This window comes from Microchirus variegatus (assembly GCF_963457635.1).
Source record: "Microchirus variegatus genome assembly, chromosome: 13".
NCBI classification, from domain to species: domain Eukaryota; kingdom Metazoa; phylum Chordata; class Actinopteri; order Pleuronectiformes; family Soleidae; genus Microchirus; species Microchirus variegatus.
In genome coordinates this window covers 11148639-11209586 of record NC_139814.1, presented here as the reverse complement: position 1 = coordinate 11209586, position 60948 = coordinate 11148639, and the positions used below count along the sequence as shown (strand labels likewise).

The following is a 60948-nucleotide window of genomic DNA, read 5'->3' as shown; positions in this document are numbered from 1 at the left end:
TAATATCAGAAATGTTCGCCTTTATTCTCGTAAATTAGGACTTAATTCTGGAAGTCTGTGAAAATGTTTTTTTTTCCTCAATGTGGTCCTAATACTCAGTTGTATTATTGTTTATCACATATAGATAGATATGAAGATAAATAGAGACGCTGACCGGTGCCTGTAGACTTCAGTCCAGAATCGAGCAGCCTTCTCTGGACACAGATACTTCGCTGCACTTTGTCCTCGTACTCCGCCATGTTTCGTTCCCCCCTCTCAGGCCACGCCCCCACAGACCCTAACGTCATACATTAAAAAAAAAAGGAACAAAGTATTTGTTTTGTTTCTACAATATGTTTATTCTCGTTTCCCAGCTGCCAGTCATTTATATTACCTTTTTTTGGTTAAATGTTATGATTCATACAATTTCTTTAACACTTTCAGATGTCAGTTTGTTTTTGAATGACTCAACTCCATGTAGTGTATGGAAACACTGACAACTCAGAGGGCTATTTCACAAGAGCAGAATTAAGTAATTCAGGATAAGGGAGAAAGCCAGACTTGACCTAGTCACATCGGTCCATTCTGGTTCTATACATTTCAAGTAGGTCAAGCCACATTTTTACATTTTTGACTCTGTAATGGAGAAGACATGTGACATGTTTTACACCCAGAGAATATATTTAAAAAATAAATATGACAAAGGGTGATTTCTCCCAAATACAATGTCTCATATCACTGCCAAAAACACATTTGAATGTATTTGAAAACCACAGCTCACATGTCTCCTTTAAATCATCCTCCATGTCGTTTTGATCTCAGTACCTGGTTCTGGGTCTATTCCTCCTCAGCCTTCTCTGCTCTGCTATACTAAATTTTGTTTTAAGAGAAATTTGCCTGCAGACATGTTGAAAATGATTGAAAGGAACATTCAGGCTTTCTGTGAATAACCCACAGCTTTTCCTTCTGTGTTCTCGCATGGACATTGGCATAAAAAGAACATCCATCCATCATTTACCTCCACTGGAGGGTCACAGTGTTCTGTGCCTACCTCAGCTGACATATGGTTCACCCTGGACAGTTCGCCAGTCTTAAATAGTTTGTCTCCTGTATTTATTGGCCATTTTTCAGAGAATATGAATGAAAAAACACAAACACTTTTCTTTCACTAAATAGTTAGTGGTTGGCTGAAATTTGGTCAGAATTGATGGCAAGATGATTGCAGAACAGAAAGTTATCAAAAAATACTGGAGGAAAATTTCCACTCATCAGCCTGGAATCTGCGCTGGGACAGCTGGGACATTCCAACATGACAATGCTCCAAGTCGACCTGTCATTGGCTACAGCAAAATAAAATGAAGGTTCTGGAGTGGCAATCTCAATCTCCTGACCTCAATATCATTGAGCCACTCTGGGGAGACCTCAAACATGCAGTTCATGCAAGACAGCCCAAGAATTTACAGGAAATGGAGGCTTTTTGCCAGGAAGAATGGGCAGCTTTAACATCTGAGAAGATGCACAACTACCACAAAAGACTTCAAGCTGTCATTGATGTTAAAGGGGTCAATACACGCTATTAACAACTGGGGCGTAAACTTTTGATCAGGGTCATTTATGTAGTTTGTGTCCTGATTATGATTTAAAAAGTAAACACAGTTGTTTGACAATAAATGGCTTCAGCCAACCACTAACCATAAGTGCAAGAAAAGTTTTTGTGTTATCATTCATATTCTCTGAAAAAGGCTTAAGAAATCATAAATGCTGCCATGGTATGTAAACTTATGAGCACAACTGTATCTCCTATTTGATTGAACCTTTTACCCCACATGGAGCAACTATATGGTTTCTCTCCTGTTTGCGTTCTCATGTGTATCTTTAGAAGGTTACTGACCACAATCATAACAGATGAACGGTTTCTCGTCTTTATGAATTAACATATGTCTCTGCACTTCTTCCTTTCGGCCAAATCTTTTGCCACACTGTGAGCAACTAAAGGGCTTCTCTCCAGTGTGAGTTCTCCCATGTCTCTCTAAATTTATCTTCTGGGTAAATCTTTTACCACATTCAACACATTTAAACGGTTTCTCTCCAGTATGAACTACCATGTGTCTCAGCAGTTCTCCTTTCCGGTCAAAGCTATAGCCACATTCAGAGCAAATATATGACTTCTCTCCAGCATGACTTACGACATGTCTCTTCAGAGTTTTCTTGCTGCTAAATTTCTCACCACATGCAACACAATGAAATGGTTTCTCTCCTGTATGAGTCCTCTCATGTAACTTCAGATAAGCCTTTTGCCTGAATGTTTTACAACATACTGAGCAGCTGGGTTTCTCTCTTGTGTGAATTAACATGTGTCTGGTGAGTTGGAAATTAAAGTCAAATCTCTTATCACACTCAGAGCAACTAAATGGTTTCTTCTTGTTTGTAGATGTCGTACCATTTACAGCAGGTAGGAGGTTGTTTTTGGTGTTTAAACCAGACTGAGGTTCACCTTTTTCCTCTTTGACTTCAGTTTTAAATGCAGACAATTCAGAAGCATGGCCTTCACTAAGTGGTCCTAAATGTCCATCTGGACATGAGTTCCTGGTTAGTTGACAGTCCTTTCTGTTCTCCTTAGTGTGCCTTTGATGAAGCTGTGAAGATTCAGTCTCCTCTTCATCATCTTCCTTCTTCACAGTGACAGGACTGAATGTGAACTCAATGATATCGTTGTCCTCCAGACCTTGAACATGTGGCTCTTCCTTACAGATGCGCGATTCCTCCTGTTCCTCTTTGATGTGGGTGGACTCTTCTTCACCAGAGCTCCACTCCAACTCCACTTTACTCACGGACAGCTGTCGGTTGCCTGTGGAAGAGAGTAGAGAAACTTTAAAGACATAAATGTTTTTTTTTATGTGGCTGTACTGACACAATTGGCTTCTTACATTCAGCTGACAGAGCTCTGCACTGCCCCTACTGCTGAGAAAACAACAGAGACACCCTCATAATGACAACATGGCTGGCAGTGGGGAGACCAGGGATACACATTTCAGCTGCTTAACAAAATCTTACCTAATTAAAGCTACGCCATAACTAGTCTTCAATGACAACAATAAGAGTGGTCATAATTGTAAAACGAGTATCTTTCCTTTTCATTGGTTGGATGATTTTTAATTTAGTCCTTTTTAATCCATTGTAATGTAAGGGAAGGGAGACCTATGTGAGAACATGGGATCATTTTTGAAACATTTTTTTGGTTGAAGTGACAGATGACTGAACAGATGTAAGTCCAGCCCTGGTATGACTCTGTTTTTGTTTTAGTGTTCGTCTGTAAATATGTTCCACGTCGTTTATGTTTGTTTACTTGGTTCAAATATGGTTATTTTTTTATATCACATATAGATAGATATGAAGATAAAGAGAGACACTAACCGGTGCCTGTAGACTTCAGTCCAGAGTCGAGCAGACTTCTCTGGACACAGATCTTGTGCTGCACTTCCTCCTCGTACTCCGCCATGTTTCGTTCCCCCTCTCAGGCCACGCCCCCACAGACCTTAACGTCATACATGGAACAAAAACAACAAAACTTTATTACATGTTAACGTGTGAACAATGAAACACAAGTGATGAGTAGTAAATATGTCAACAAACTAGAATAAAAACCAGGAGAAAGATGCGATGCCCTTGCAATGCAAAATGCATTCAACATTATTATTATTATATTTTTTTTAGACGTGTGCTACAGTGTACAGTCCATGTGCTTTGGTACACAAGTGTATTTCAAGAACATTTCTTCAAAACATATAGTTAAAAACTATACGTGGAAAAACGTAATTAAAAAAAAGATAGAGTTGCGAAATAAAATCAAGATAACACATATTTCTAAAATCTTCTTTAACTAACGAATCTCCAATAAAAAATAAAGTATAACGAACGTTGAAACAAGTCGTTGCAGGATAGTTCAATTTTAATTTTCTGTAAACTGTTTCCAATGTAATTATCCTTTATTTCAGGCATTAATTTTGACCACTCTTGCAGCTGGTGGGGTCCTTTGACGTCTATGACTGAAAACGACTCATGTTAGCATTAACTAGCATGCGTTTCCTCAAGCGGTGACAGAGGCTTACTTAAATAAACTGTTGTGTTTAAGGTGCAGGGACCGTCTTTACGCAGGTGGACGTGGTGATTTGTTTGTACACAGTACAGTTAAAGAGAATTTCAGTGGTGTTGTGTGTGAACATGTTGAGCTCAGGCCGGCGCGTCCTTCAAGATCTGCTGAAGCAGACTGCTGTCAACTGCAGGAGTTTGTCTCTGACTCCTGTTCAGGTAAATACAGCCTCTGCTATTAAACATTCATCACTCTTTAATGTTGCTCTTATGCAAAACATGTTTTATAATAATACGGGATGTCGATATCGGTGACAACACAGTTTAAGTAGTAGGTGTCATGAGCACAACATAGTCTTGTCCAGAATTTATGGACATTTTTTGTTTTATTGTTTATCAAATTGGATTTAAAATTTGCTAATATGAGACTTTTAATTCAAAATGTCTTTAAAACTGTACAGTAAAAATGTCAGTGCTTTACAGTACACTACTAGTGCTTTATACACTGAGCTATGTGTAAAGCTGCATGTAATGTTCTGTACAGATTAGTAGAAATCACTTTTGAGTTTCTGGGTGCCTTTTATTTTCTCAGAACACAGTTGTGGTGGAGCGATGGTGGCAGGTCCCCTTATCCAAAGAAGGTAAATCGCCAAAGCTTCACCCTCGAAGACACAGAATCTACAAGCTGGTTGAAGACACCAAACAGTCTCCCTCACCGAAAATGGAGCTCATTCTAACGGAGACTGTTCCAAGTGAGAATGCATTGTTGTCTTTAACAGCTGAAATCAAACTAATTTACTTGCAATGGAATGTTTAGGGGCTAAAAATGGACCTCCTGCTTTGGAGGGTGTAGTAAGAATATATCGGACCATTGATTATTGTAATCTCATTTTCTCTGTGCACCATTACATTTGTGTGTTCTGACAGAGCTTGGGGGGCGAGGAGACACTGTGTTTGTGAAAAAATCAGTTGGCCGGAACAAGCTGCTGCCCCTGGGTCTTGCAGTGTATCCATCAGCAGAAAACAAAAAGATATTTGAGGAGGAGTTAAGAGTGTGTATCACACTATAATGTTGTTTTGATATGCATGTTTACCTACATATTACACAGCAGAGGTGAGCTATTTTTTATTGTCACCTATTTATTCACAGCTTTTGCGTGAGGGGAAGCCAGAGGATAGAATCCAAACCCGCACTGGACTACTGGTGAGAGTTTGTCTACTTTGAGCTTTCAAAGACTGCCCCTACTTCCTGGCTTTTCCACCTTATTCAGTTCTTCAAATATGGAAGAAACTGCAGATGAACATTTGCCTTTTTTTTTCTTTTTACAGACTATGGAGTTCCTTAAACGCTCCATGCTTAACATACACAAAATGCCATCTGAAGAATTCCAGCTCACTAAAGAGGTCGTCTGTAGACAGTTTCTCAAGAAGGTTTGTAGGTTATCCTTTCTTTCTCTATTTACCCAACGTGACAGGTGCTTCAGTAATCATTTCATTAAATGTTTCTTAGCTGGGAGTTGTTGTGCCACTTCATGCACTGAGTCTTCCATTTGAGCCAATCAAGGACGTGGGTGACTATTGGTGTGACGTCACGGTAAGAAGTGTTTGTTCTGCATGCATGCATGTACATGCATGTAGCTCCAAGCTGGAAGTGCCTTTTAGAATAGACTTATTGACTATTGATATGTTTGCAATGTATGCTATTAGAAATGTTTTTTTCTTCCTACAAAATATAGTAGCCAAAAAAGAAAACATTTTCTTTTGTAAACATGATTCACTTGTTTTTCATCACACTTGAAAAGTACCTTTTTGTGCCATCGAAAGCTAAAAAAACAGAAGTCTGGCTTTTGTTCAACCAGAATTCATATTGTCCATTTTTGTCTTGTAGATCAATGGAATAGACACAGTTCGTGTCCCAATGTCACTGTTGCCATATGAAGACCAGTCTGCAAGTTACCAGCGGCAGTTGAAAATACAAAAGCAAGAGCAGGCAGATGCTTGCACTTCAGAGGCAGTTGATGAAGATGAAGCTCTTGTGGATGGAGTTTCCAGTGTAGAAACGGAGCATGAGGATGGTAGAGACTCTGTGAGTCAAGATGGTGAAGCTTCGGCTGCTGAGGAAATAACCTCAGGTACACAGACAACACAAGACACGACAGCACCACCAAGTGACAGCCCAAAAAAAGATTAAATGACTCCAAATTGACACATCCACACATTTTCAGTTGAGTGTGTTTACCTGTAATACACATTATACATGCATATACAGTTTATTGAAGTATTAAAATGTTTTACATCTGGCTTACAAAGAATAAATGTCATGTCATTTTGTCCCTCTGTTGGTTTAGGATGTACAATTAAACAACTGTTGTAATATATACAATTGAAGGAGCACTTCAAGAGGTTATGTTGCCTCCAAGTATGTAGGGAACTAAAAAATGTATTGTGATTATTATTATTTTTTTTTTACCATATGCAACACCTGTGCCATTATGATACAGGTGACAATTAAGAAAAACTCCTGTGGCATTGAAAGGTACCAAGTCAGGATAGGATCAGGTTTATTGATAATTTAAACTGCACGAATAACAAAAGAACAAGGTAAACAAAAGGTCTTTTTAAGCGCTGCCCATCTAATTAAACATTTTCCCTCGACGGAAGTATTCAGCCATCCTAAAACATTCTGGCAACTGTAAGCAGGCAAACCACGAGCAGATTTGTATTCTTAATTAATTTCGACCCCAGAATTGCCCTAAATCTTGAAACGTGAAAAGTGAAGCAACATAAAGAGCTCAAAGCCTCCTCCCTATGAGCTATAATAAAACATCAGGATCTTATGACAGCACTGATTAAGAATTAATCAATTCAGGATACTGCAAAGTTGAGTTGATGGTTCTTAACGTATGTAATGTTTCACAGCTTTTTAATGACGTCAGTTCCTATGTCATCAGGGGTATCCTCTTACTAATATAAGTGACTGCTAGAGAGCCAAGTCTATTCTATAGGAACATCAAAAAAGTGAGTCATACACTGATCAGATGAACAAGAAGCATACACATTTAAAACATGATTGGCCACTTTGTGGTACAATTACACCCTATATACCACTGACCGACCAAAGGTAAATCAAAAACACTGTTGAACAGTTTGTAAATTAAGCAGCATCTTAGAAAATATTGAAATTGTTTATTAACGGTTAGCTACTTCCAAAGGAGAATTTCATGGCTGTAACTAGAATTTAAATGTGGGAGCAACACAGTTCAGATCAAACAGTTATTCACTGTTCAACACAAAAGATGGAGAGCAAGAGGACAAATCTGTCTTAAGGTGTTTATACTTATACTTCCCCTTTTTTTGGGAAATCTGCAAATCTCAGGTTTTTCTACACAAGTCCACACTGTGACAATCAGAAACCATATTTGGCCTGGGTCTGCCGGCGCGTTATCTTGTTTTCCGCCCAGTTATTCTTCAGCTCCAGCTCACGTTCCTTGGCCTGTCGAAAGACAATTTATAAAATAAGGCCTATCAAAAAAGGGTTCATATTTTTAAATGATGTCACGTCCGGCAAATCCACAATCCAGTGTTTAATCATGATTCAATTTGAAATGCTTGTCACCACTATGAGAGATTATTCAAACACAGAATACTATTTATGGTGTGTATAAAACATGTCACATTATTTGCTGAATAGTCAATGTATCTATATAAGACAAGCTGCTTTTTTTGATACTTAGATTTTTTTTGTAGCAAATCATGCAAACAGATGAAGTTAGCAAAAGGGTTGTGGTTTACTAAAACATGAAGCATGATGTGTTCAGACATGTTTCACTGTTAGAGCTGACTCTTGGTATATTGAGAGAAACTGACTGGCATCCTGCTCCAAATTAACTTTGAGACAATCTAAAGCTAATCTAAAGGAATTATGTGGTTGCAGAAGCTTTTAGTAGCCGTCTGTTTAGTAGCTCCTGTTAATTGTGCCAGATAATTATTAGGCTAGAGAAATCAATTGATTGTGGTGGTATACCATGTAAGATAATCTGGTAAAAAAAGAAAAGAAGCAGAGACGCAGACAGTATAATTTGAGCTTTAGCATCACTGACCTGATGAATGAGATATGTTATCTGGTGCTTACGCCGCTGTTGTCCTGTAGGCTGTCCCCCTCTTTTCTGTAAAGTAAAGACAAAAAGTTAACAACACAAAGCTTTTGTTCCTGCTCATGCTGTAAGTATGTGAACGTGTGTAGTAGCTTATACATTTAACCAGAGAAACCAAGACGTTAGAGAAACAAGAGTTTGTGAAACAATTGTGACAGAGAAAGATCAGGTCACCTTGCTGAAGGACTGGCGGGTCTGCTTCTCCTCCGTCATGTTCTTTGTCATCCACTGCTGGTTACCACTCAGCTGGTCATCTCCCTTGATCTCCAGGAACTTGACTTCCTCTTTGCCTCTGTTCCTTTTCCCTTGCAGCCGCATGAACTAAATATAATGTGAGGGGGAAAAAAAATCATGAACATGACACTCGGGCTGCAACTAAAAACTATTTTCATAATTGATTAATCTGACGGTTATATAAAACAAAACTAAGTATTTTTAATGATTTCTTTGTCATATGGAGCAAGTAAACCAGAAAATATTTAGGAGACAGATGCAATGTTAACTGTTTAAGAAAACACACAGTTGTGAGACATAAACGTGGAAGTATTAGAGAGAAAAGGCAGTGCACTTCTTACCGCTTCATCATCAAACATGGCAGATTGGCCAGGTTCTTCAGCCTCCTCTGACAATTCTGGGTTAGGATCTTGATAATATGACTCATCATAATATTCCTGCCCAAGAAAACAAAAATGCATGGCTATCATTTGCTGCCTGTTCTTGTCAATACAAACTCTACAAAGTTCTGAGGATCATTATCATTAGAGCATTATTGCCTAAAAAGGGGCACTTGTCATTTGTTTCCACAAACCATTGTTATATCAGTCTTATCAAAGACAGTCTGGTTTGGCCTTGTTCTTTAAAGGAAACCCTCAACAGAAAGACTGATGTAACAAATCGGGTCTTTATATAATATGCAACTGTCATGGTTACCTGAGGGCAAGCCTCTGGGCCTGTCATGGGCTGTTGATACTGAGACGATTGACCACCCCATGCTCCACCTCCCTCTTGGTTGCCCCCAAAGTCAAGGGGGGCATCAGACAGACCAGGCTCATCAGCAGCTGGGATAGAAAGAGGCTCTGCAGGGGCTTTCAGCTCAGGTTCTAAGCTTGGGACTGTTGCAAGAAGGGGCGGGGAGCTTTCACCTAAGGAGAAGTAGTTCTGTGGGGTTATGTCCTCCTCGTTATCTTGGTCGTCAGCAGCGATTTGTTTAGCCAGCTGCAGAGCAGCTGATTTCGCTGCAGCTTTGATTGCAGAGGGAGATGCACTAGAACTGAGAACAGCCTGAGCAGGTGTTCCAGGCTTAGGTCCTTTGGGTTCTTGCCGTTTGGTGAGTGTGTGAGGAATCAGGACCCTGGCAGTCTCCCTCACTGTCAGGTTTCTGGGTTTTGGTAGAAGGGCAGAAAGACCTGAGCCTGCACCCTGGATGAGAAGAGATATGGACATAAAGATAATGTGTGAATCCAGCGTATCACTTTAGAAATCATTCATCTATTTTATTCTCGTTAATCGAGTCTAAAAAGTGTGATCATCAGTAGTAGAGACATAAGAGAGAGAAATGTTCCCATTTACAAATGAAAAATGCACAGGATCTCTGGATGATCCAAGTGATGGGGTTGGCACCTGTATTGAAAATCCTGAAGGGAAGACAACCTTGTTCTGAAAGTGTTCTGTTTTGTAACTGTGTTTAAAACAAGGGCAGGAACGACATGCACATGTGTAATATAAAAGAGAAATTAAAATATTTTTCTCACACTCATTTTTTTCTTACCTGGGTTGGTACTTTCTTCTTTGCTGGTTCATCATCATCGGAGTCTGACTAAGGACAAGAATAGCGCAGATGTTTTATTACAAACGGACACACCACTGGAGAGATTATGGGTATAAACAAATTGGACTCACATCCTGTCTCTGGATCTGTGGCACACTGATCCTGACCGGTTCTGTTCGCTTTTTCGGCTTCGGCAGACTTGACAAAAACCCTCCTCTATATGTTTGAAGGTCGTCATTAGACGCGCTGTCCCCCGCTGTTGAATGACTTATTTTAGTCTCCTTGCCTGGTCCATCGTGTTTTCTGCCCCCAGCTCCAGTCTTTTTAGGAGCAGGTAGGCGTGAGAAAAGTCCTCCCGAGCTGAATTTGCTCTCCGGTACAGCAGAGCGGGAAGTTTCCTCGATATCACTCTCATCACTGCTGCCATACGCGACTAAAGACATGACTGCTGATGATGAGGATTGCTTTTCTGCAGTAGTTTGTGAACATGGACGACCACTTTAACTCGATGAGGTCTCCAGGAGCAGGTCAATAACAGGTACGATAACTTTTCATTAATACAGCCACTGATAACAATATGAATCCAGGCGAATGGTGAGAAAGAACTCCTTGCATCTATGGACTGTCCCAACTTAAAACAGTGCTAGCTGAAATGTTAGCTAGGCCGCGGCAGTGAACGACATTAGCAAACCGACCGATTTCGCTGAATTAGTAAGTATACAGCTGTCACTGCACGTCGGTTGTTGGTGCAATGGGTGTTTTTCACGCCACAAAACAGCGACTTTCCTGTTGTTAGATCAACAAATGTGTCCAGTTAGTCCCTCGACTCCATCAAAACATTCGCCTTCATGATTTATTCAGAGAGGCTACAACTGCGCATGTTTCTGCGCAGCATTCTTCTTCTTCGTCTGTTTAAGTGTAGTTGATATGTATCTTACCGCCCCCCAACGGACCGTGAGTGTATCAAAATTAATGTTAAAAAGGCCACTTGCTCAAGAGTGTATGGCTGTGCAGAGGTCTCAAACTCGCGGCCTGCGGGCCATATGCGGCCCTATGGCTTAATTTAAATTCATGTTTTTTTTTTGTAGATTAATGTTGCATAATAATTAAATTATTACCCATATCACCACAGGCACTTTTATTTTGAAATTATATGAAATATTATGTAGGAATTATGTGATATACAGTCATTTTAAGATCATATGAATTGTTTTTCACTTACTGGCCACACAAGATGCTCGGCGGCCCCCAAGGTCATTTGAGTTTCATTTGAATATAAACAAATGTCTCTTACATTCAAACTATTGTCAAATGAGTTCACACAATGCTCATTAAGCCTATCAGCTCCACACGACTCTCTCTGCGTTTTTGTCAGTATATAAATGTTCATGTCTGTGGTGACATTTCAGTACTGCACACAGTGTCACTGTCTTCTTGTCATTGTGGTTTGCTGCACGTTCTGCTGCCGAAGCTGTCCCTGTAAAAGGCAAATACATAGTATGAACCAAACAAGATCTAGGTCTATATTAATTTAGTCCACCTATTTTTTTTAGATACCTTTTTAGAAAAGCACCCTAAACGCAGAATGCTAAAATTTTGTAGAAAAGTTCTATTTTATTAGTCATTTGGACAAAGGGAAAGTTATTGTCCAACTAAATAGTAATTGCGAATGTATTGACTGGTCTTTTGACGCTGGCGTTGTACATGAGGCATTGCCTTTAGGAGTCAACAGGGTGCGCTAAGTGTGCAACTCCATCAGGTGCTGGGGGCGCGTCCGCAGAGGGAAGCGGCTTACAATTTCAAACCCAAACAGTCAAAGAGGGACGAGCCAGTGCACGGCGGGATTATATCGTATTGACCAAACAGTGTCGGTGTTTGATTTAGGACGTCGTTAGAACGTGCCGCGAAAAAAAGTCGCCCGCCTTTGCGTCTTAGCTCCAGTTCTCCGCGCCGTGCTTTATCAGGCAAAACGACGCTTGGCTTGTTTGTTACAAGTCTTCTCCAATTCGAACACATTTGCAAATAAATTAAAACAGCCACTGCGTTTTAAATAGGAAATACTTTCTGCAAGAAAATGCCCAGGACTAACAGGCAAAAGGAATACAAACCTGGTGATCTTGTGTTTGCTAAAATGAAGGGCTATCCACACTGGCCTGCGAGGGTAAGCACTCCATTTAATGTTGCTTGTTTCGGTTTTAGGCTTCTCTTCACTCTGAGTGTCTGCCCGCCTGTCACTGTTTACCTGAGAGGCCCAAACGCAGCTAGCTACCAAGAGTTAGCCTAGCCCGCAGTGTAGCTAAACCACTCAGCTAACCTCCTGTTCTGTCGTGCTGTGAACAGTTATATAGTTATATTTCGCGTGGTTCACCGTAAAGCCAGACTCCTTATTACACTGAATATGAATGTTTATTCTAGATGCTCTTTTCACGCCAGAATTAGTTTAATTTGCTGCTCTGGTGTCTGGATGCGGCCTGTTAACTGATGCTAACTTTAAACGTAGACGAGAGAGTGTTGTGGTCGGAGGATGTATTGTAGGTTGTCATGTCGCCCACAGCCATGAAGTCGCCCTGTAGCAAACATCACTTAAACTGTGCTGTTTACTGGAAGCCATGTTACGACTCGGCTAAGTGCTACGTTGTATTTTTTTATGAATAAGCTGTTGCATTACGGCTACACATGGCTGCCTGTGTAGCTATAAACAGTGGTTTACTCTGTAAACATGTCTCCCCACCTCCACACACTCTGCGATAGGTGACCGTGTGTGTTCCATTACTTAATTATTTGGCCCAGGCCAATTAAAACAGTGCTATAACTTCATATCGTAATGTCTGCCTGGTCCACTAACGCCACACAGAAGTCATCATTTGGGTTAGTGTTTCCTAATTCGCCAAGATGTGCACCTTCAAGCATAGTTGACCAGTAGTGTTCATTCTCATGGTGTGAGAATGGCCTATATCTCACAATATTTAGTTGTTGTTTTTGTCTGTTTTCTTTACTTGAGTAGCAAATGATGCATAAAATAATGTAAGGGGATAGTTGATGTTTCTTTTAAATGTGATTGTATCTGGAACTGGCATATTCGTAACCCTGTTGTCACCATGTGTGCCACTGTTTTGTGAATCAGCCCGGGTACTGGGTGCTTGATAACATGGCTGCCCACACATAATACACCTGCTTACGTCTTCAGTATCTCAACAACGTGCCCCACTTTTCCACACTGTTCAATTGCCTTTTCTGATTCGAATTAAAAAAAAAAACAACTCAATCTTAATTCTAAAGGACTTAGTGTATAGAAAGCACTTATTGAGCACAAACCTCAACCATGGCTGATCAGTTACCTTCAGTGTCAAGGCACTCCTGTAACTGGTAAAATCGTTACTTAGTAGTGTCACCTAGACTTAAATTAATTTGAAATAAAAGTTGTGAATAAAAAAATAACCAGAATTGTTTGAGAATTGCACTAAACCAAAATTATAACAGAAAAAGCCAAGAAACAAATGTCCACCCTCGGGTTTCGGCCTTCAGCTGTAAAGTAAGCATTGGGTTACATGCATCGGTGTTTAGTGTGCCTCTTAATGGCAACTACTGCATTTTTGCTATCATTCATAAATTAAAGTGACCTTAAGCACTGGTCTCGGCTCTTTCCCTCCTTTTTGTCAGTATTATCAGCTTTGTCTCATCTCAGCTGGCTGCAGGCCGTGCCCCACCCATCCTGACACAGTTGCCCTATCTGGAAATGCCAAAAGCCCTGTCTGGCAGAGACAAACATACGCCACACTTGGTCATCGTAATAGTGCTTTCCTATACTTTAGTGCCCTTTTGTAACACAAATACATGCATGCAGAGTGGTGGAGCCGGATGGTACAATACAAGGATGTTTCAAAGCAAAGCAGAGTGACTACTGCCCTCAATGGGCTCATTAGTAGTTAAATTAGAGTGGACTGAACAGGAGCCAGACAGATTTCATCAAGCTGAAATAACTGTTGGGCTGTGTGACTCCAGTTACACTGAGCTCAAAGATTGATTCATCGGTCATTTACGTAAAGTAATTGGTCAACGATTTTGACAATTAAGTAACTGTTTAAGTAATTTATTTTGGAAAAGTTCCAAATTATTTAGTATTTAAGTATATTTGCTGATCAGTCTTTTTATAATTTCAAATATTTCATATTTTCTTTATGATTATGATCCTGATCTTCTGTGTTTGTCACTGCGTCCGTATTAGAATATAATTAATAGTCTAAAAGAGTTGGAAGGATTTGTAGATTCATTATTTCCCTGGGTACAAATAAAGTTTTTTGAATTGAATTGGCATCCCTTTTAAGAGGCTGTGTTTTTAATTCACAGATTGACGAGTTACCTGAAGGAGCAGTTAAGTCGACCTCTAACAAACTCCGGGTGTTCTTTTTTGGAACACATGAAACGTGAGTATTTTTAATTGGTTCATGGTGTCAAAGTCCTACTAGTTGATTGTACATTTGTATACAAATACACTTTAAGATTCTAAAGTCACTTCAATTAATCGATAATATAAGTCAATCGATCAATATATTTTGGTAACTATTGGCACTTTTCAATTCAATTGCCATTGAATTCCTTATTGGAAAAGTATAAATAATAAATAAATATACAAAAAAATAACTAGCACAAATTGCCACCTAATAAAAAATAAATATTGAGTAGATTAATCAGTAAATATAAAATGTAACTTAATTATTTTTGTTTTTTAACCCTCCTAAAGGGCATTCCTGAGTGCCAAGGATTTGTTCTCCTATGATGAATATAAGGAGAAGTTTGGGAAACAGAACAAGAGGAAAGGCTTTGCTGAGGGACTGTGGGAGATCGAGAACAACCCCACTGTGACACATGAAGACTACGAGGTGTGTGAATTTTTAGAACAAAAAAAAATTATCTTTCATTATACTCTATTCATTTTCACTCCAAATTAATTTTCTACCTTAAGTCATCAAAGAAGGACAACGCTTCAGAAGAAGCAGGGGATACAGCTGGTTCAGAGAAAGCTGATGCAGATGGCAGCAGTGATGAGGACGAAGGTGCCCTGGTCATCGACGAGAAGAACGAGAGGGGAGGAACCAAACGAAAAGCAGAGGAGTCCACAGAGGTGAGCTCAGAGCCTCTTTGTGTACGCTTTAGGTAGACCGCTTCATTGTTGCTTCATTCTGGGCTGTTGTGTATTTGGCAGGCATCTCCGAAACGGCTGAAAGATACAGGAGCAGAAGCTGACTCTAAAGCAGACAACAATAAGTCTAACACAGAGGCCAAGGTCAATGATGTGGCCGGACCCAAGGCAGTTGCTCTCTCTTCAGAGAGCGAGTCAAAACCAGAGGCCCAGGAAAATGCCCCAGCCGGAGGCCAACTAACGGCAGATAAGGTGATACTCTGCTCACCTTTGTTGTGCATCATCAAAATGTTAGGACTTAAAGCATCATCTTCTCCACTCACCACATTTCTTTTTCACTGGAGTAGCAATATTATGTGGAAATGAGTTTTAGATCAGTTATCAGCTCAGTGGATGTTTCACAGGCTTGTGTGAAACCTTTGAGCCTCTATAGAGCTCCAGTAGCTGACGTCACTCAGCCAAACTAAGGTAGATTGTCAGCTACAAACCTTGTTTTCATCTTATTGAGCCGTTCTCTATGAACAGCTGGCTGAGCTCACAGGGACTATCAACAAAACAAATGTCCATTATCTATACCATAATACAGCAGTAGTGCCTTTTAAAATGACGAAGCACTTTGTTAGTCAGCTCTAAATTATACTACAACACCTGTTTGGAAAAACATACTTTTTCATAATGTTTTGCTAATTATTGGCAAAAATCACCACCATTATACAACGTAGTGTGTCCCTGTGTGCTCATGTCACAGCAAGCTGTTCATGCAGGAAGGCTCGTTCAGATAAAAACAAGGTTGTCACTGATTTTGTACCTTTTTCTACCTTTAAAATGTACCACTTTTGCCACATTTATCACCTCCAGGGCTCCGTAGTTTTCTTTATAAAAGTAAAACTATAAAAATATTTAAGCAAGTTAAAGCAAGCATACTGTAGAATTGAAAGGATGTGTATCTGCTACAATTTAACCAAAATGTTCACATTTTTAAAGTGGATGGTGTGTTCATAAATTCAGTTTGGCCATTCATTTTATTTGTGAATAATTCAGTATATGTATACACTTGAAGGAGGCTTTGCTCTGACTCAATCAAATAAATAAGTGATAACACATTTATTATCTGTTTAAATCATTGTACCATTTCAATCAGAATTCATGAACAGATAGCTAATATTTTAACTGATTAATGGTTACTATTAACTCATGTATTGTGGGTTCCTGAGGTGGAGTGGAACCTGGTATAATTATGTGCTGTGAGCTAGGCTTTTATCTGAATGTGATGGACTTTAAGTACATATTTCATAAGATTGCTCTTATTTCCACCTTTGCAAGCAAACGTTTTGTTGCACTTAGAGCAATTCTGGTGCGATATAACCAGTCTTTTGAGCATTTAATTTTCTCCATGGCGACTCAGTCGGAACAGGTCTGTGTCTCTGTCAGTGCAGGGACCTCTCCTCGGGATTTGTCCACTACTGTTACCAGCACTGTTGACATCAGCGCGTATTGATACTATGATATTTCAAAAGTTCATATTCTCAGTAAACAACAGCAGAATGGATGTAGAGTTTGTAAAGAATGTGACGGCTGTTTGTAGATTGGTAAAGATCCTTTAAATGCAATATTTTGACAGATTTTTATTAATTTCTAATGTTTTTTTCCACTCTTCTCTCTGCAGCCTGTAACAGATAGTGCTTAACATCAAATCACAGAAGAAACACAAGAAACTTTGACTCTTGGAATTGAAGCGTCACCATGGTTATCTGCAGGATGCCAGATTTCAACCGTTTAATTAATGAGAAAATTTCAAAAAACAACCTTAAGTGTTTGTACTAAGAGAAAAGCAAATCTTCATTTGTCACTTTTGGGGTATCATATATCCCAGAAACAAAGTTTGCTAATCTGATTTCAAACAATTGAACTGAGCACTTTAGGGCTCATTTATATTGGGATTTTGGTGTATATATATTTTTTATTTCTAAGTGCAATTACATAATTACAAAGACTAAATGTTAGGTGTCAAAATGTTTTTTTTTTTTCAGTTTAAAGGGAATAAACACTGAAAATATAGTAGAAAATAAATTTAAAAAATAAAACATTTAAGCAAAAAGATTTACATTTATTTGACAAATGCTCAATTTTGATGGTTTTAAAACATGGATATTGTACAGGAAAAAAAGAACAAAAATCCTCCCATGTTCTTAGCTTTGTTCATAAATGACAAGGTTTTACTTGCATTTGTTTCATCTAGCTTCTCAGCCTCATCTAAATCATTTATTCACTCATAGATTGTGACTTGCACTTTCAGAGCCTTTTCTTCCCTGCCGAGTTCACGAGAATATTTTACTGCAGCAGGTTTGGTTGCATCGTAGAATGCTTATTTGCAGGTGACCAAATGACGTGATGAAATGCACAGGATCCCAAATGTAGCCTGCTTGGCTTCTAAATATATTGAATAAATCACCTCCATGTTTAATTGAACCGTTTTTAAATCCCCTCTGTAAATTCCGGTGTATATTACAAAAAGCAGAAAGACATTCCTGAATGTTGTAGTGTGAAGTCAAGGTGGTGTAATGGCATTTTTTGAGAGGGAAATTTAGTAGTTAGCTATTTTTTCTGATGGATATCTTTGGCAAACTAATCCATCAACTCGGTTTCATGTTGTAATTTCCAATTAAGGTCAATTTAATCTGCCATTGCTTGATACTGATGTCTCCATTGAGCAAGTAATTGCAGTCGGCAGCCAAAAATCTTTAAAATACATTGTTGACATTGTTAATACCAACACGTGATAATCTCTTACACATTATTTTTGTTTGTATAAGAAAGAATCCACAGAGTGATCAGTCAGTTTTTTTTTTTTTTGGTTTCTGCCCCTCCTAACTGGAATATGAGTCTGTTTTACTTCAGTGGTCTTATTTTTATTTTGGCTGTGAAGCAAAGTAGTGATGTTTTTAAAGATGTGTTTAATTCACATTTGTTGAATATGTTTGAACTTGATCATGTGGTTAAAGTGTGGTGTTGTCATTTTCTGCGCTATGTAATATCTAAGGTTCAAGTTTTGTTTCTTTTTAAAAATGCTTGACCGCGTCACAATGTTACTTGGATGTCTGTGTCATTGCTTCAGTGTTCTGTAATTGGCAACATGGGGCTACAGTTTATCAAACCATTAACCTTAGGGAAGTCACAACTCTTTAAAAAAGAAAACAATAATTAAAGTACTTGTGTCCAAGACGGTCACTTTCCCATCACCACACCACTTATTTCCAAATAACTTCAATTGTCCCTCTCAGACCTGCAGTTAATCCCAAGGGTATGATATGGTATTCAAGTGTAAATCTGGGGTTTAGCTTTCTGTGTTACTTTTGGAAGCTGCCACTCATCTTAATCTGCTGCTTAGTTTACTGTTGTAGTTGCCAGTCCATTTAATAAACCAGTTGATTACAAAAATCCATCGTTTTTGTCATGCTTTTAACCAAACAATCATCACTGATTATTTCCTCAAACACCTTAAGTAATCATGTCTTATATTTTTGTTTTTGATCAACAATGTTATGTCTGTGTAAAATATAAGAAAGGGAAAAACTAATACTGTTCAAACTAACCACTCACTCATGCGACAGATACACTTTATCAAGTGCCCCTGTCATAAATGGTTTGCTCCCAGGAGAAGCTTGCAGCACAGTCTGAGGCTCCGGGCTGTCGTAACTGAACTAGTTTTGGTGTTACACAATGTGTCCTGACATCTTTGACAATTTGTCATGGGGCTCAGTTGAGTTTTATACATGCAGTTCTTGAGCAGTGACACTGTCTGCTTGCTGATTTCCATGTTATTTACATCCATGACGTGGTGAACTCTAGTTTTGTTGTGGCGATGGTAAATGCTCTCTGCTGCTGCTGGTGCATGTACTTCACCAGGTTACTAATCCCTTCTAATTTCAGAAACAGTGACCCCTGAGTCGGGATTACATTAAATATCTTCATGCTTTGTCACATAACTCTCTACTATATCGACCTCCATGGGTGTCCAACCAATCTAAATTTAAACCAAGATTTAACCAAGACAATGATCTCTAGGTAAAACTGCAAATTGATTGAATGGGATTGTTATAAAAATGACGGCATTGATTAGCAGCATTAATCTTTTTTGTGTTACAAAGACAGATTTCAGTGTGCTGGCTCTTTGGAAAACACATGAGAAAACTAGAACACCAAGTGTTTGTATGCTGCATCATAACAAAGAATATGGTGATAAAATATTGTGCCTGTCTGACAGCATGGTAAACCTCTGAAAATATTCCAAATACAGCAGATTTTTTTCCAGTTGGGATTTTTTTCTGTTTCAACACAACAGTGTGTATATCAAATTCCACTTTTCCCTTGTCCCTCTCCAAACAGGTAGCACGTTGAATGCTATATACTTTAGGTAACACACTGACTGCATGAGTACCTTACACACCCCTGCTCCAAACATTTCCCTGGATATTATCATTTTTATTTGTAAAATATATTGTTTTGGATTTAGTCTGTGCCTTTAACTGTACATACGTTTAATGCTGCGCTGTTAATAACTTAATAAGATGTATGTATATAGATATTGTATATCAACAGTTTCAGCACATCTAAAGCTGAACGTCATCAATACCCTGCATCCTCTTTGCAACTACGCATGCGCTCATTCAGTACCGGCCTTCCCGTCCTATAGGGGTCGCTGCCTGCTGTTGCTGGAGGTGGAAAGCACAGCCAACTAAACTTCTGCATGTGACATTGACATCAACAGAGGGTAACACCGTTCTGCTTTTACCTAACTCAGATTTCTTTCAGTGATAATATTTTCGTGAAAGAGAAATATGTCTGTAATCGTTGTCTGTGTGCGCCAGGAAACAGCGGTACATGTTTCGCTAAAGTTTCAATGCGGTAATGAATGCTCCGCCGCAAGCTAACGTTAGCCTAGCCTAGCCTAGCCTGGGCTGAGTGTTATCTGTGGAGTGGAGACGTGGTTCTTTTTGAAGTGGCATCACTGACTAACCCACGAAACATTCATTTTACCCACGCAGCACCATGAGGCTGACCACTCTCCTGTCAATGGCAGTCAGGGTTGTTATACCCAGGGACTACCGGTACGGAACCAACAGACCGTGGACAGTGTCCGCTAAAAGGTTGAATCCACCGGGAAAGAGGAGGAGAAAGGTGTTCGTGGAGCCGATGGCACCGGAAGACTGGATTGTGGTCAAAGGAGACAGGGTGAGAAACTCAGCTGCATCTTTTCAACACATATGCACACTGATTAAAATAGAAGGCGTGTGTCAATATAAGATGTTTTCTTTCATATTTGTCTCTGTGGACAACACATTGACAGTATTGTTCTAAAACGGCATACACCAACGTGTTGTGTAGTTGTGATGTGTGATTGTGATGTCCTAACATGAATATCACTGTTGTGATGTGTATGCTTTTTTTTCTTATTGTCCTTTGTCCTTAACAGCACCTGTTTATCTGTTTCCACTTACATGTTATTGGTTCACAATTTTCCTAATGATTAATGCCGTGTCCGTGTCTTTTGTCTCCTTTTATGATTCCAAATATCTGCAAATCTATACTCTGGAAAACAGTTGTGTGTAGATGTGTTTTTAGTGTACTCTCAAATGACCTGTCAACTTATCAATGATATGTGAGTCTCGTGTCTAATTATCAACTTGGCATTATGCAAAATTAATGTATTCAGAAAAGGAGAGGGCAGCAAATAAAATGCAGAAAGCAACATATTTTCAGCATCACCTCAGTGTAATATTTCAGGAATCTCTCAGCACAAAGGTGCTTAAATACCACTTAGATCAACCTTTACAGCTCACCATGACAATATATAGATCTAGCTTTTTAAAGAATATTTTCGTTCCAGTTCAAACGTATCACCTGTACATTATTTAAAGCTGTATCGTGAAGTACCTGTGATTCCCACTCTTAAATGCTTGACTTTTAAATGTAAACACATTCAAAAAACATTCAAACTAAAGTCAAATGAGTTCACACAGTGCTGATGAAGCCCATCAGCTCCACACGACTCTGCTCATTCTGTGCACTCCTTGTTGAGAGAGCCAAGGTAGCAATTAGCAAGTATTGTATCTACAATCAATTATGCATAGCCACAACTGTGGTAATATCATAAAGTTAAGTTGTTTGTTTGTTTCTCAGGTGGAGATTCTTGCAGGGAAGGACAAAGGGAAGCAGGGAAAAGTGATCCAAGTCTTCAGACACAGAAACTGGGTTATCCTGGAGGGACTTAACGTTGTAAGGAGGATTTTCTTTTCTCTCTCAAACAGGACTCGACAGATATTGCCTTTGAGTGTTTTACTTGGACAGCACACATGTCTAATGTTCTGTCAGTTTCTGATCAATATACTATTGTTTAATTAGAAGGTTAGAAACAGTTTCAACTTTTTTTTTGTTTTTTTTGTTCACTCTACACAAATTACTGATGCTTCTCCATCCATATTAAGGAGCTCCCATAGAAGTTGTTGACACATTTTCATGATCCTTAATTTAAATTACCTGTATAAAATCTTATCCTTTATGTATTTTTTAGCTCCACCAGATGGAGCCACATGTCTGTGGCCATGGTTGTTAGGGCACCAGGTTTCCATGGCTAAATTGGAGAACTGCTCCACTTTTGTTCTGCATGTTAGCATTACAGGTCCGTTGGACGAACTCCAGATTATCGCGGGACCTACGTTTCCAGCGAGGCTCCCCTTCTTCTGCGTGAAATCGCCCTCATTGACCCCTCCGACAGGTATGATAGCAATCCACTATTATAGGTCTTGATATTGTGTAGACAACATTAGCAATAGCTGGAGAGCTAGACAGTCTTATCATTGTTCTCTGCAGCCCTAAGTGCTGATGGCTTGCTGTAGTTGTAGCTGTGATTAAATGTTTTAAAAATTGAGTTTTTGCATAACATCACTGTGCATCTGTGCTGATGTATATTTTATTCATTCTCTACATTACCATCAAAACAGTCCAGTGTTGAGATGAATGCACCTGATGTTTGATATTTCCACAGACCACTTTTAACATACTGACGTTGATCTTTCAGGAAACCCACTGAAGTCGAGTGGAGATATACAGAAGAGGGTGAGAGAGTCAGAGTGTCGATCAGGACGGGGAGAATCATTCCTAAGCCTATTGTGGAGCGAAAAGACGGCATTGTGCCAGAGCAGTGGAAAGGTGTGTGCCATATGTGTGTTTTGATTGGAGGGTTATTGTTCTTACAATGCAGTTTATTCCCTGTATATGTAACAGTCAGCACATTAAACCATCTGTGTTTTTTTCCCCACTCTGTGCAGACCTACTTTTCAAAAATAGACTTCGGTGTGAGAGTTTTTGTGGGAAAAATATTACAACACATAATTTATGTACTTATTGTGTTAGTCACATTCCTTTATTTTGACAACACGTCATAGACGATGTTTGAACAGCATTGTTTTTTACTTTTCATGATTTGTTCTGTATTTAATTTGAGTTGTTTTCCTCTCGACCCTCACAGATGGTCCCAAAGACACCAGTCCCAAAGACACTGTAGAAAAGACTTATGTACCATCTCTGAAAACACTGGAGGAAGAAGTCATGGAGAAACTAGGTATTCAGGAGAACAGACGGCAAAGAAGCTCATTCTGGTACTGACCAGAGAAACACTCTGCCCCCTCATTGAATCACAGAGTTTTAACAACATCTCTGAAGATGCCTTGTTTCAGCAAAAGTCGTGCTGAAGGACATTGTGTCAGGACGGCATGAGTTTAGACTTTTGGACAGTAAAATACTGGTGCATCATCACACAGTGTTGAGGAAACAGTTTTGTGAGTATGCTCAGAGGTGAAACGGATGCAAACAAAGCTGATGACAAATGTGTAACTTAAATGTTTCTGAAAGTTGTGTCTTTACAATATAATAAATAAATGTCACACAAACCGATCATCCAACAGGTTTGTAGTCTTGTAGAGATACTTAGGGAATAACAAGCAAGAGCAGTTGCAAACCTCCCTTCCACACTGTTAATACACTCAAAGTAATCACTGGATCACCACTAAAATCTGATCCTTTCTTCCCTGGAACTTAACCTACCGGTATAACCCCAGAAAATATAATCTACAATGATGATTACGATGTCCAAAATCAGATGGACAAACAGGACCAAACACAAAAATGATGTTAAAATGCAGCCAAACATTGTGCTACCAAATCCATGCTAATTCTTCTTTAATAATTATTGAGCAGTTGCGAAATGGTAGTATATAAGGAGTATGTGAGGATTACATGGAAAAGTTGGATGATAATAATAAAACCAACATCTGGAGAACATCAGGGAATTGTGGTTGACACTAATGTTGGTGAACCAAAAAGAGTAGCTTCTGTCCCTGTGAGAGTGAATTACTTTGAAATGTTCAGTATTGTTTTAGAATACTTTAATACACACAGACCATAGGACAGCAAACATATATTGTTTGTATTAGCAGGGTTAAGAATGGCTGCAGTCTGTTTGAATCATTCACAAGGCTGAAAACACTGATTATTATTGTAAGAAGCCCAGACTGAAAATCATTTGACAAATGAATCGTGTTTCCAACATGTCTGGGAAACAGTGAGCAGCAGCAAACGTCTGAGAGGGAGACTATACAGAAGGGATTGTTTCAACAAAGTTCGCATTGACCTCATCTGACTTTTTATACACTGGCACTTCGTCGAGTGTTCCTGTGATCCTTAACTGGTTTTCACTGGGTTTCAAATATGAGCTCAGCTCTTATTTGAGGAAAAAAAGCCTAATATGGACAAAGGACACGGGAAATAAAGTAGGATTTAACTTACAAACATACAAAGTTATGATCCCGCAAGCAGAAATGGTATAGCAGCAGCTCATTACAGTAAAGTCAATATAAGAGATTATGATGAAGAGTAGCACAGTGTTGGTTAATGTAAATCATTAATCATTTGGTCATCATCATCAGTCAGTCCATTAGAGCTGAATGTCACACAAACGTTCTTTTAGAGCGTATGTAGATGAATAAATGAAATATAAACCATGTTTTAATATGTTTTAAACCAGACATTACTCCTGGTAATGTGAAAAAACATTTAGACTAAAATTATTATCCCAGGATTGGTGACTAAACTGTATTTGGATGACAGGATTCTACAGGAGGATTTGGATTCTTTGGAGCCTCAGTATTTCCTAAATTCCGGCTTTTGCTCTGATTTAAATAGTGTTTTTTTTTTTTACTTGGTACAGCTAAACTCACTTCAAATAAGCCACCGCAGCCTTAAATATCCACTTTTATCTGGATGTATCTTTAAAGCTCATTCTGTGCCGCTGTACTTTTATCAATGATATGTGATGGAGGCAGCCTGTGAGGTATATGAAGTCTCTTTTTCCTTGCTGGTTAACCACGAGTATTGATTTACATCACGTCTAAGTTAACTCCAGATTTCCAGCTGCAGAAGCAACTGCCCTCATTTCCAGACACTCGCACAGAAAAAAAAAATGATGTGTCACAATATAATTGAGTCAAAAATGCACAGTGGCGCTCCATACCCTCATTTCTGGTCAGCGCAGTAGCATCATGCAGAAAGCATGGCAGGCCGTTGGTTTGGTTGGTGAGCGGAGCAGCTTTCCCACACTCGCCTGTCCTCTGCCAGTTTGCCACTCTTCATCCAAAAGGGGAGAAAAAGCAGCGAGTCAGCGGAAACGGGCTTTTGAGGTTTTTACTTTTATAGGAGGAAAATGATTCAGAGGCTGTTCATCTTTCCTGTCGATGCATGAATGTCGTATGGACTTCGCTTCAGGATTTATTTCCAGGTGAAGTGTGGATGCTGGGCGAAATGGAACCTTTGTGTCACCTCATTTGTCCTCATTTAGCTTTTTTCCGTTCACACATAAAAGCACAGGATTTATAGCCGTCTCAACGTGTGCGAAGGTAGACTACGCTTTAAACACGTCTGCTTTGTGGCGAGTTGACAGTAACTGTGGTGATGCCATTAAACGGGACCACTGAACATGACTCAAGCAGAATTAAGAAGGCATAAAAGTGCACGCTGTGCTCTGTTTTCGCTGAGTCACAGTGTGTGTCTCAGCCACGTGAACTAATGAATCCCACCTGGTGGTGCTGGCTGCACGCGTCAGTCACCTCGGATCACAAAAGCGATGTTGTCGAATTGTTGCACAAAGATTGCAAAAACATGATACCTGATGATAAGTGGCAAGTGTCATGTTCTCTGTGCACAAACACAAGGATCTGTGATCCGTCAAATGTCTCCAGAGCATTTGAAGACACTCTAAACAAAAATGTTCGGCGTTGCTCTCGTCTCAGTAAACGATCCAAGCTCAGCTACAATATAATGATAGTGTCTTAATTATAGGCTGGTTGTTTGATGGCTGCTGGAAAATGTAACGTTAGCTTGCATGAAGGTCTGAGGCACGGCCTGTGAGCATGTTTTACTGTGTTTGGTCTAATTTAGTTGGCTCCCAACTGTTTTCTTATATAGACCTCAGTATATGCTACATTTACGAGCTTAAAGCGATGAAACACTGTCTTATTCTGCTGGGCTTTAATGTATTCACCCAGACATTTATGTTATGTTATGTTATGTTATGTTATAACATTAACATATAAATCATCATAGACACCTTGTGATCAGCACCATTGTACTTCTATGTCTCTGCTATATTGTGAGTGGCATTAGTAGAGATGCCTCTTTGTATGCATTTGTGTCTCTTGAAGGATAATGTTCACGCCAAGTCGTCAATGAGGCTTTGATTCTTGATTTTCTGTGAAATACAGTCAATCCTAAAACGTTTTAGAAGAACACTGAACATTGTTTTCCTGAAGATTAACTGGAAAGTACTTTCATATATAGGCTATAGTTGATTTTCTGGATGTTGTTTGCTTTGGTCACAGTTGTTTTATGATCATTGTTATTTTCACATAGTTTGGTCCACTGCCCTGAATAATAATTTATGAGAGTACATCTTTTTTATTTTTAACAATATCTACTAGAAGTGTTTAAAAATGATAAGTCATATTCACTGACTGCAGGAACAGTATAATCACAGGACAATGTGTGCTTGAGGTTGAAATCAATGTTATGGATGTTATGGATAATCTAAATATATACAAGTCGGCAAAATGTGTAAGAACTTTTTGTCAATACGGACTAAATATTCAAATACATAGATGTTGTGGCATCTTTTATTTACTGAAAAATGTCATAATTTATCAAATTTTATCCATTATTCCTAACTTTAACCACAACCCTAACATAAATAATCCTAACCATAACCTCACCACAATTCACAACTTCACCTCAAATAGGGCCACAAAAACGAGGCTCTTCCTCATTAGGACAGGATGTAGGACGCACACAAAAGGTCCTCAATAGGCAGTGTTGTAATGTAATGAAGTACAAACAAAATTCACATATCTGTACCTCACTTTGTTATTTATTTTTCTTGCAACTTTCAAATTTACTGCAGTACATTCCCTTACATGGGGTTAAGTGTCTTGCTCAAGGACACATAGACTGGCAGAGCCAGGAATTGAATCCACAACCTTCCAGTTAAAAGACAACTCGGCCTACCACTGAGCCACCATGGTTAAATCCTAGCTCCTCACTTTTTTGATACTTTTACTTCTTAACTTAAGCACATTTTATATCAGAAAATTACTTTTGATACAGTACATGTCATATACCTTAAGACTTTTACTTCAGTAATATTATAAATCGTGACTTTATACAAGACTCTCAATAGGTAGCAAAACTGTAGACACACGCACACACACGCACGCACGCACACACACACACACACACACACACACACACACACACACACACACACACACACACCTTCTTGTACTTGCTGCATACTGAGGACCAGCATTTCCACTTTATAAATCAACACAATTACAAATATCTACTTCATGAATGACATCTACAAAGAACTACTGGTTGCAGTACCATAAAATGTCTGCAGGTGGAGCCCCAGAGCAAAAAGGGCTGGAAAACTTTTTCGATTTCATTTTATTTTTTAAATTTTTGGTCCAACATTTTACAAAAACGTCATACTATACTATGTCGACCAAAATTTAAAACAGAATTTGACAAAAAATGTTGGTCCAAAATTTGACAAAAACGTCATACTATAATATGTCTTCCAAAATTTGAAAAAAAATTTTACCCAAAATTTGAAAAAAAAAAATTACCCAAAATTTAAAAAAAAAATGTTGACCCACATTTTGAACAAAAATGTTGACCCAAAATTTGAAAAAAAATTTACCCAAAATTTTAAAAAAAAATTTGAAAAAAAAAATTTGGTCCAAAATTTGAAAAAAAAAATGTGGTCCAAATTTGAAAAAAAAATCATGGTCTAAAATTTGAGAAAAAGTCGTCCAAAATTAAAATTTTTGACAAATTGAGTATAGCATGTTATAGCAACCTAAGGAAGTGATTTCAATAAAAACAAAGTGAGGACCGGCCACTGTTGGTTTAAAACCCTCACTGGTCCTCAGTATGCTGCAGGTACAAGAACACACACACACACACACACACACACACACACACACACACACACACACACACACACACACTGTACTTCTGGTGTCCAAATGCAAACCTGGACCTAACCTCAGTCTAAACCTCATTCTAATCCTGAGCCTAAAACTAATGTACCCACTGGTCTATCACTCAAACTGGTCCTCACACAGACAAAAGTACAATTACAGCACATAAATCATTTGGGGTCAACACATTTACTATACAAGTGTGACAGTTTAACCACCGTGTCCGTTCTGAAGCTGTTCCGCTGCCTTTCGTTGCAACACATCGTCGTCTTCAGCAGCTTGAGTCTGGTTTTGTCTCGTCATTGTGGAAATGTGGATGTTCAAATTTCCATGTTTTCATCCTGTGCATGTTAATGTCTTGTTGGACCCAAGTGAGACGACATCGGTTTGACTAAACAGGAGCAATTGGACATAATTGCAGGTTCATGTCTTGAGCAGTTGTGAGTCTGCTGCTTTAAAGATACCCTGGTTACATGATGGAGTCTTTAGAGGGAGGAACTTTGAAGACAAATGGCAGCAGGGAGGATGACGTCTTACAGTGAGCAAAACTGCTGACTGCACTTGAATCAATCACCATAGCTGACGTTGGACCGGAACACACGTCTGGTCTCTGTCTACTTTGACGTTTCCTTCTCAGACAGTGCTGCTGGTGTCTGGGTGTCAGATTCCTCAGGTGAGCAGCATCACCTGCTGCTGCTCGACCACAGGACGACGACTACAAAGCGGCATTCAGTGTCTGCAGAGGCGCAGGCTCTTACTTCACTCAGCCCTGGCCATCTTCTGTGTGTCTCTGTTACATAGAACAGCTAATTAAACTGTATGAAATTGATAATGACTGCAGTTTTCACACTGTCTGTAAATATTAATTCTCTGTTGCTCTTCTTGTGTCTTCTTTAAGTACAGAATCACACAGAGCTCCACATCTGGCTTTACATTCTCTGTCTTGCTTATTCTCCATTGAACCTAGATCACTTTTTTGTTTGCAGGAATAAGTGCCACATGCTGCTTCTGAGAAGACTGTCCGAAAGACTTATTCTGCTGCTCTCAAAGACAGCAGATTTTCCTTTTGAAGGCGCTTTGTGTCACATCTACTCCAACATGGTGCATTTTTACTGAATGCGTTTTTTGTTCAGTGTCTTTTCTTGAAGATGACAGGACGCATAAAGCCTGAAAATGGGGGGTGGAGGTGTGGTGGTGAAGTTCATTTTTGCAAAGGACAATCTGAACGTTTCTTTTCAAATGCATTCATATAAACCTCCCCCTTTAGATCACCAAAACTAGACAGCAAGAAAAGCATTTCTTTCTTTTTTTGAGACTCTGTGACACAGACTGTGCTGGCAAATCAATGTTTTTTTTAAATTCCCTTGATTATTCCTGGATCAGCTGCAGTTGGACTTAATGGATGTCAAATCAAATGTGGGCATCAACATCAACACACCCTGCACAATGACTCAAGTGATGAGCAGCTACTGTGTGGTCTGTCACACTGCAGGGCCTGGTCCTTTGATGCTGGAAACTGCTCATTACTCCAAACTTGTTCAGTGTTATTTAAAAAAAGACCAAATGGAGTGATGTAGCTAAGACACACAGCTACCTCCTCCTCCTCATTCTCCTTCAGTGCAACTGCAAAAACCAAGTCTGCAGCTGCAGCATCAGCAGCTGCTGCTGCTGCACTGACTCCACTCAGGTTGACACTCGCTGCATTTGTCGTGTCCCTGCAGAGACGCACAGGTCATCTTCTGGGTGCAGGCTCCACTCCACAGCCTGTGTGACACACTGTGTTTTTCCGTTCCCCCCCTTCTTTGACAGGCATGCGCCATTACTCCATCCCGGTAATTGGGTGAAAAAGTGGGCAGTTCAGGATTTCATATCTGCCTCCACTTTCTCTCAACTCCCTCTCTTTCTTTCCACGGAGCCTCGGAGTGAGTGTGTCGGGCCGGACTGCGTGCGCTCCCAGCCCCCACATACCTGCGCAGAGCATCTGCACCACAGACGCGTCTCCACAGACGGGACAGTCGCACTGCAGCAGCAAGCGGCGACAGAAGCAAACACAAATAAACAGAAATAGACAGATAAAGAAAATACTTTCCAGGACCCCAGTCAGTCTGCCCTGCATCAGCTGAAATGATGCTGAATAGAATCCGGTAGGTATTTTTATTTACTTAATCATCAACAACGCAGTTTTTATTATTATTAATTCAAAGTTTTCAGATCGTTAAGTCTCGTTAAATCATGTGTCATTTTCCTGTCAGAAAATGTTCTGTCCTCAAAGTCCTGACATGTTATCAATGTCATTGTGTTAATTCAGTATAACTTTGTATCATCATCTCTCCATCACTTTCACTTTGTCCTCATCAGCATCATCACTGATCAACGAGGTTTTTTGTTTGTTTTTTACATGGGTGCATCAGCATGTTCATGGCACTGACAAAAGTTTTGGAATGGCTGTTGTTTCACATGTAGACAGCAGCTCATTCTCCTTCTTCTTTATGCTGCTGCATTTAAGCTCTGAGGTGTCACTCCTCTGTCCTGCAGGAGAAACAAGGAGTTGCTTTTTGTCTTTTAAGTGCACATTTAGACTCTTTTTTTTCTCTTTTTTTTCTCTCTGGGTTCATGTGGATGGATGGACGGACAGGTAGAGGAATGACTGAGGGCAAACTGAATGATACAGTAGCAGGTTCCTCTCTGCCGACTGGTCCTGTGAGGCTGTGACTACCTGCAACATTTACAAAAAAAAAGAAGATTATAATGATTAGAAATGCCCATTATGATGCAACACAACCTGAAACTTGCTGCTCAGCGCAGAGGTTAACAGAAGCAGACAGTAATTAAGTGTCACTTGATTATTTGCTGCATCTTTGATCACAACCTCATCCCCAAATTCATCATGAATGTATAAAGAGCAAATCCCAGACCTCATACTTCCATCATATATATTTCAGGGAAATGAATTGACTATAATAAGGGGTATTGGGCTAATTTCAGTCAATACAATATGTGATATATACCACGTCTGAAACTAAGTCCTGAAGTGAGAATCCACCTTTCGCTCTGGTGGGAGTATGAAGCAGATCTTTAATCTTTTACTGGTTTTATGATTGGTTTACTAAATTAAAGAGTTTTTGACAGGAAAATAAAAAACTCAGAATTCGATTTATTGCCATGGTTTTATTGTCAACAACAAATGACAGAACTGTGGAGAGAGGGACTGCACAAATGTCTCTGTGTGGTTTATGACAGGCTCACCATGGTCCCTGCCATGGAGCTGTTGAGTCAGGACTAAGATCTGGGTTTTTGTTTGAATTTGAAACTTCCTTTGACGCTGCTTTAGTTTCACTGGGTGGTGAAGCATCTGGTGGGTGGCTTTGCCAAAAGAGCTGTCATGTAATGTGAGACAGAAAAGTTGCCTTGTTCGCTGATGATGTGGACTCGTTTGATGGTGAAGATGGTGTGTGGTGGGAGGAGTCAGAAGGGGTGGTGCAAAGTGATGATTCTGACTCAGGGGCTGACAGTGATGGTGGCCAACTGAAGAACAGAGAAGATACTGAGGAGATTACTGCAGGTTCACCAGGTCCACAGAGCAGCTTGTTTCTGAACAAGTTGTCATACGTTTTAACGGCAGTACCCAAACACTGCAACTTGTGAAAGAGCAGATGAGAAAATATGTTTAATTGGTTGACTGGCTCCAAAGATTTGATTTTAAAAGATTCAAAAATGATGAGTCATGCCATCATTCTTGCAAGTTGTTTAGATCATAGCATGCAGCTCTACTCATTGGTCACTTTATTATGTACAGATGACACCAACAAAGTGGCGGGATTGGCAGCTGATGTGATTTTCTGTTATTGTTGCCGATCTGTTTCAAGGTTCGATGGGTTGCGCACGTTGAATTACCATTATTTCAATCCAATCTGACCGTTCTCCTCTGCCTGTGGCATCAATAAGGCAATCAATCAATCAATCTCTCTCTTTTTGGAACATTTTCTGTAGATGGATGTGTGTGAAGACGAGCATTGAGCTTACGTTTCGTTCAGTCAGACAGAAAAGATAAGGATTTTTTTGATTACCTTGACATTTCTCGACCACTTCCTGTGGTCTTCCTCAGCACGAAACTTAACCTCAATGATATTGAACCTTTTTCGGACCGAAAAGGATGAATCACCTTTCTGCTTCATTCTGATGCTCGGTTTGAACTTTAGCTTGTGGTCTTGACCGTGTGATTGTGATTAGATATTTACAGTAACAAGCAGTTGAACAAGTCTATCCAAAACGTGGCAGATGAGTGTATAAAGGCGGTTTATACTACTTATCACACTCTTCTCTGGTCAATTCTGAGTTAAGAAGATGCATTTCATGGTTGACATTTTCTGTTGTTTGACTCACTGATCATTTTGTCCACTGATTTGAGATCTGATGCTTAGATAATCAGGCAGTTGTAGATGTGTGATCTTTTCCTGATAATGGTGGAATCTGGTATTCATTGGTTTCATTTCTGCAGAAGTTGCTCAGGGTAATATTAGAGCTGATCCCTGTGAGAGCCTGTCTTCTTATAATCTGTCAATGGCATTTTACTCACCACAAATATGACACTGTAACAACATGTGAGCAGAAATGAAATATGTTTTTTTTTTTCCCATTTAGCATTAGTCAGATTATACTGAAGAAAAGAAACCTAATTGTGGGTGATTTCCCTCTAAGAACAAATAACAAACTTGACACTAATGTAAGTGGTTCAGCTGCAAAAATGATCCAAGTTTGCCAGATGCTACATCAACCTCTGATTAGAATGTGCAATTGCCAATGTTATTATAGCAGCATAAGGTAAATGTTTGGTTTAAATTAAGTGTCCTATGAAGAACACTGCTTTTTATGCTGCACTGCATTCCTAGTATACTTTGTTTTAACTCGAGTCAACACATCTGAAATTAAAAAAAAAAAAAAAAAAAGATGAAAGGAGAGCGAGAAAGCCACAATGAGAAACTTCGACTACAGTATATTTTTTGCCTTGTAAAAACACAATTACTGTTCATTTCAGGAAACATCTGCTTTATTTTATCATAGAATCGTCGGTGCCAAAAGCTCAGCTCTCCACTCTTCACTTACATCTGTCACACCAGTGCTTCTGTAGGCTTCAACTGGCCCAACTGGAATCAGGAGTCTTTTTCCAACTCACTGGTGGTAGAGGCGAGGTTGGCCTGAAGTGACCTCGAGGCAGTGCTGCTGCAGAGACCACCCACTGCTGTTAGTGCACCACTGATAGGGATATCTGCATCTGTCCTCACTACTATTACTACTATTTATATGCATAATTAAAGTGTTAGTGATGTTATTTTTCATGTTTCTCTAACTATCGGCCGTCTCTTGCTCAATCGTCAGTGTCTGCAGGCAAAGGGGAGGAGACTGTATTAGTTCTGCTCGTGGATTATGCACCGGCTACAGTGTCTTGATGTGTAAATGCAGCGTGTGGAATTGATTTTAGCTTGACTTGCCTTCATTGTTAGCGACATAAAAAGGGAAGCTGAACAGCAGAGCGCCTGGCTGTGGCAAGACCAGAGACCTTATACAGTGAAAAATGTGATATTATCTCCTCTGCACAAACTCATGTTGCAGGGCACACTAAAATGTATACCAAATATCTCAAAGTGGCCCTTCCCTTCCCTTTAAATGAAGCATGCTCATTCTTGGTGGTTTAAAACTTCCTTCCCTGAAAATAGAGTGTGTGTGTAAGCGAGAGAGAGAGAGAGAGAAAAGCAAACGAGTGTGCCAGTGCCCTGGCCTTTAATTTCACCAGAAGCCTTTTGTAAGGGGGTCAGTATGTAGTGAAAGCACAGTGTGCAGCTGCCCTCCTGGCCCACTGCTCCCTTTTGTGAGACATTTTCTTGTCAAGAATACTAATAGTGATACCAGCTCTGTGGAGTCCACCCAGCTGGTGAGGAAACAGACATCAGTTATTCTTCCATCAAAGACAGCCATTTAATATGTCACAGTTTGGTGTGTTTGTGCGGACTCATTACGAGACATGTGACTGATTTACAGAAGCAGAAAAAGGTTTTGACCAATCCAGAGGCTCTGACTGGGTCAGTATCAATAGATGTCACATTACAGAAGAGAAAGCTTACAATATACAATACAATGCTAAATGTATGTAGGTGATACAGCTGCATTAATAGCCACATAAGTCGCACCATGGCGAACCAAAGTGCACTGGACCACGTAGTGGAGACAAGGGTTTTATAAAGAGTCTCAGTGCATTCAACAAAGTCAAACATCTTCAGCCTCAAGTCAAAATCCCAGGTTTAAAGAATGCATTTAGCAAATACGTCAAATGCTGCAATGTCAGTTATACCCAGTGTTGTATTAAATACCTTAAAGGGATACTTGAGAAAAAGTACAAGTATCTTACCAGAAAATGACGTTGGTTGAAGTTGAAGTCATGTTTTATAATATTACTTCAGTAAAAGTCTTAAAGTATGACATTTACTGTACTTTAGTATCAATAATAATAACAAAGTGAAACTGTTGTGGGTTCAGTTCCTGGTAGTCTCTGTCTTAACACACTTAAGCCCATGTAGAATGGGTGAAAACTGTAGTGTAAAGCAGCTCATTAAGACTTGGAAAGCTCAATATAAATACAGACCATTATTATCAACTATTCTTCTTTATTTATTAGTAACGAGGAACAAAGGTAGTTAGAGGAAATGTAGTGGAGTACAAGTAAAAGTTTCTAGAAATACAAATAATAGACGTACGAATTTTGTACAGTAACAGAAGTACAGAGTATTTGTACTTTGTTATATTACAACACCGGTTATGCCTTATGCAGCACATCTAACCCATTTTTTTTTTTGGAATACATGTAGGAAGCACTATATATCTTTAGGATCTCATCCTCATCTGTTTTAGAGTGTTAGTGTTTATTATTTTGAGTTCTCAAACTCAAATGACCTTGGGGCCACCGAGCATCTAGTCTGGCCAGTAGGGGGCCCTGTCAAGTGAAAAAACATTTATATGAGTTTAAACTTACATCATGAAATTTCATCATGATATCACAGTGACAAAATAAAAGTGTTGTTTATATTAGGTGGCCTCTGTTTTAATGGTAATGTTGTAATTCTACATTTACATTTTAAACCCATAACACAGTGACTATTGAACTAAAGCTTGATTTAACAGTTACACAGTGAATCAAATCACAATCACAATATCTGACGATAATTAGATATTTTCCCTAAATCGTTCAGACCAAGTACAGTCTGCACTTTCACATTTAAATGAACTGTAGTTGGTTTATTAAAGGTATTGCATTTGTGGCAAAAATAACCTTTGTATATCTCTCATATTGTATGTATTTGATAGCGCCACCCTGGGGGGAGCAGTTTAAATTCAGGAAAGAATTCTCCATAGACCATATTTAAAAAGAGGATGTAGTCCTTTTCTCCCTACAAGACCAATTTAGAAGTAAAAATATATTGAATAGCCACCAGGGGGCAACTCTACTGGTTCGGGAAAAGAACTCTGAATGGAAGTCTATGGGAAAATGAGCTTTGTAATGTCAGTAAACATTTTCCTGAGGAGTTTATGTTCACCATTGCTATTTTGATGTCTTCTTCAAAGAACATTTTTGTGAGTTATCTTCCCATTTAGAGGAAAATAGAATATTAGTTGACCTTGGTGAGACAGCAGGTATAGTCTGTGAATTTCCTGTTGCAGTAGCTTGAGGCTGACCTCTCACCCTCGATGTATGGACGTAACTATACAAGTGACAGAGTGACAGCAGCGATGATCGCAACATCCTATTGTTTGTGTTTATTGTCCAATTGTCACGCCACTCCTCCTGCACAATAACCTCATTCTCAAAGTTCTCCCAGCAGACAGCAGTCCGCCCAAATCGGACCCAAAACCAGCGATGCTGATGGTTACGTGGTCTGGCTCACCTCCGAGCCCTAACATGCCTCTGCTCCTCTACCTAATATAGGAGCTGTATTTGCAAAGCAAACATGTAAAAATTATCATAACCAAACGTAAAAAGGTTGCATTTTTGGAGCGTAGATTTCCTAAAACACTGTTCTTCTCAGTTTTTCTCCGTTAACATGCAAACGCGATAATGGAAGTTTTCCAAAATCTCCAGTTTTTAGAAAGAATCGTTTTCAGAGGCGAAATCGCTGTTTGTGTGTAAACAAAAGGCACAAACGCAGGGGAGAGTCTCCGTTTTTAAAAATACCTGTGCTAGTGTAAACGTAGCCTAAATTGGCACTGGCCAAAGCACGACTGTGGAGGCCTCAGGACCTGTACTGTAGGTGACATCATGACCAGTTGCCACTTCCTATGTTGTACATGTTGTGTTGTAAAGATGATCTATTTGTGTCTATTGGAGGCCTGTTATCTTTTATACTGTATCGTCAGCTCGTTCCTGTCCATTAAAGTCAGGTCTCTTTACTAAATAGAGACATTAAAAACAAGTGCACGCTCTATCAAACTAATGTAGACTGATGTGTCTTAGTGTGAGGTTCATAATGACACTGTGTGTGTTTTGTCTTGAAACGCACAGTGGCTCCTCTGTAGATTATCTTTTCATGCATTTGCACATCAAAAGTTTTGTTGTGCTGTTGGTATCAGCAACAGCACAACAACACTCTGCTTTGCTAACTCTGTCTTTGTTGCCAGTTTCTCTGGACACAGATACTACGTATATACCGACTCTGACAACAACAGAAAATCACTTTGTTGTATTCCGCTCCTCTTTCATTTGCTGTTCTCCACACACTCACACACACACACATACAGCATTACACTGTCTCTGCTGTGTTCACACTGTGAAAGTGACTAATTATAGACAAAACTGTCAGCACGCAGATGAAAGAGCCTTCATTTTTGAGAGCGAGAGTTGCTTCATAATGCCATGCATAAAGGAAATGGAGGAGTGGCTTTCAGCTGGAAGGAATTAAAAGTAATTGCTCCAAGAGAACCAAGAACACCCCTGAAAAACAAAGAATCACTTTTATAATTTTGGGGAAAACATTTTTAATTATAACTGGTTACACTTGTTTATAATGGTAGATTAAGTCATGCACGATGACGCTAACATTTGTTAATGTTTTTTCTATATTGACTACAAAAACCGTACAATATAATGTTTATTTTGTAGCTCAGACAGTGTGGTATATTGAAGGATATAATATAGATTTACAGGTCAGGTTCTAAAAATGTTCATTGCTGTCATAATTTGTTTATACTGTATGAAAATCGCTGTTATCAAATGTATGGTTGGACACATAAGAACAATAATACACATCAGAAATGTAGAGGGTTTTGAATATTGCTGAACACTAACAGCAACAGTTGATCGAATATAATGGACGTGCTATAGTAGCAGTGTTGTGATCATAGTGGTTAAACGACCTGAGAAGAAATAAACACCTTAGTTACAAGTCAACATAAAAACTGTGCCACTGCTCTAAATCAAGAAAAGACTCCTTAACGGCCATGAAAAGTAACTTGGAGTACATGTTCTGCTTTCTGATGACTGCGAGTGAACATTTGCAGCTTCATCACTGCTGCCTCGTGAGGTTGTGTGAGGTCAGTGCGAGCATCCTGCCATGCCTGCTGGGCTAATAACAGGGCCAGACTGATGACGGAGAGCTGGCTGGATGCCGCTGGGCTGAGACGCCGTGTCATTAGCTCCCGGATGTGATGAATGGCTTGTGGTCAGGAGTCTGTGCGCTCCGTTTCTCTTTTGAGAAGCAGAGACGTCGGTCTTTTGTGCTGTATCAATGCGCTTTGAGAAACATTTTTCAGTACTTTAAGGGACTTGTATGTCAATGTTTTACACAAAGATTGTGCTCCAGTGTTATTGAGCCTGTTTTGTCCAGGCCTGGAAGAGACTCCCTCTTTCCCAACTCCCAAGAAACCACCATCAACACATTAAACAGACCATTTTAAAAGGTTTATTTAAAACATGCATGATGTCTGCTGGCAGTCTGGCTCGGAGCGTTTCGAGGGAACTCCACTGCAGCTGGTATGGTCTGGCCTCTTTAACTGGAACCTCCAGTGCAGGAATAATCAGCTCCCAGGATCCGTCTACACATCCATCACATACACATGCAGAGACACACACATAGTTAAAGGGAAGGCATGACCCTGGGGTCATAACACCCCTGTAACTAATAACCTAATCTGCAAAGGTGTTGATTCACATCGCTTATCTTTTTTAGTATTATTTATGAAATTCTTCAAGACAACATTGGCTAATTATGGTGACCTTGAGTGTCATGAAAGGCGCCTCCAAATATAATGCATTATCTTTAATAACGCTGGTATATAAAAAGGCCTGGAGTTTACATGTTCTCCCCGTGTGTAGGCAAATTAGACACTCTAACTGACTGTAGGAGTGAGCGTGGATGGTTGTTTGTCTCTACATGACCCTGTGATGGACTGGCGACCTGGAGTCCAGGGTGTAGCCCACCTTTTGCTTTATGTCAGCTGGGATTGGCACCAGCACCCCCTCATGTGGCGGATTAAGATACACTGGAAAATATGTCAGTGATGCTGTTTTATGTCAGTTAGCATCTGCCATGTTGCAAAACTGTCTGTGTGATTCCTTCTTCCTAACAATTATTTGCAGTGAGCGACGTTACCAGCACAATATTTCACATATTATTTTTACTGTGTACAGATGATGAATTGCTTTCATAATTATTCCTATAACAGCATGTATCTTATGTATTTCCAGCTGTTTTTGATTCATCTCTTACTTCCAAAAGCAGCAAATCACGTTAAATGTGAATTATAATAAACAGCCATGAGTCAAGCTGAGGTGACGTTTATTTATGTATGTACATTTAAAACGGCCACAAAACATAAATCAGTAATGCATATGAGTTGAGCTCTAAAACATAATTTAAGTGCGACACTGCGCGCTCACATCTGTACATGTGCAAGTAGGTGGATGCTGTAACAGAACTGTAATGCAGACGTTTGCAGGCACTGACCTTTAATGTTACTGCAGCAGTAATGGAACATTATTACAATACATGACTTCAACTGCTCTGCCTCTTAAGGTTAAGAATTCTTAATAAATCAGATTTTCTTTTTGTGAAGTATCTTGCTGTATTTTTTTATTTTTTATTTTAATTGCCTCTTCTTCTCCACAGACATGTTCTTACACTTCTGTGTGTAGTCTGTCCCTTCACCCTGGCCTTCCCCACCCGAACACCATCACCACGTGGTACGTCGACATTTTCCCACAATCCTTGTCTTTTTATAAAGATACTTGAGTCTGAATATGGCACACACACACACACACACTTAAAAGCACCTACAGTGAATTGACTTATCTCTCTCTGTGTCCTCTCTATCACTCTCTTTCTGTATGTTTCTCTCTCTGCAGATGATTTCCATCCCCTCCAGGTGAACATCCCCCACTCAGGCCCAGTTTTTGCTCCGCTGGGCATCTCCATCTCCATCCCCTGCTTGGTGTCTCTCTCCTCCGCACCAACCACCTCTTCCTCTTCCCCCGTCCTACCGCGGGTCAAGTGGACCGTGGTGTCCGGTGGGGTGGAGACTCAGATCCTGGTGGCGCGGGGTCAAAGGGTGAAGGTCAACGAGGCGTTCCGAGACCGCGCCTCGCTGTTTAACTACACGTCGTCCCTCGATGATCTGTCACTGTGGCTTGAAGATTTGCGCTCCAGTGACTCGGGCCACTATCGCTGCGAGGTGCAGCAGGGCCTGGAGGACGCCAGTGATATTATACAACTTAAGGTCAAAGGTAACAAATGACAATGACAGCGATCATCATAGAAGGCTTTTAAAGATTAAGAGAAACTAACTTGACTTAATGAACTTAAGTTTATTAACATTGTAAAACTCCAATAGGGATCCTCGTTTCATTAAGATTCATATTATAAATCACTATAGTGTTTTTAACTATTTCCTCTTTTTACTATTTTTTACTGAAATTTCTTAAATATGATTACATTATCTTGAACAAGTAAGCCAGCCAGGGCCAACACATCATTTATAAAGTGCTTGACATATTATTCACAACTTTATTTTGTAAGGATGTGGTATTTAAAACATATACAGTACATATGGCCAAAAACATTATCACAATTAAAACATTTCAAATCAGTTGATTCAATTATTATTGTGATATGTGGTTACTAAAACAGATGTTAAACAATATTACAAAAAATGTGAGGTAAAATGTGTTGCATCTCAAAAGTGTGTTTCACCATAATATTGATACTGAGTGTTTACTATATCATTGTATCAGGACAATTACATATACCATACATATTGTTATTGATTTATTGCCTAGTTCTACATAAACACATACATCTTAAGTAAAAGGCCTCAGAGTTGATTGGCAACTTAATAAATCTGCATGGAGCCAGTCCCAGGGTCCCAACCAATTATCGATTTTGTGTCATGATACATTACTTTATACAATATGAGCTCACAGTGGGCCTGTCATAGTGTCACAGATTGATTTTATTACAGTAAATAACACTGTTTTTTTTGTTTGTTATACTGAAACCTAGTCATGATCTGATGCCTGTGTGTCTGTGCACGTTTGTGTGTTTGTGTGTAGGTGTTGTGTTTCATTACAGAGATGCGTTGGGTCGGTATGAGTTCTCCTTCCATCAGGCCCAGAGGGCTTGTGAGGCCATTGGAGCAGAAATTGCCACTGCTGACCAGCTGCTGGCAGCCTATTATGATGGATATGAGCAGTGTGATGCAGGCTGGCTGGCAGATCAGTCTGTCAGGTAAATAATGATCTCTCTATCTTCTGTAGGACACTCTGTCTGCTCTAGCCCTCAGATTCTTACATCTAAGTCTACATACTGTGCATAGTTGGTGTATCTGCTGTTTATGAATGAATAAAATGTAATTACTGACTTTTATAGTTGTACCAACACAAACTGTATAAGAAACTGATTCACTCTTCCAAGGTACCCAATTCAAACACCCCGTGAAGGTTGCTATGGAGACATGGATGGGCAACCAGGAGTGAGAAACTATGGGACAATGGATGCAGATGATCTTTTTGATGTGTATTGTTACATGGAAGAAATTAATGGTATGAATAATGAGATCAGAAATATTTTGGGCCCATATATATTATAAAAGTTTACTTCCTTAAATATACACAACTGTAAAATACTGTAAAATAAATGTAACTTTATAACAATTGTTGTGTGTTTGTAGGAGAGGTGCTCCATGACTCCATCCCACAGCACTTATCATATGCTGAAGCACTAACGTACTGCAGGGCTACAGGAGCAGAGCTGGCTACAACAGCACAGCTGTACTTAGCGTGGAGTGAAGGTCTGGATCGTTGCAGCCCCGGGTGGCTGTCTGATGGCAGTGTGCGCTTCCCAATCATAACCCCCAGAGAGCGCTGCGGGGGGGCTCAGGCAGGCGTCAAAACAATTTACCGCTTTGGCAACCAAACTGGATTCCCAGAGCCGTCAAGCCTTCATGACGTATATTGTTTTAAAAGTGAGTGTTACATTTTGAGCAAAAGAAAATGGTTGTGTATTGCTTTCTCACGTTACCTCTTTGGTCTAACTGTGTGTCCTCTACAGATAACGGGAATGCTCCCACTGACTCACCTGTTGACTACGAAGCAACGGAGCCTGAAGACATAGGACAAGATGTTGTTATTTTTACGGAAAAAGATCAAGAGCTGCAGCTGAACCAATATGCGGAGCAAGTGGAGCGAGAGGCTCAAAGTCTGCTGGAATCTTTTGCCTTTGTCTCACCTCTTTCCACTCAGAGAAATCTGTCTGATACTCAACCAACAAACGTGTCAGACACAACACAGTCTCCCCTCAACACCACATCTACACGGGACCTCCTTCAGCCTTTTGATGAAACTTCATCTCCTACAGACATGAGCTCTCAATCCATGTACCCTTCAGAACTGACATACAGCACAGCCAGCAGCAGAGAAACCTATGATGTCCCACAAAATGCATCATTACTTCCCAGTGTTTACAATGAGACAGATTCACCCCTGGAATTCAACCTCACCTCTCACCAATTTGAGCATGAAAGAACCACTGAGTTTCCTGAAATATCAAATGAACCATACAGCCATAACCAAACAGATCCAGACACAGACCCTGAAGAGCACATGCAACCATTTGAGACGCTGAAGGACTCCCAAGAAATTCAAGAAACATACCTGGATGTCACCAGATCACAAGCTAATCACAGCGAAACAGACAGCAACTCTACACGAGAAGAGGCAAATGCTGTTGAGGCAAGTTCAGTAACCAGTGACAACATGCTCCAGGAGAAGTTTGAGGAGGCAACAGTCACAGGACCTGGACTAATGTCTCCATCAACTCAGTCACCAAGTGAGGAAGACAAGTTTCAAACACAAACTACCAAAGCTGGCATTGAAGACCTAACTACACCGTGGCTCTCTATTGATGGATCTGGAGATATTTCTCAAGGTATGATTTAATATAATCATGATACAGATCTCCACAGCCATGCTAGATCATGTACTTACCGAATTGCTAATGTCATCCTGACTATGCTTTGATAAGACGCAGGTTTTAGTAATGAGTTCATTTGAAAAGAAATACGACAGTATTAGTTTTAGAGGTATAGTATTTGCTTACTAATGTACTGGGTACATATAACTTCAAAAATATTTTGTTGCAGTCTATCTAGTTGTGATATAGTTGCTAAAATCCAAAAATGTCAACGTCATGGTAAAATTTGAGGAAGGATCTGGAATGTCATCGTAATCCCTACAGTTTTTGAGACGTCGGTCAGTTGGTCCACTTTGGTCCATACTCCGACTGCAATGTGTGTCGTAAAGGTCCAGTTTATAAAATTTATGTGGCTTTATTGGCAGAACTTGGCAGAATACATTTGCAGCTCCTAAAATCTTGCGTCAATCTTTTTGTGTCTTCCTCAGAGACGGATCTTGATGCTGAAACCGTCAGTTTCACCACCTCGTCCGATTCATTAGCCTCTGGGTTCACCACTCATCCATCACCATCTGCTTCAGCAGCTAACATTCCTGTTCAACCTTGGACTGGAATCCCACACCCGACGTCTTCGTCTGACTCGCAAAGCACTGAGAAACGGGGCTTCAGCATCGTCACCACGGCAGCACAATTATGGGAGTCTTCCATTTCTAAGCAGGAGGGAAGTACAAGCTTGGAATCAGAAGACTCAGTCACAATTGAAACTGAGGAAGAAGAACTTCATGTGACCAAGGCTGCACACAACATTGTTTTTGGAACCGGTTTTGCCACCACCAAGTCTTCAGAGGGGTCAAACAGTTCTCAGCTGCCTACTGACTCTACCACAGCACTGTATCGCACACCAGAGTCCAGAGGGTATTGGGGTACTGCAACTATTGCTTCTGAAGAGGCAAGTGGACAGGAACCTGGCACAGATACAGTCACTGCAGTCTTTGGAAAAGATGATGAAGTTGCTCCAACTGAGGAAATTAAAGTTTTCCCGTCTGTTGAAGGTGAGGTTAAAGTTTCCTTTTCACTGGAACAGGAAGTTAAAGTTTCTCCAACACCTGAAGAAGACGTCACACTTAATCTAACCTCTGAAGATGAAACTACAATTTTACCAACTTTGGAAGAAGAGGCTAAAGGCTCCTTTTCACTGGACAAAGAAGTTACACTTTCCCCAATGTATGAACGAGAAATAAATGTTCACCCAACAACTGAAGAAAAAACAACATTTTCCACTTCACTAAAAGAAGAAGCGTACATTGCCCCAACTCTTGCAGATGGTGAAGTCACCCCAGTTCTTAAAGAGACAACTGTTTCACCTACTTCAAAAGAAGAAGATAACATTGCTTCAACCATTGAAGATGAAGCTAATGTTGTCCCAATCCTTGAAAAGTTTGATGTTGGATCAACCATTGAAGAAGAAGCTAATGTTATGCCAACCTCTGAACAAATTGATGTCGGTCTAATGTCTGAAGAACAAGCTAATATTTCCCTACACATAGAAGAGGAGGCTAATTTTACCACAGCCCTTGGAGAAGAATCTAAAATTGCTTCAACCTCAGAGGAAGAAGTCAACGTTGCTCCTACAGTTGAGGAGGATTTCACCATCTATCCTCTTGTTTCCCAAAGTTCTAACTGGGCTCTGCTGACCACCGCGACAGGACCCCAAGAATCTGTCAATGATCTCGAGTACAGCAGAAGAACCACTTCCCCCTCCTCAACAGCAGCTTCACGTTCCTCCACAAGTACAAAGCCCACCGGAGCTACGACAAGAACGACCACCACGGCCATCACAACCACCACGCATTGGTCCAGACGCGCCTGGAGCCCGACCACATCGTCGCCAAGAATTTTCCACAAGACAACAGGGCCTCAGAGGGTGACACACCACAAACCACCAGTGGATCAGGGTCTGGTGGATGTGGAGTTTAGTCCCACCCAGCCACCCACACTGCTTATCTTGCCCAATGAGAGGGCAGCTGTAGGCAGTACAGGGAAAGCTTCAGGTAACGTTAAAGCCACTTTCATCTGCTTAACAGTCCTCTTCTTGCTACTCGGCGCAGTGATGCACTAAAATCCCCGGTGTGTCCTGTGCCCAAACCTACCTTTTACCTCCATTTTCTGTAAAACTTTCCCCTTCCTTTTCAAACGACTTGCTGCATTTGTTTCACTTGTCTCAAAAAGCCCACTCACCCCTTTGACTCCTTCCACCTCTCACTCCTGATCCCAATTCCCCTCAAGATACTCACACTGGGAAGATTCCCATTTGGCATTTGTCAACAATCCAGTCCTGCTGTGCATGACATTCTCCTCCCTATGCAAAGATTGACTTCTGTGAAGTACTGTGATATAGTGGTGTGCCTGAGTGAATGAGTGGTTTAGTACTTCTTCTCATGAAGATTTTCTGCAAAAATCCTGGTTAGCATTGGTTAACCTTTCACAGAACCATAATCAGTGGGTTTTGTTTTCTGAAAATTATTCACTCGCACACACACTCATATTCTTGAACACTCACTGTGTGCTTTTTGTTTTGCAGTAATTTGCTTGTATAAAGGGACTCTGTTTCTCTGTTACAGCAATTGTGTTGAATGTAACAGCGCTAACAAGTGCAATCGCAATAATGTTTTACATTAAAAGTTATTTAATCCATAACATAACTGTCAGTTTATCAGTTCTATTGATATTTGAGACTACTACCAAAAGCACAGATTATTATTTTGCTTATAAGCACAAATATTGTTGTTGCACTTACTATCACATTAAGTGTCCTCGCTGGGTTGTTGTTGTTTTGTGTGGTTTTGTGTTTAGTCACGTCTTGTTCTGTTGTTTAATCATAACCTTTCAAGATTTGAATACTACTGAATTGTGTTTTTAGTTGTAATAATGATAAAGACAACTAAGTCATATGTGTCAACTCCTTTTTCAGTCTCACACATTTAATTTTCAAATTTTAAAGGAGACATATTATGCAAAATCAACTTTTTAATCAGTTTAATACATATATTCAGGACTCTGGAGGCCCTGTGAGTAGGCTAAGTGTGAAAAAAGATGACTCACTCATGTTTTTGTAGTCCTCCTCTAAGTACAGGAGATAAAACAGAAGTGATGTTGACTTCCACACTCATTGTGACTTCACAATGAGACATTCCTGGAATTGTTGTTGTCTTGCTCCGCTCCGCTTTGTCCCTAAAAAACACAGGAGAGGGCAATAGTATCTAGGAGAGCATAAGTCAGAGAAGTGTTCTATTCTTGGCTGCACAGTGCAGCACAGAGTTCTACACAAACTTCCAGCCTCAGAGGATTTACGTGTCCAGTGGATACATGTTATATATGATGGAAATGTGCCGGCTAGAGTTGGCTTTTCCAAATGCTAACTGCTGACGTAGTTTCCTGTGTCTCATTGCACTCAAAACGAGCGTTCTGAACAGGGCTGTTTTGGCAGAGTGATTGAACTGCTGTGGTGCTTCATCCTTATGGTATTTTGACCAAAGCATGTCACAGACATGTTCATTAGGACACCAGAGAACTAGGTTAACTTGGAGAAATATTATAATATTATAAACTGTACGATACTATAATGTCCTAAGTTTGCCGAAAACTTAGAGTTCAACTTTATATGTTGAGTAGTCTATATTTAGTTTTTTAGTTATTGTCATTTGAGGTACTTCAGGTATTTCAATTCAACAAAACACATATGTAGATTAGATGAGTGAGAATTTGTAGCTGTAAAAAGACAACTTTCATTATTGAAAGCAAATGGAGCAGCATGGCATCGTTGATTCATACTCAAAACGTGGTATATTTCAGTGGTTCTGCCTGATCTAGATGTGGATTATTTATCCAAACGGAATGATGGTTTTCTTTTGACTGCATATGATTGTCATTATGAGTAAGGCCGTTATTACCTTTTATACACACGCTAACATAAAGAGAGCTCTCTAAATAAATAGCACTATATGAGTGCTCAGTATAATGACAGACACCACAGAGTTCCTGTTTATAGGGTGTCAAGGGAAACAAACCAAAGCCCTTGTAAAATGTTTAATTTTGGTCGTGACACACATACCACCACTTTGCCTTCTTTCACAAATGTAGAAAATTAAAATGAAACTCCAATCCCTCGTTTTTCTTCAGGGCCTTGTGATGGTGACACACAAGAGAGAGATTCTTTTGTATGGTTTGATCATTCACAAAGGAGTTTGGCAACACAGCTTCAGTTCATCTTTTTTCCCACATTGTTTTGTTGTTTTCTTTCTCCTTTCGTTTAATTTAGTCTAACTCTGAATAGAATAGAACTTTTTTTTCAAGGCCGTTTACGTAACAATTATACACCCTTGTGATTTACTAGTCATCAGAGGAAGGTTTTTCTCAATAGAGACCGAATGTCAGATGTCTCTTTAATGTGTCCTTTGGTGCATTTTGTCCAGCGCTCCATGTTTGTCCTAAACCCTAACATCCGAACCAAGCAACGTATAACATGTAGTATAAATTTGTAAAATGCTATTTAGTGTCACACACATGGTTTTAGTTTATATCTGTACATTACTTGAGAGTACAAATATGATATGTAAAGTTGACTAGTAAAGGGGAACATGGAAATCTCCTTGGCTTGAATGGCTCATAATCCCGTGACCTGAAGATCTGTCCTTAACACTTTGTGATATTTATTTTGAAAATGTATATCTTAGTTCTCACATTGTTGCAATTATTAGTGGGTGTACATGTATAAGATGGGATAATGGCACATTTTTACCACCTCGTCGGATTGGTCCACTTTTAAAGAGGGATATGTACATTGATTCTTGTGCTTTGCCTTAGTTGTTATTTACCACCAAACACATCCTAATGTAAGCTAATGTGTTCTTTTAGACTCTACCTTGTGTTCTCAGGTTAAAGCAACATTATAATCTACTAATAACTGGACCTTTGCGTTACAGACGCTTGTGTGGACAACCCTTGTCTCAATGGAGGCACCTGCACAGACCAGGACGGGCAGATTAAATGTCTCTGTTTGCCGACGTATGGAGGCACCTTCTGTCAGACCGGTGAGTTCTCACTTCTGCTGAGTTTTTCTAAATAATAGTAAGCTGTACTTCACACAGTTCCCAGTCCTTCGTTTGTTTGAGAAGTGTCCTCTTCTCCCCCTCTGTGTTTGCTGTCAGACATGGAGCGATGTGAACCAGGCTGGGACAAGTTCCACGGTTTCTGTTACCGACACTTCGGCCAGCGTCTGAGCTGGGAGGTGGCAGAGCAGCACTGTCGCATGCTGGGAGCTCACTTGGTGTCCATCATGACCCCAGAGGAACAGAGCTACATTAACAGTACGTCTGCTGCCTGCATGCACAGGAAATGCATGTGGTTTCATTGAGGCACATGTTATTATTCTCTTCCTCAGGTAACTATAAAGAATACCAGTGGACCGGTCTGAATGATAAGACTATTGAGGATGATTTCCGCTGGTCTGATGGGAACCCACTGGTGAGTGACCTTTGACATAAGGAGAAAGAAATGCCCACACTGAAGTGCATCATAAATAAAATCACCTGATTATTTGACAATTATTAATTCCATGCACCCACTGACAAACCATACCAGGTCTTGTTTTGGTACCTAGTTTTAAATAGCACTGTAAGTAAATTAAAAATAAGTCGTCATCCTTGCATTAGAATCTAGAGTAGTTCATGTTTGCAATGTGTCATATATTAATGCTCACTAATTATACTACTATAAAGTGAATGTAATTGAAACGAGACGTTATTGCAAATCAAATCCCAGTGCATGTTGGACAAGTTTTAAAATCACCACAGAGTTTAACTTTTGCCCTTTCAAGAGGTAGAAACATATCAACAAAGCAGAGATCTACTCTCAGTTACTCTCAGATATAGTTGTGAGATATTAACTGAGGAAAACATGGACATACGATCATTTCTTTCTCTCACAGCTCTATGAGAACTGGTACACAGGACAGCCAGACAGCTACTTCCTCTCTGGAGAAGACTGTGTGGTGATGGTGTGGCACGATGACGGACGCTGGAGTGACGTGCCCTGCAACTATCACCTGGCCTACACCTGCAAGAAAGGCACCAGTGAGTCATTCAAATGAGAATAAACACAGACACTATTGTTTAAAGCTCCTCATCAATGCACACAGCTCCCTCTTGTGGTTAATTCAGTCCATTACATTACCATACATCATTGATATCGTGCAATGGTGCTAAGTTGTGAATAAAAATAAAATCTTCAGTGTTTGCCTCTTCCAACAGCCTCGTGTGGTCCACCACCAAAGGTCCGAAACACCTCCATATTTGGAAAAGCTCGACAGCGACATGAAACCAATGCAGTTGTACGTTATCACTGTGCCAAAGGTTTCCAGCAGAGACTCAGTCCTCTGATCAGGTGTTTGCCTGGAGGCATGTGGGAGAGGCCACAAATCATGTGCACCCCTGGTAAGATAATCCTAACCATCATACAGTATGTAATAGTAGACCATATGATGACTCTCACTTGGATTTAAAATCTGAACATACTGGATAATTGATCTATGCCTGTCATATGATAAGATTAACTTAACAAGTATTAAAGTCTATTTTACCCTGGGCCATAAAATGAAGGGTGGAAGATTATGCTATACAATTTGGAAAATACCAGATCTTAAGTGTCTTTGAGTGATATATTTTATCTGTTATTCATGTAGTTTCTGTTTCTATTGTTCATTCATTATCACATACTTATTATTCAGAGCTGTATAATGTACATACAGAATATTTATTGATAGAACCATACATAGTACATTTTAATGGCAAGTTTTGACCATATTAAAATGTAGGGGATACATACATTCATGCAATCTGTTGACATGATTGAATAAAAACACATCCAACAACTGATCATCATTAATTTTTCAGAGGCTGGAGGTCCAACCCAGCAACCTGAGCAGACGTCACCCACCCACAACCTTGCAGCCATTCAAGACGAGTTTGAAGCTAAGGAAACTAAGAAGATGCCACAGTACTGGGACATCAAGTTTTAAGAGTCAGCCATGCTTTCCTTGTCTTGTTGTGTTTAACTCTGCTGCTGTAACGTGACACAAGAACTGAGTGCTTTCACCAATGACTGCTCAAACAGCACAGGACACACTGAACTCCACTTCCTCTTTCCCAAAGAACATGAGTGCACTTAAAGGCTCTGAATTCTTTTAAGGGGGACACTTTTTGCTAAAAAAACAAAACACAACATTTATATATTACAAAAAATGTAAATGATAATGCAGTGACTGCCAGTAACAAAAAATTAAGGTTAAAGTGATGACCTTATGAGTCCTTCTCACAGTAAATCTCTCTGCCAGCTTCAAATCTACATTAATAACTGTACTCTTTGTGGTTTTTTAAAGAAACTTTCTTTTTTAAATGGTGCTAATATTTGAAGAACTTTGTAGACACCAGTGTGATGTAAAAGCGAGACACACACCACTGCTTTTCCAATAATCTGCAGCTCCAAAGCACAACGTCAGTAAATACTGTACATATGTTAGCTTTCACACCCGTGATTGCTGTCCGCATTCTGAAACCTCTGATTCTCCAGCCGACACAGCTTTGTTCGTCAGCTTTATGTTGTAATAAAGTTTTGTAGAACAAAGCAAAGAATAAACTGTTCTCTTATTTTACCCTCAGCACTGTGTGCAGGCTTCATTTTACTATTTAATATTTGTTTCAACAGAACATGGAGTTATACCATTTTTACAGATCGTGGGGGATAGATAGATAGATAGATAGATAGATAGATAGATGGATGGATGGATGGATGGATGGATGGATGGATGGATAGATAGATAGATAGATAGATAGATAGATAGATAGATAGATAGATAGATAGATAGATAGATAGATAGATAGATAGATAGATAGATAGATAGATAGATAGATAGATAGATAGATAGATAGATAGATAGATAGATAGATATGAATGTAATAATATATTACATTAATATTAGGAAGATATAAACACCTACGCAGAAAGGAACTCTATTACTTTTACTGCATGTAAAAGTAAAAATATAGAATGATTAATGTTCACCCTAAAAAAATAAAATAAACATGTTTATGTCTTCATTAGGTGAGTTTGACCTGTCATTACGCAGCATTGCGCCCCGCTCACACACCTGTGCGCAATCAGCAAACATTTTTGCGTCACCTGTGTCGTCACTACGTCGGAAATGGAGGGTGACGAAGGAAAACAGAGCCACAGGAGCATGCCGTGAGTCAAAACATGTTTGTAAATGTATGCATAAAAAATAATAAGGGACAAAAATGTGAAAACGTTACGAAAATAAGGCATATAACACATACGTTGGTTATATATATGCGTACCTGGTAGAGGGACAAACACCAGGACACACGTGTGTCGGACATTAAGCTGCCGAAAACGTAAAACACGATACACTTACCTGTTCAAACTGTTTATTGTAGGTTTTACTTTTTACTGACCGGAGAGCATTGTGTTTCTGTCAGAGGTGACCAGCAGGTGGTGTTATTGTATTCAGTGGTGTTTAATTCAACGACTCCAGATAGTTGACACACATTTCTGTCTGAGTGTTATTTCCTCCGCCACTAGGTGGCAGCATGATGACGTGAATGTATTGCCAAATCATGAGGAAACAGACATTTTTGATACCACAGCTGATCACCAATATATACAATAAGACATAAACCATAGACTGTGATTTCCTCACATTTGTTGCTGCATTTTGTCACATTACTTAACAAATGACCTAAAATATGTTAATCTTACTTTCTGAAACACTGAAGCACTGGATGAAGGATATGCCTACAATCCGCTGTGTGTGGGTGTGCATGCGTGTGTGCGTGTGCATGGAGAGTCTGTTTAAATCATTGCACATTGATAAGTGAACATTAAAAGACAAAGATAGGGAGTTATACAATTTACAATCATATTTCTGTGAGTTTAGATTATTACTCCAGACTAAATAATTACAGAATACATCACATTTGGCTCTGAGGAGTTGTGATTCCTCAGATTGTACAAGTAAATAAAAACCCTGCATTCAAAGCTATAACAAATGATATAACACAGTACAAAAGTGTACATATTTTAAAGTACCAAAGAAAAAGTATGAGTTACACCGAGTATCTGAATAATGTATGTTTAGAACCCACTGCATATGGAAACAATTTATTTACTGAGGAGTCACATGTGAATTCCCCCCGTGGATAAAAGAATATGATTTGAATCTGCTATAAATCATCCTAATTTATTTGATTCAGATTAGTAAAGGTAGAAAGTGTGTTAATACAGTATTCACTAAATGTACTTATTTACATTCCTAGCAATACTCAAGTCTAATATCCTATTCATGAACATTTTAGAAAATACCAAAAACACACGTTACCAACATTTCCAGCATTACAATGTTGTCTGTGCATGTGAATGCATCAATATGCTTCTTCTCTCTAAACAATAATGATACAGATCCACATTAGTGCTGCTCAGTAGCCAAAAATACTGGCTTATAGTTGCACCCACAGCTCCCCCGGTGTGCAATATGTCGTGCAGCCCTCCTCCCCTGGTGTTGCAGCTCAATTAAAAACACACATGCACATTATCAGGCGTGATGAAAGGGTGAAGTTGCATTGATCAAGCCGTGCGGATGTTCAGAGAAGGTGTGTGCCAGTGTGTGTGTTGGAGCAGCTCTGCAGTTCTCAGGCCTTCAGTGGTGACACACAGTCCAGTGTGAATGCAGGGGGTTGGTGTCCGTCCCCTCTGTCACAGAGCTGATAACACGGCCCCAGATGGGAATGTATTGTGGCCCCGTGACCCCGAGGTGACGGTGTCAGGGCGGAGTGAACAGAGGCCGGTCTTAAAGGACTCCTCGTGGAGTTCCTCTTTCTTCCAAAGGCGCGTGGCTCGCTAATTGAGGGCCCACCTCCCCAGACCCAGTGCGAGGTCCTTGACACTTGAAAATGACCAGTGGTGTGAACTGCAGGCTGAGGAGGGAACTGTAGGGAGTGAAAAGGCATGAGTAGTAATTATTTTTGGACGTGATGTTTGAGCTGCAGCCAGTGTTTCATTATGTATTTATGATAGAGTTTTTAGCCTCGTCAAATATATTTTAGGCCATTAAATATCAGCTGGGTTTGTATGTTATTGATTATTCTACCTGATTCTTTTTTTATTATTTAATCACGTATTCTGTGTAATGCCCACAGTTATCTCTTCATACTGCATTTTAATCTCAATATTTGACACCAAACTCACATTTTTTCCAATCAAAACTAAGACATTCTGTAATTATAACCTTATTTAGGATATTTTCTTCTTAAGTGAGCTAAATGAAACATTTATCATTGGAAGTTGGCCATTCATTTTTCACCAACAGACTAATGGGTCACTGTTTTTTGTCTTAGTATTGTCATTCCGCGTTCTAGCAAAGATACACCAATTTAAAAACATATGTATTAGAGGTAGACTGTTGATTGGTCCTCATAATTGGAATACATTTTGGTAATCAAAGTGGCATCAACCGATTATTATAGAAATTGAGAACAATAGATGCCACTAAGTCTTTCATCTGTTTTTTTTAATAGAAAATCCACAATGGTTGACCTTTAATGAGAAGGTGAAACAATTAAACACAACAATTCTTTTACTCATACTTAAACAACTACATTTCCCTCCAGGTTGTCTGTCAGACAGTTTTTCAATGTGAGGTGACTGCTGCCAGATTTTCAGACCAAGGTGAAGATGCACATATGAGTAATAATTGAATAAATAGTTCAAGACTTCACCAGATTTGGTTCATGCGCACAATGAAAAGACAGAATGGTGAGAAGTTGAAGAGACGTGCCAGGTCTGCTGGGAACCTCAGCAGTGAGCTTTACCCACAACCCTTCACCCCACCATCACTGCTCAGTGGGATACAAACAACCTTTGTGGGGTTTCTCTCTCTCTCTCTGTGCTGAATTCCAATTTGGATAAATGCAGAGTGTTTTGTGATTTGGGGGTTGAAGCAGCGTCGCCTTCTTCCTGTGGTATTACTACTACAATATTCAGGCTAATACTCAATTAAAATGTCTGTGTGCGTACAGGCTTATTGTCACAAAGCAAAATATTAGTGATTTCCCTTTAAAAAAAAAAGAAAAGAAAAGAAAAAAAAGAGAGATGCTAAATTATTTGAGTTTCATTCCCTTTACTATCCACATTCTCCCCTCACAGAGATTTATAAATACAAAAATCAGAAACGTAATAATTAAATAATATCCTGTTGTCCTACATCTGATTTTAAAACATGTTTTGTTTGGTTTAGTTTTGTTGAGTGACACATTTGGACTGTGTTATGAAACCTGTGAAGGTGGAAATGTTCTGGTTTTATGTTCAAGTTTACATTTTAAGATCTGCCCATTTTACACTAATAAGTGTTCACATACTTAGAAGAGACACTAGGAAAAAACATACTGCTTAAATAATTTAAAGATGTACCCAATGACCGTGGTTACTGGCCATTATTGATCGGTAAATGTTAATATTCACCAGTAACACAATCAGTAATAATACACCATTGTAATACAATAGGTATATTCATCACAGATAGGAATGGGAACATTTGAAAACCGTGATTATCCTGACTAGAATAATTGCTGCTCACATTATTATTATTATCACTGCAGTAATTGTAAAATATACCTTAATATATTTTAGATGATTTAATCTAAATGAACAGACTTTTGTTCCTTATCTACCATAATTTTTTTTTTCTGACAGTTTACTGACATAGAGGAAACGGATCATGTTACAAATTTTTTTACTACATGTGCTATGTTGTTACCAAAGTTGCACAAAACCTTGCAGACAATACATTAGTGAACATTTAAAAGTGAGAAATTATATCTGTATTAACCATAAAGTCCTGCAATAAACACGTCCAGATAAATCATTGGGACTGTATGCTGGCAAGCTAGACAGTCACTCACTCGATTAACATTGTACGATTATTATTGAAAATTCATTACAATCAGCTTGTTGTGAGTGCTTGTTATAGTGAAGTGTGATATAGCATATATTGTGCCATCCCTATCATCACAACATCTTATTGTAGAACTCTTGTTCTGCACTTAAATAGTCGTGGCATTTCATGTGCAAACACTACATCCATTCTTGGATCTAGTCATTAACAGGTTTATACACACTCCGTCAGGAGATGAGTGCTGTGCAAGAACTATCCTCGGAGAAGTGAGAGGACGTGGAAGCTGCGGCAGCTGAATGCAGCTCAGTTTCTCAGCAGGATAAAAAAGTGTGGGCCGCCCGCAGTCAGCGACTCAGCTCTCAGATCAGCTCCACTGATATAATAGCTTCTTTAATCCGAGCCAATTAGACCCACTGGGTACAGGGAGTGGCTGTTTTCACACTGCACCAATTTACGCTGGGGGTAGGAGGACTGAGTGACAGTCCTCAGTCGTGTGAAAATAGAGAGAGAGAGACAAATAGGTTATAATTTGAACCCATAGAGAAGCAATATAGATGGTGCAGCCTTCATGGGAAGAGACTTGTAGTATCAATTACTGGAATTAATCATTTAGTAGTGTTTGATCGAGAGCTATAACTGTGCTAGTTTGACCACACTGAGGTCCAACAGGAAGTAAACACGCACTTACTTACTTATATTTATTCAAAGAACTTGTATTGAAAGAACTGATGATACTTTATCTCACGTGTTTTCCCAGCACAATGATTCCCAACCTTTTAATCCTTTGACTGTAAAAGCCAAGTGATTTATAGACAGACAGACCAATGGATGGATTTACTGGGTAAATCCCAGTAGTTACAAATGTAAATAAACATCAACAATAAAAAATACTACAACAGCAAAAGTCACTGGGCTAAAAACAGTTGGTATGTATTTGAACTATGACTAAGTGAACCAAAATGTACATATTTTACTTTTATTTAAATATGATTAGGAGGGTTGAGGAGAATCGTTATCTATATTTTTCAGAAATGTTATTTTTATGATTTTATGATTATGGTGTCTTCATCTTAGGACCACATGATGGAAACCAACTGCTCTTCCAGTTAGTAACATAAAAACAGCAGGTATTTTACATATAGGTGATCATATAGAGATAGAAAGTATTAATATCTATTAGAGTAGTTCTACCAAATTGCATTATTTTGAAACTGTGAAATTTAGTTTGAATGTGTTTGTGTATTAGCCAAAAGATGGGATAAGTTCCACACTACAGACTTAAGCATTAGCTCTAATTATTAATGGTGCATGTGTAGCTTGGATACAGAACTAGATAATAATAATAATAATGATAATGCATTGATGTTGATAATTTCAGGCACTCCTTGTGTTAAATTGCATTAGCTTATGTTACATATCAGGCAGATAATAGTCAGCTCAGCTTTAAGAAACATTTTTGGACACATCTGAGGATCTGATCATCACAAACCCACAAGCCATTCTTTCTCACTGCAGTGCCACAGAACTCCAGCTGAGGGCACTGTGAGCTGCACTTGTGCTAACAATGCAACTGCATGGGAATCACCTCCTTTTCAATTTTTCGCCTCTGTTTCAGTTTGTGTGATTGAACCATGTGGGGAAAAACCATGTTGAGTGTTTGCGTGTTGGGCAGCTTTCTGTGAGTGCTGCCCTCGTTCTTCTCAGAGCAGTGTGTGTTTTAAATTTGATAGTAAGGAATGGGAAGCACAGTGTGTGTGTGTTCCAGGTATTACTCATGCTGTGGGGACATAAATCTCTGTCATATTATAGGGACTAGTCTTTCTTATGGGGACAATAAGCAAGTCCCTATAATGTAAATTATTACTTTTTATATGGTTACAAATGGGGTTAAGGTTAGAGTAAGGAAATGAATGCATGGAAACAAGGCTGTGTGTGTGTGTGTGTGTGTGTGTGTGTGTGTGTGTGTGTGTGTGTGTGTGTGTGTGTGTGTGTGTGTGTGTGTGTGTGTGTGTGTGTGTTCGGGTCCATATTCCAACTGTTCTTTTTCAACATTTGTTTCACCTCACTCGCATTTCAGAGAATGGCGATTGATTCCTTAACCTAAAGTTTGTTGCCATCTCACTTTACTTAAATGTCAGTTATGACGTAAAATGCATCAGTCTGTGATGATACCTGTGCGTGATGCCTTGCACATAGGGATGGGACAATACCACGTTTGTGTCAGATCCCGATATCACAAACTCGAGTATCTAACAATTTTAATTGAATGCAGTCATTTTAGACCATTTATGAATGTATGAAGCTGTTAAGCTGTTATTTATTTAAATTTTTACAGTCACATATGGGATTTTTGGATTGTATCCAATTTTACATTTCTATCTGTCCGATATCCGATTCAGTGATTTGACCAGTGTTGGATCGATACAGATTCCCATCCTTAGTTTTACATCACATCAGAGTCGTGTTGCGCTGATAGGCTTCATCAGGATTATGTGACCTCTGTGGCAATGGTTTGAATGTAGCTGACGTTTGTTCATATTTAAAAGTTATGCACTACATTTTTATTACTATCATTATATACATCCAAATATCCACCAGTTGAGTCGACGTGTCCATCAGTTTGTGACAGATTTAAATAAACCGCTTCCTAATAACGTTATGAGCACATCTCTGTGTTTTTCTTGTGCTGCACAGAAAAGCATTAACATGTGAAAGCCCTGAGTTCCTGTGAACTTATTTGACCTGTGACCTTCTCTCTATGTGTCACAGACAACAAACAGCTGCAGCTGGCCTGGAGGTTTCCCGCACGGTTCTCACCCAAAGACTGTGGTTCAGATCGACTGCGACGTGTCTGCTCGTAGGCAACAATGAGTGAGTCAGAATAAGTGATTATTATAAGTGGTTCTGACTTGTTTTCACCGTTAATGACTTATTGAGAGACACATTCTTTCTCCTCTTTCATGCACTTGCATAGTTAAATCATGTTAGAGGCCGGGTCGCTGTGAGAATCAGGAGCATTTGCAAATGCACGCATAGATAACCAGCAGAAAATTAACATTGAAAAAACTTAAATCACATGTCGGAGGACGCTTAGTTCTTTGACTTTTTAAATTTGATAAAATCACATCGTATAATTATTAAACTGCAAGTTCAAGTGGGAGGGAAAATATGACAACAAATTAAACTGCAGAGTCCCATAAAAACTATTTGACACAAGCACGGAGAAGACGGTAAATATTACTCACTGCATACATTATATTACTCAATTTTAATACTACACTTTCTAAATGGATGTAGAGTAAGTTCAGTTAGTGTCCAACAAATCTTCCAAAAACCTTTGCATAAATTATGATTGAACGTTGTTTCTTTTACGACTGCAACACTGCAAACATGATGTGTTCCCTCATGCGCAATAGATTTTGTTTTATAAATATCATACTGTATATTCTATACTAGTGTCATAGTCATAGACCACACTGACCATGACTAGCTCATAAATTTACAGATACCATGACGAGACCAAGATTTTAGGGACCAAAACGGAGTCAAAACCAAGACCAATGCACATGAATTTAATCTGTGTGTATCTGTGTATTTGAACTCTAATCAAAACTAATAATGTCCCATCTATTTGTACTTTATGCCCTAAAGTTTGTACTTGCGACCACGATCACTGGGGACATGTGAGCTAGTTTAACCAAAGAGTGATATTTCATATTATGTCATGAATAATTTGCAGATCAACACAATTATTTAGCAACGCTAATATATAAAACCTGGGAAATAATCAAAATGAGCATAATATAATGTAGCATAGGTTTGTATTTTCATTTCTATTCTGTTAATTGTCTTGATCATCTTCACTCCAAGTTGTCAAATGCTGATCTTTACTGTAAAGGGACATGTATTGGAACCATGTGCATTAGTTTGCTCACAGTATATGTTATTCTAATTAATATTAATGTCCATGAATATATATATATATGTATATATATATATATATATATGTGTATATATATATATATGTATGTATATATATATATATGTATATATATATATATATATATATATAAATATATATATATATATGTATATATATATATATATATATATTTTTACCATAGTTTAATATGTGGTGTTTTAGCCAGAACATTTCCCTGGAACTAGGAATATTCCTATTCCAAGTCATTTTTTTATGCCAATGAAAGTCCTGAATCGGGTGGTAGTGCTTTTCTAAAGCAGAGGGGTGGCGCTTGCACTGTTGCAAGTATCGAGTGTTTTCTTTCAGCTGTTTAATTTCAACAATAGCTCATAAAATAACCTTCCACTAAAAGTCCAAACTTTCATGTATTTTGAGTCTTTGTCTATAGTAATACTCATGTTTCATCTGTTCCACATCATTTAATCTCCCCCATGGTTGCTCTTCTCATGTTCACAAGCGAAAATATTTTACTTCCTTGACTTAAAGTTCCAGGGACTTTTGGTCAAAAACATGTCTTTACACTTAAGCTAAACACAACTTAAACTTAGCACAGACAAGACTCAGACATGCAAACAACGCATTACACACTTTCTCACATCACGGTCCAGACACACACCCACAGTGTGACGCAGACAGTTTGAAGGGTCTCATCTCGCCTGCCTTTCTTTGCCTGTCTGCTCCGTCTGACCCAGCCTTTTTACACGTCTAATTAAGAAGTCAGACCCTCCAGCGTGCCATGACATACCCATGGCTGATTTCTACCCATGTTTTGTGCGTGTGTCTTCATCTGGATAGATCAGTTTTATTTTGTAATCTATAAGACATTGTTTTCCCCTTGAGCCTGGTGCCCCTCTATCAATGGTCTGAGAAGAGTTGAGGAATAATTCACAATGTTTTTGTGAGAAATCAGCGAGTGGATGACTTTTAGACAGAGCAAGAAATTTCAGACAATGCCCATTTGTGGAGTGAGGTTGAATGGAGCATTCTCATGTGTCACACATTTAAGAGCTAAACAATAATGTTGTAATGTCAGAAAAAAAGAAAAAAGATTGTGTTTTTGAACCTGTGCACTCGGTCTGTATTGTTTTAGCAGCACTCTGTGCATATTTTGCATCTCTGCCTGAGTGAGTGCATAATATGCTGAAATAAGAATTCCAAAGCCCACCGGGGACGTACGACACACTTCGTCGTCCTGTCTGGCCGTTCCGTGGAAGACTTCCCCTCGACCCCGCCTGACAGAGTCACGACCTCTGAGCTCTCATCAGAGAAAGAGGCCAAAAGGTTAAACTCTGCAAACCAGTAAGGTCAACATCATCTTTATCCAGCCTTGACCCCAATTCTGTGGTTTAGGAATGATTCAGGAGCCTGTTATTGACATTTTACATTTCTTAAAACTATGATTTTTTTTTCCAGTCTCAAATCAAATGGGTTTCAATGAACAGTCAAAATTGGGTGAGAATGAAAAGGATCTTTACTTTAAAACTCTAGATTTTAAGTGGTTTGTCTTTTATTTGCACTATTCAAGTACAGGTTAGAAATGAGCTTCAATTAAACTGCTATTTCTCTATGTCCTTGTTTGAAAGTACTAAATATATATATATAGTATCTTACAAACATAAGCCTTTAAACTTGACTGTATTGTAGTTTTCTGTTGTGGCTCATTGACATCGTCTAGATGTCCCTGAGATGGTTTTTCTTATCCTCTAAAACTGTTTGATAATTTAATTCAAATAAATGTTCAAATTCTTGAGATGAATATCGTGAATAAAGGTAGCTCCACCCTCAACAGCTAGAAATGTAAACTCATAACTCAATATGCTTTGATGCAGTTAGGTCCATTCATTCATTTCCCATCCGTTTTATGCTGTGACTTGTGTAAGAAATTGAAGAAACTGACCATGATGTGTCATCAGAGATTAAAGAAACATGTTAAACTATAAAACAGGATGCAGAGCAAGCAGAGAGCAGCTGCTGTAACTGCTAAGTTTTGGAAACTTAACTTTACAGTACCAAACCTTAAAAGCCTCACTACCCCTCTCAAAAACATCTCGACTAGAGAGGGTCTGCAGTGTATGTATACTGTGGGTATATACTGTATGTATGTATATATAGTCAACCCCTGGACAGCATATTGGTTTTATGTACTAAATTCTTTCAACCTTTCCTTTAATATTGACTATTTTAATTATTTTGCATCTGTCGATGTTTAATAATGTCATCATATATGAGTGAAAGGGGCCAATTTCCAATTTTCCACAGAATGACTTCCTTCATTTTTGGCTGAAGTTACTGATCTGATAAATTACTCCACCATGGACTGGTCATTTAAGCAAGAATTAATGGTGTTGGATCAGGAGGGTGTGCCACCATGAAACTTAGCAGCGGGATATCACAGGTGTCTTTTAAGAGAAGTCCTTGAGAGCTTGCATGGTCACAGAGCAACAATCAAAGAGTTCAAAGGTCAAACAACTTGTGGATTTAAAGGCCATTGAAAAGGGTCACCCAGAGGGACCTCCACCCTACACACTCTGCCACCCGTGCGTCACACACATGCACATACACACACATTAAAATAGTCAATTATGTGTAAAGAGGTGGTGAATTAGGGGAGGAAGTGACCATTGTCAATTTGCCTCGAGGTCAGAGCTCTTCATGTCAATTTCTGACCTCCAACAGGCCGAGGGAAAACGAGGGTTTTCATTTATTTATTTAGTGATTTCCCCACAATTTACGGTAGTATTTAGCACAATATGTACGGTACATGCCATATATATAGG

The 60948-nt window shown here is 39.3% G+C and overlaps 6 protein-coding genes across 7 annotated transcripts; 4 read left to right on the top strand and 2 right to left on the bottom strand.

Annotated features, from left to right (window-relative positions):
• Positions 1 to 431: 431 nt before the first annotated feature.
• LOC310936098 (uncharacterized protein) lies at positions 432 to 3485 on the bottom strand. Of its 2 annotated transcripts, XR_014592998.1 has the most exons (3): positions 3394 to 3477; positions 2907 to 2937; positions 432 to 2827 (listed from the first exon to the last, which is right to left on the bottom strand). XR_014592998.1 is itself a non-coding variant. In XM_083900134.1 (2 exons), the coding sequence occupies exons 1-2, from the start codon at positions 3476 to 3478 to the stop codon at positions 1863 to 1865; spliced, it is 1050 nt and encodes a 349-aa protein (XP_083756260.1). In that variant the 5' UTR covers positions 3479 to 3485; the 3' UTR covers positions 432 to 1862. The 2 variants fall into 2 exon arrangements, 1 of the variants encoding a protein (XP_083756260.1); XM_083900134.1 differs by lacking the exon at positions 2907 to 2937 and having other exon boundaries at positions 3394 to 3485.
• A 687-nt stretch (positions 3486 to 4172) lies between these two features.
• Positions 4173 to 6378, top strand: mrpl9 (mitochondrial ribosomal protein L9). Its single transcript, XM_083899430.1, has 7 exons — positions 4173 to 4287; positions 4661 to 4820; positions 4996 to 5120; positions 5219 to 5272; positions 5398 to 5499; positions 5579 to 5662; positions 5957 to 6378. The coding sequence occupies exons 1-7, from the start codon at positions 4201 to 4203 to the stop codon at positions 6257 to 6259; spliced, it is 915 nt and encodes a 304-aa protein (XP_083755556.1). The 5' UTR covers positions 4173 to 4200; the 3' UTR covers positions 6260 to 6378.
• prcc (proline rich mitotic checkpoint control factor) lies at positions 6372 to 10840 on the bottom strand. Its single transcript, XM_083899429.1, has 7 exons — positions 10122 to 10840; positions 9991 to 10038; positions 9153 to 9641; positions 8798 to 8893; positions 8397 to 8543; positions 8169 to 8234; positions 6372 to 7561 (listed from the first exon to the last, which is right to left on the bottom strand). Exons 1-7 carry the CDS (start codon positions 10431 to 10433, stop codon positions 7475 to 7477), a joined length of 1245 nt encoding a protein of 414 aa, XP_083755555.1. The 5' UTR covers positions 10434 to 10840; the 3' UTR covers positions 6372 to 7474.
• Positions 10841 to 11802: 962 nt separating this feature from the next.
• On the top strand, positions 11803 to 18549 carry LOC310935814 (hepatoma-derived growth factor-like). Its single transcript, XM_083899774.1, has 6 exons — positions 11803 to 12151; positions 14338 to 14414; positions 14732 to 14870; positions 14954 to 15112; positions 15194 to 15382; positions 16797 to 18549. Exons 1-6 carry the CDS (start codon positions 12065 to 12067, stop codon positions 16815 to 16817), a joined length of 672 nt encoding a protein of 223 aa, XP_083755900.1. The 5' UTR covers positions 11803 to 12064; the 3' UTR covers positions 16818 to 18549.
• A 1273-nt stretch (positions 18550 to 19822) lies between these two features.
• mrpl24 (mitochondrial ribosomal protein L24) lies at positions 19823 to 23067 on the top strand. The gene is made up of 6 exons (XM_083900050.1): positions 19823 to 19901; positions 20176 to 20362; positions 21311 to 21406; positions 21802 to 21905; positions 22209 to 22339; positions 22659 to 23067. Exons 2-6 carry the CDS (start codon positions 20180 to 20182, stop codon positions 22793 to 22795), a joined length of 651 nt encoding a protein of 216 aa, XP_083756176.1. The 5' UTR covers positions 19823 to 19901; positions 20176 to 20179; the 3' UTR covers positions 22796 to 23067.
• A 14615-nt stretch (positions 23068 to 37682) lies between these two features.
• On the top strand, positions 37683 to 49242 carry bcan (brevican; the record flags this gene model as incomplete). Its single annotated transcript, XM_083899476.1, has 14 exons — positions 37683 to 37767; positions 38897 to 38944; positions 39107 to 39484; positions 40310 to 40484; positions 40671 to 40798; positions 40927 to 41220; positions 41307 to 42182; positions 42656 to 44218; positions 47150 to 47257; positions 47375 to 47533; positions 47608 to 47690; positions 48154 to 48298; positions 48476 to 48658; positions 49118 to 49242. 14 exons carry the CDS (start codon positions 37683 to 37685, stop codon positions 49240 to 49242), a joined length of 4350 nt encoding a protein of 1449 aa, XP_083755602.1.
• Positions 49243 to 60948: the final 11706 nt, after the last annotated feature.

Bases quoted from the DNA above. Each gene is read 5' to 3' on its own strand.
- LOC310936098 (XM_083900134.1), bottom strand. From the start codon at position 3,478: ATGGCGGAGTACGAGGAGGAAGTGCAGCACAAGATCTGTGTCCAGAGA. The intron at 2,828-3,393 runs GTTAGTGTCTCT...TCTCTTCCACAG, and splicing joins ACTGAAGTCTACAGGCACCG to GCAACCGACAGCTGTCCGTG.
- LOC310935814 (XM_083899774.1), top strand. From the start codon at position 12,065: ATGCCCAGGACTAACAGGCAAAAGGAATACAAACCTGGTGATCTTGTG. The intron at 15,113-15,193 runs GTGAGCTCAGAG...TGTATTTGGCAG, and splicing joins AAGCAGAGGAGTCCACAGAG to GCATCTCCGAAACGGCTGAA. The intron at 15,383-16,796 runs GTGATACTCTGC...TTCTCTCTGCAG, and splicing joins GCCAACTAACGGCAGATAAG to CCTGTAACAGATAGTGCTTA.
- mrpl9 (XM_083899430.1), top strand. From the start codon at position 4,201: ATGTTGAGCTCAGGCCGGCGCGTCCTTCAAGATCTGCTGAAGCAGACT. The intron at 5,273-5,397 runs GTGAGAGTTTGT...TTCTTTTTACAG, and splicing joins AAACCCGCACTGGACTACTG to ACTATGGAGTTCCTTAAACG. The intron at 5,663-5,956 runs GTAAGAAGTGTT...TTTGTCTTGTAG, and splicing joins ACTATTGGTGTGACGTCACG to ATCAATGGAATAGACACAGT.
- prcc (XM_083899429.1), bottom strand. From the start codon at position 10,433: ATGTCTTTAGTCGCGTATGGCAGCAGTGATGAGAGTGATATCGAGGAA. The intron at 10,039-10,121 runs GTGAGTCCAATT...TCTTGTCCTTAG, and splicing joins CACAGATCCAGAGACAGGAT to TCAGACTCCGATGATGATGA. The intron at 7,562-8,168 runs GTCAGTGATGCT...GTCTTTCGACAG, and splicing joins TAACATATCTCATTCATCAG to GCCAAGGAACGTGAGCTGGA.
- mrpl24 (XM_083900050.1), top strand. From the start codon at position 20,180: ATGAGGCTGACCACTCTCCTGTCAATGGCAGTCAGGGTTGTTATACCC. The intron at 21,906-22,208 runs GTATGATAGCAA...TTGATCTTTCAG, and splicing joins CTCATTGACCCCTCCGACAG to GAAACCCACTGAAGTCGAGT. The intron at 22,340-22,658 runs GTGTGTGCCATA...CGACCCTCACAG, and splicing joins TGTGCCAGAGCAGTGGAAAG to ATGGTCCCAAAGACACCAGT.